General features: G+C 34.1%; 3 protein-coding genes and 1 pseudogene across 3 annotated transcripts; 1 reads left to right on the top strand and 3 right to left on the bottom strand.

The window, feature by feature from the left end:
* Nucleotides 1–17,189: 17,189 nt before the first annotated feature.
* On the top strand, nt 17,190–20,529 carry LOC131596392 (probable magnesium transporter NIPA9). The gene is made up of 9 exons (XM_058869029.1): nt 17,190–17,444; nt 17,679–17,777; nt 18,047–18,176; nt 18,345–18,436; nt 18,784–18,840; nt 18,976–19,034; nt 19,376–19,496; nt 19,678–19,826; nt 19,943–20,529. The coding sequence occupies exons 1-9, from the start codon at nt 17,334–17,336 to the stop codon at nt 20,154–20,156; spliced, it is 1,032 nt and encodes a 343-aa protein (XP_058725012.1). The 5' UTR covers nt 17,190–17,333; the 3' UTR covers nt 20,157–20,529.
* A 3,912-nt stretch (nt 20,530–24,441) lies between these two features.
* On the bottom strand, nt 24,442–26,712 carry LOC131596393 (cytokinin riboside 5'-monophosphate phosphoribohydrolase LOG8). Its single transcript, XM_058869030.1, has 7 exons — nt 26,521–26,712; nt 26,108–26,205; nt 25,954–25,984; nt 25,651–25,750; nt 25,424–25,494; nt 25,189–25,332; nt 24,442–24,708 (listed from the first exon to the last, which is right to left on the bottom strand). Exons 1-7 carry the CDS (start codon nt 26,641–26,643, stop codon nt 24,616–24,618), a joined length of 660 nt encoding a protein of 219 aa, XP_058725013.1. The 5' UTR covers nt 26,644–26,712; the 3' UTR covers nt 24,442–24,615.
* A 13,712-nt stretch (nt 26,713–40,424) lies between these two features.
* Nucleotides 40,425–43,251, bottom strand: LOC131598531 (uncharacterized; annotated as a pseudogene).
* A 6,157-nt stretch (nt 43,252–49,408) lies between these two features.
* LOC131600554 (cytochrome P450 711A1-like) lies at nt 49,409–52,501 on the bottom strand. The gene is made up of 5 exons (XM_058872701.1): nt 52,110–52,501; nt 51,854–52,006; nt 50,269–51,064; nt 50,065–50,160; nt 49,409–49,782 (listed from the first exon to the last, which is right to left on the bottom strand). Exons 1-5 carry the CDS (start codon nt 52,403–52,405, stop codon nt 49,453–49,455), a joined length of 1,671 nt encoding a protein of 556 aa, XP_058728684.1. The 5' UTR covers nt 52,406–52,501; the 3' UTR covers nt 49,409–49,452.
* Nucleotides 52,502–72,089: the final 19,588 nt, after the last annotated feature.

Consider the following 72,089-nt stretch of genomic DNA (forward strand, 5'->3'; position numbering starts at 1 on the left):
ATGCAAGTTGCTACATTCAGTTGGTGATTTGGACCACACCTCTTTTTGGACTCGAAACCTCTGCTTAAGAATTAGAATGAATTTTCATAATGGCACTTCTTTACTAAAATTTGGTCGATGAAAAGTGTAGGCTTTGCTCAATACTAAAAACGTGTGATCTCTGCTGATGACAGTATGATTTGTGTATTTAACTTCCTCTCCATATTTGCAGGTTGCAAAAAGTTTAATCTTTACTCAAGACACTGCAACCAAAGACTGTTCTGGTAATTGTACAAATGTTACTTTTATACACTTATGTTTGTTTTCCATTGTTGGTTTGATTTATGGAAGATTTACTATATAAATACGGTATTGACGTTGTGTTCAATGGACGTGTAAGCATATTGCTATTTTCATTTCAAATAATTGTTATGCGAAATTCTAATGAGAACATTGATCAGGTTCATGCCTATGAAAGATCAGTTGAGGTAGGAATTCTGACTCGGTGTTTGCGGATTTGGCTGAGTCGGTATCAGTTGAGGTAGGAGTTTTGACTCGGTGTATTAATTAGTTAATTGATTTTGGGTTGCGATATTTTCGGTGAATGGTTGTGTTGTGTCAATCTGATTCTGATTTCATTGGCACTAAGAGAGTGTAATTTTCTTATTGATTATAACATTGTTCAGGAAATAAATGGATTTAAGAGAGCAATGGGATCTATGGAAATACTAATATCGAAGGGATGTGTATGCTTGTGTTGATGTCTAAAAGAGTCGTGGATCTTGTGGTTTCCGTGTGTTGGAAGATGAACTACTCAATACTGCAAGCACTGATGAACTCATCAATAACACGAGCATTATTCTTATGCGACAGAGCAGACAAAGATCTCTCAATGAATTTTTCAAGGGAGACCAAACTGATACTAATTCAGCTGTTAACGACCCGGCTAATGATTTGACTGATGGTAGTGATTTTCTATATCGTGTCTACTTCAATTTTGTTACAGGCGACAACTAATCATAGAATTTCCTTAATTACAGGTATTTTTCCATCGCTCGATCCAATAGAAGTTCATAAACAAACAAGTTCTCTTAATAGCCAAAGTGAATAGAACGACCTCGCTATCAAGACTCCTAATCAATGTACCCAACTTTCTAGAGATGTAGTAAGCCTCGATAGATCACCGGGAAATGACAACCAGCTAAAAGCACGAAGACAAAGAGAAGTCGCATTATTTACACAGCAACGACTATAAGTTGATAACATTGTATGCATCATGAATGTGTGTGGAAACATTTTATAATTCTTATGACTAAATACTATTGTTGTTTCATTATTAATAACAGGATGAAACCAATCAAATCAACCAGCCTAACATTCATGTCTATCCTGATTGGGCTGCCATGCAGGTTACCAAACTTTTTCTTTCATTTCCGTTTTGTACCTTGATGACTGGAATTTTCATTATTGTTATCTGTTTAGCTATCTTCATTTGAGTGTAATCAATTACTTTAAAACTTTAGTAATTGATGTATGTATATTGTAAAATAAATCAATATCATCACACATGTACTGGAGAATCTCAATCTTCAAAATGAAAGGTTGTTTGTAGTAGTCAGTTACCAATATTGAGAGGTTTGCATCAAAACTGGTTTTATATTGTGAACTGTGAATCAGAAGGTACTAGGCAAAGAACATGGGCCATGTGAGTACTATCATGATCACATTTGGATTTTAAAGTAGTTTACTTTTCATGATGATTCTGTGATGTAACTTTTTGTTTAAATGAAGAAGAGATTATTAATCAGCTATATAGTTTTTCCTATTGTTTGTATTTCATGGGTTTTTAACTTACATTTGATTTAAAATTATTTGTCATCATTATTCATTGACCTTGGTTTCCTATGTATTCACACTGTAGCAACCTGCCTAAAAATTATAACTTAGAGAGTCGCCACCTATTCTACCAAGGCGAATAGGAAACCTATGCAATTAAGAGATCAGGGTAAGATACTATATTCAGGTTGAGGGAAGGTGTTAGGCACCCTCAACCCTTTCCTAAAGGCTAACATTCAAAGATAAAAGTTTATGGCGAAAGATAAAGAAAGATGACAGACAGTTAATAGAGTTGAAAGGCTAATTATATGAACATGATTAGAGTTTGGAAGAGGGGGACTCGCCTTGTTGCCAAGTGCCTACGTATCTCCTTATGGAGAATCAGAGTCAACGTAGTTCGGGGAAGTGTTGTACGCCCTTAGAGTTAGAGTTTGAATGGTTTGAAGGCTTTTTTGACTGGCCTGTCGTAATTTGAAATTGTGATTTGGAAGGCATTTTGAATTGCCTGATTGGAAAGGATGAAAATCCGTAGTATTGTGGTTTAGTGTGTTTTAGACTTGGGCGTACAACCCTGGTTTTAGTTTGCACTATTAACCGCAATAATCGATTGATTCAATTACCATAGTTAACAGATTAATAATTGCATCATTACTAATTTTAATCGATTGATTCGATTATCGCTAATAATGAATTATAGTATTTTTTAAAATAATTTTTATGAATTAATTTGTATCGTTACCCCTCGTAATCGATAGATACGATTACAAATAGTGACGAATTTGATAACGGGGAAATGCTAATCATCGTAACCAATAGCTTTGGTTAAAACCGTTTAGCAAAATAAATATTATTTTAATTTATAGGATTTGATTAATTAAATTAACCGATTATTAATCATCGCGACCAATAAATTTAGTCGAAACGAATAATAATTTAAATCCTAACATTTTGACTAAATTAAATTGATCCTTTGTTAAGTTAACTATTAACCTAATTTGAATTAAACCTGGATTAATAAAACCTAATATTAAACTATTTATTAAAATATCCTAATTCTAATTAAATGAATCCTAATCTATATACTTAAACTTTGTAACCATATTAATAAAACAAGCAAAAAGAAAATTGGTCACGGTTAGTGGGGCGGTACCCCTTGTCCATAAAAATAACTTTTGACCTTTGACTATTTCATATATTTTTATTGACCACTAAACCAACGACATGTGTCAATTAATTCTAGAAAGGAGAATAAAATAAACCACACACATCAGTAACCCATCTTCATCTTTCTCGCCTCTTCTCTATGTTCATACTCTCTCCCAAACTCCTCTCATGGCAGCAAAATAACCCAGCAATCCAAATAAAAAAATAAAATTGAACATCATGGAGAATAAATGCAAGATTAGTGTTAGGACTTACCTATGCGATGTTGTTATGCTCGATTGTTGAAGTTTCTATGAAGATCAGTGATGGGGTTTGGATGAGAAAGCCGTGATACAGTGTTGCGGAGGTGCGGTGACGTCGGAGCTTTGGAGCGGTTTCCGCTGTGGACCGGTGACTGCCGTTTTCGTTTTCCGTTTGTGTGTGTGTGTTACGGTTTTTGTTGTGATGGCGTTGATGTTCCATGGCCGTGGATGGTGGTTCCGTGAGATTTGCGGCAACTTGAGCATAGGAACCTGCATCAAGAACTTACAGTTTGACTTTTATTGTTAGTATGAAGTGTGTGGTTTTTATTATATGAAATATGATGAAAGATAGTTGGTGATGATTTTGTAAGTTATATATTTACTGATGGAAAATTTGAGTGGAGATGAAAGGTAAAGCTTTGGGACAATTCACAACAAAAACACTAAGAAAAAGAAAAAGAAAAATTAAAGAAGCAAAGCTTTGATTTTTTTTACTGAAAGAGGATTTTTAAAATAGAGTTTTTTGACAAGAAATCCAAATGTATGCTAATGAGAAAACCATGTAATTGTGAGTATGAATGAGAATGGTTAAGAATAGAGGATTGTTAGTGAGTTGTGAGAGGTTAACGTGAGAGTAAGGGTCAAGATTGGTGAAATTGTCAATTGTTTGTACGTGAAGGTTCAGAATAAGGGTTAGGGTGTTTTTGCAGGTTAGACATTGTTGGTGGAAAGAATTGGCCTCCTCAAAATAGGGTTGTTAGTTGTGTATTTATAATAAAAATTAGGTTAAGAAACGGGCTTGGATCTATTATATTTTTCCTATTTAAAATTTAATAAAACTATAAATCCACAAAATTTAATAAAACTATAAATCCACAGATAAATAAAACTATAAACTAAAACTAATACTAATATAAGCTTAAAAATATAAATATTAAGAACTATATTTTTTTGTGATTTTTCTAAATAAATAAATAAACAAAAAGATGTTAAGAAACATTATATAAAAATAAAAAGAAGAAAAGTTAGAAGTGGGATTCAAACCCGGGACCTCTCGATTACGCACCCTTATCCTTAAATTCTTACCGACTGCACCATATCAATTATTCAAAATAAAATGACATAGACAATTATAAGAGGGCAAATTTTAGGGTATGACAGCTGCCCCTGTTCAATCTTCTTAAACCTGAAGAGTCAGATAGGCACGTCTGCCTATCATGATCTAAAGGTAGAAGATGATTGAACACTGAGAATGCCCTGAAATTTGCATTTATTGGGAAGAAGTTTTGCGGGAGATGGGCTTAAAGATGCCATCCAGGGTAAATACCATTTTCAGAATGCGAAGCAAATGCTTTTCGGGAGGAACCGGGTGCTTTGATTGTAGCATAGCCTAAAAAGGCAACCTGAATATTATGCAATGGCATGATGCATGCGATGTATGATGCAGTGAGCTTCTCAAAATAAATGAGAGCAATGTATGTATATGCATTATGTATGAATGAAGTATGTTAGTTGGATGATGCATGATTGTTAGTTGAAGTTAGTAACTTTGGAAAAGAAAAAATATAACCTTGCTTGAAATTTTGAAGAAGATCACTGCCGAGGGACTAACGCGATAAACCCAATTGAAGAATTGTTTGAGAAGCCTTGTGATCAGGGAAAATAAATCCCTATTTGCAAAGAGACGTAGCTTTGTGTCACTGCCAAGGGACTAATCGTGACAAGACATAACTTACTGCTGCTCAGGGACTAACGCAATAAGTCATGGTTGGGGTTGAAATTGGAATTGAAAGTGCCATTATCACTGCCAAGGGACTAATGTGATAAGACGTAACGCAATAGGTTACGATTTGGATTGAAATTGAAGGTGCCATTATCACTGCCGAGGGACTAACGTGATAAGACGTAACGCGAGGGTTACGATTTGGATTTGAAATTGAAGGTGTCATTATCACTGCCGAGGGACTAACGTGATAAGATGTAACGCGAGGGTTACGATTTAGTTTGGAATTGCCGTTATCACTGCCGTGATAAGACGCAACGCGAGGGTTACGATTTAGTTTGAAATTGCCGTTATCACTGCTGTGATAAGACGTAACGCGAGGGTTACGATTTGGTTTGAAATTGCCGTTATCACTTCCGTGATAAGACGTAACGCGAGGGTCACGATTTTGGTTTGAAATTGCCGTTATCACTGCCGTGATAAGACGTAACGCGAGGGTTACGATTTGGTTAGAAATTGCCGCTATCACTGCCGTGATAAGACGTAACGCGAGGGTCACGATTTGGTTGGAAATTGCCGTTATCACTGCCGTGATAAGACGTAACGCGAGGGTTACGATTTGGTTTGAAATTGCCGTTATCACTGCCGTGACAAGACGTAACGCGAGGGTTACGATTTGGTTGGAAATTGCCGTTATCACTGCCGTGATAAGTGTAACAGCCCGAGCCTTCGGCGTTCCCGGCACTGTCACCTCATGATCTTCTCTACCCCCCTCACTAGTAGAGTTTTTGCCTTCCGTGGGAATCGAACCATGTACCCTGGGGTTCAAGTACATGTTCAATCCATTCCCACTACCAATTGAGCTACTAGCTCAAGTGGTAGTGGGAATGGAATGAACATGTACTTGAACCCCAGGGTACAGGGTTCGATTCCCACGAAAGGCAAAAACTCTACTAGTGAGGGGGGTAGAGAAGATCATGAGGTGACAGTGCCGGGAACGCCGAAGGCTCGGGCTGTTACATAAAAAAGGCGCCTTTTTATATAACAGCCCGAGCCTTCGGCGTTCCCGGCACTATTACCTCATGATCTTCTCTACCCCCCTCACTAGTAGAGTTTTTGCCTTTCGTGGGAATCGAACCCTGTACCCTGGGGTTCAAGTACATGTTCATTCCATTCCCACTACCAATTGAGCTAGTAGCTCAATTGGTAGTGGGAATGGATTGAACATGTACTTGAACCCCAGGGTACATGGTTCGATTCCCACGGAAGGCAAAAACTCTACTAGTGAGGGGGGTAGAGAAGATCATGAGGTGACAGTGCCGGGAACGCCGAAGGCTCGGGCTGTTACATAAAAAAGGCGCCTTTTTATGTAACAGCCCGAGCCTTCGGCGTTCCCGGCACTATTACCTCATGATCTTCTCTACCCCCCTCACTAGTAGAGTTTTTGCCTTCCGTGGGAATCGAACCATGTACCCTGGGGTTCAAGTACATGTTCAATCCATTCCCACTACCAATTGAGCTAGTAGCTCAAGTGGTAGTGGGAATGGATTGAACATGTACTTGAACCCCAGGGTACATGGTTCGATTCCCACGGAAGGCAAAAACTCTACTAGTGAGGGGGGTAGAGAAGATCATGAGGTAATAGTGCCGGGAACGCCGAAGGCTCGGGCTGTTACAATAAGACGTAACGCGAGGGTTACGATTTGGTTTGAAATTGCCGTTATCACTGCCGTGACAAGACGTAACGCGAGGGTTACGATTTGGTTGGAAATTGCCGTTATCACTGCCGTGATAAGACGTAACGCGAGGGTTACGATTTGGTTTGAAATTGCCGTTATCACTGCCGTGACAAGACGTAACGCGAGGGTTACGATTTGGTTGGAAATTGCCGTTATCACTGCCGTGATAAGACGTAACGCGAGGGTCATGATTTTGGTTTGAAATTGCCGTTATCACTGCCGTGATAAGACGTAACGCGAGGGTTACGATTTGGTTTGAAATTGCCGTTATCACTGCCGTGATAAGACGTAACGCGGGGGTTACGATTTGGTTTGAAATTGAAATCGACATTGGAATAGGATTTGAAATTGGAATTGAAATGGGATTTGAAATAACGGTCAGACGGGAACTGACTACCAGACGGGAACTGGATTTGAGGTAACAGTCAGACGGGAACTGACTACCAGACGGGAACTGGATTTTGATGTAACAGTCAGACGGGAACTGACTACCAAACGAGAATTGGATTTAATGGTTTTCCAGGACGAGAACTGGACTTTGTAAGGATTTGGATTTGCACATGAAAATTGGACCTCTGTGATATGTAGTATGTGAATACGCTGGATGATATGTATATGCTTTATGAAATGTTCAGCGGGGTTGCTATCATTGGTAAGGTTACCGGGAAGCAGGTGGACAATGTAGCTTAGCACCAGAGTTTTGAATTGGATGTTTCGATGCATGGGATGATGCTTATGCTTATGCATATGTTGATTGATGTAACGAGTGGAACGAAATAATGTCTTTTATAAGACTACCTAAAAAAGGTTTTTGGGATGGATATGAACATTTGTCTTAAAGAAGACTACCTTAAAAAGGTTTTCAACAAGGAAAGAGGAATGTCTTAAGGGTGACTACCTGAAAAGGCTGGAAAAATGTCTTAAAAGACTACCTGAAAAGGCTGGAAAGGATAAGGGATGTCTCAGAGAAGACTACTTAGGAAGGTTCTTGGAAATGGAATGTCTTAAAGAAGACTACCTAAAAAGGTTTGGAAAGGCAATGTCTTAAGGAAGACTACCTAAAAAGGTTTGGAAAGGCAATGTCTTAAGGAAGAATATTTAGAAAAGATCTTAGAATGTCTTAAAGAAGACTACCTGAAAAGGTTCCTAAAAAGGATCGTAGGATTTGTCTTAAAGAAGACTACCTATAAAAGGTGTGGTGTAATGTATCTGCCAATGTATGCAATGCATGACTCATATGTATTTGCATGATGCTTCAATGATAGGTTGTTGATAACCAAAGCGTGTATATTTTGCTAGTGTTGTAAGGTTGTTGGATGCTAGCGCGATTTCCCAACACCTATTTCTTGAACTTTGAAGATTGTAGTTAGGAGAGAGATTGATTCGAGGTTGTAAAGCATGAAGACGCCTTTTCTTTTTGTTGTGCGCCTTATGGGTTTAATATCCATTGCCCTAATATTTTCTTGGAAAAGATGCTTATGAGGGAAGTGCCCCAGGAAATAACCTTGCCATATGCTTTGACGTTTAGATTGAAGGGTATACCCTTGATTTCCAGGATATGAAGGGTCGTCCATGGTGTTTTATCCTTCTAAATTTCTTCTATGCTTGACATGCCCCTGTTTGAGATTGCTTTGAGATGTGCCCCAAGTCGATTGAACCTTAGGAAGACTGCCCCTAGTTAATAGGATGTTTGGTTGTATGCCTCTGTTTAGGAAAACCCTCTAGACGTGGTTTCCCCATTCAAGAGTCTTTATCAGAAATGATCACCTTTGTGCTAAGTGTATATTCGTAGGCGGTGTTGTACCTTTTGAGAAGTAACTTCAATGTAATGCAAATGCGAGTTTTGAAATCGAGGTTCGTTATGAATTAAGATTGAATGATTAGAAATGAATGCTTGAAGAAGCGTAGTGATTAGAAATATTGTTAACAAACTTTTGGAGTCAGTATAACAAATCCTGCTTAATATGCTTTCATAGTTAACCTTGCCTCAATTAGGACTTTTGAATGTTGTATCTTGGCTTGGTTCGTGGTTTAAGAAACAATGGATATAAGGCTCAAAATTTATTTAGCCCACCCCTTTCTCCTTGATGTTCTCGAAGTCCTAAAATTCGCTCAATCCAATGGATGTGATTTGTTTGCAAGAGGATCGTTTTTTTGTTTCGTTGTTGAGCAGAAGCCTTAGTAGAGATCCAAGCGTTGATGAAAATGTTGTAAAGATCCAAGCATTTATGAGAAGCTTCGATGATTTAGCAGTCACAAGATTATCCTTGATATTTTGCTTTTGTTGTTTTTTGTATCCCTTATTTTTGCATGAACCAATTCCTTTGAATTTGATCCATCGGGATGCCCTCAATTTTGCCTAAGTCATTTGGTTTGTTTTTATGGAAGTTTCCATTTTGACTTAGCGAGCGCTTTTCTTTTGAAATATTGATTCTTGGATATTGAATGTTGTGACTGCCATGTTGACTTTGATTTGCAAGCTTGGACTTTGATACTTCCTCGATCTTGAATGATGTATTGAGGAAGGAGATGTTGTGAATGTTATCTCCATTGCTCCCTCAATCTTGGATGAACGCGAGGAAGAAAATATGCTTGGACCTTTGCTTTGCTTGATCCTTATGCTTGAACCTTTGCTTGAATTGATTGATTCTCTTGACAACCAAAATACACCATTGAATTAATCGAAATCTACCCTGCCCCTGGTTAAAATCAAGGTTTATTTGAAAAGTAGAAACAAGCTCCAACTCCTGGCTCGAGGGGGTAACGAGGGATTAACATCCTTATGTCTCCACTGTTTGGGAATTGAAACAATGCCTGTACATCGTCGGTTCGGTCTTACCTTGAAAGCATATATTTAGCTGGACTTAGTTATTTGTATTCGTCATTCTCCCTCAAGTTTGTTAATAATTGAAAGTCGAAATTGAAATAGAATAGAAGGGTGCGAGTGGAAAGTCGTAGTAGTGAGCGAATGAAGCGAATGAATTGATTTCAAAACATGCATGATTGTTTTATTGAATTACTATTCGAAAGATACAACGTTTTACATTAGATAACACTTTGCTATCGTAGAGGTTACAACTTGAAATGATAAAACTATTGATCCTAGGGGCAATCTTCTTTGTGAGTTTGTTGACCTTTTTCACTCCTTAGTTTGTGGACTTGTAGAAGTGAAGGGTGATCTCGAATTCTCCTTGGGCACGTCGAACCTGTTGGGAATGAATTGTTAGCGGTGGGTTTTTGTCGTTTCGGAACTTCACGAGTTTCCTTAGACTGAACCTCTTTTGCTTTTCCATAGGATAGTATCATACCATTTTCAAACCTCAGAGTTTGTAAGTTGATAGGGAACCCCTACGACCCTTTTCCCCTTGGTGTGGAATTAACATATGTTGCCTTCCCTCCATCGTAGTTATGCATTGCCCCAGTTGGACTAATCCATGCCCCCCAGGTTATCGTAGAGCGTCCTTGTAAGTTTTGACATGTTCATAGATGAACCCCTTATGACTAGATACCCCTTGTAGCTATGAGGGAACCTCTTTGTTGAACTGATCCTTGCTCGACGATAACCTTCGTTGCGTTTATAATCCTGTTACGGAAAGGCATGGTCATGTAGCTGGCATGGCGAAAGGCGTCCTTTTTTCTTTGTAAGGTCAGACTCATTTCCAATAATTTACCTTCCTCCTCTCTCCATAGTTTATGATCTTTTGGATTGCTTTGTGAGTTTTGGGAAACCGGCTAGCACGGTAAGCCTGGGTGCGGGCGAAGATGCGAATGCAAATGTATGAATGCATGAAAATGCAAATGCATGCGTATGCGAGAGACTCCTTGTATTATAACTCCATGTATGCAATGCAGACGTGTAACGTATAATCCTAGGGATAACCTTAGAGGCGACATTATACCCTCATGAAATCCTTGCAAGATAGATATTATGACACGTTAATGGAATCCCTTAGATTAAGGGGTACGCAGAAAGTAGCAGCTAATGACCGTTCAGGACAGTTACCAAGTCTCATGACCTTCGAGAGGTCGTTCGACGTGTACTTATGAAGTTGTCCCTCGTGGGAAGGTTCTCTATGTGGAACACAACCTATCTAAGGACGATATAAGACGAAGAGAAATCCCTACAAGCTAGGGATGAAGACGCATAAATGGAAATCCGAACCCTTCAAGTTAGAGGGTGCGCGAGAATAAACACGGGTTGACCGTTCAAGACAGTTACCAGCTCTCATGGCCATTGCGAAGCCAACCAACGTGCGTTAATGAGGATGTCCTTCACGGGAAGGACACGTTGTTGTAGAAACAAATGAGCGTAGAAGAAAATCCCTACGGGATAGGGAGTTCGTAGGAGCAAGCATAAAGTGATCGTTCGAGACAATCACTTTATCTCATGGCCATCGAGAGACCAATTGACGTATGCTGACGAAGATGCCCTTCGTGCGAGGGATGCAATTTTGGAAAGGAATCCCTATAGGCCAGGGGCGAAAGATGTAAGCACAGGGTGACCGTTCTAGACAGTCACTGGATCTCATGGTCGTCGAGAGACCAGTTGAAGTGTGTTAATAGAAATGTCCTTCGTGGGAAGGACGCGTAGTTGTAAGATATAGGAATGAACATCCCTACCGACTAGGGAGTACTTAAATGGTAATGTCCTTCGTGGGAAAGCCATGGTCTTTAGAAATTAGAGTCCCTACAGGCTAGGGACCACGTAGGGATACCTGCAAAAACGAAGCGCATAGATATCCAAAGCAAATAAATTGCAAACATATAATAAGCACATGAGCACGAAAGTCCTAGGTTCATAGGTTCGACGTAGGGGGCTCTAGGGAGCCAACCTTTTTATGGGAGTGTTCTAGAAGGTCTCATGGGGTCGTTCATAGCCTCCGAGACTTTTTGTCTCTTCGGATTTTAGAACAACTCATTTTATCCATGAGGTTCGAATTTTTGGGGTAGGTTCCCGGAGAGATCAGCCAAGTATCCAGTCCAGTCCTCAACAAAGTCAAGCCTCGTTTTGGACCTTTCCGAATACTCAACCCACTCCGAGTGGAGTTATCAATGAGATTCGTAGGAGATTCGTACTCCCCTATTGATCTCAGAGTTAACTCCCACGCTTAGGGTTTAAACAAATAATTTATAATATCCCGACAATATAAAAAGTAGCAATTGTATATAAGCAACCAAAGTAGTATTTATTTAAATTATAATAAAATAAATAAATAAAATTACTGTAAATAGATGTAGATAAATAAACAAAGGAATTTAAATTTGAATATTTAAGAACAAACTAACCTCGAAGTCCCGCCGCTTATAATTTGACAATATAGTATGACAGTAATTAAATAAAAATTTAAATTACTGTAGTTTAAGGCTGTAAATAAATAGATAAATTTAGATTTAAATATTTAAAAACTAACCTTAGAATCCGGCCGCTTATAACAATGCAGTAGAACAAATATTTAAATAAAATATTAATTTAAATTGAGGTAAAATAAATGTATTTATAAATAAATAAATAAAAGTTTAAATTTAAATATTTATATAAAAAAAATAAACCCTAAAATTGGCGAGTTAGCCAAACCCTAAAAATGAAAAATTAGTCAAACCCTAAAAGTTTGCCAAACCTAAACCTTGCCAAAACCTATAGGAGCATAGTAATCACCATTAAGTGTCCCCAGCAGAGTCGCCAGCTGTAGCAACCTGCCTAAAAATTATAACTTAGAGAGTCGCCACCTATTCTACCAAGGCGAATAGGAAACCTATGCAATTAAGAGATCAGGGTAAGATACTATATTCAGGTTGAGGGAAGGTGTTAGGCACCCTCAACCCTTTCCTAAAGGCTAACATTCAAAGATAAAAGTTTATGGCGAAAGATAAAGAAAGATGACAGACAGTTAATAGAGTTGAAAGGCTAATTATATGAACATGATTAGAGTTTGGAAGAGGGGGACTCGCCTTGTTGCCAAGTGCCTACGTATCTCCTTATGGAGAATCAGAGTCAACGTAGTTCGGGGAAGTGTTGTACGCCCTTAGAGTTAGAGTTTGAATGGTTTGAAGGCTTTTTTGACTGGCCTGTCGTAATTTGAAATTGTGATTTGGAAGGCATTTTGAATTGCCTGATTGGAAAGGATGAAAATCCGTAGTATTGTGGTTTAGTGTGTTTTAGACTTGGGCGTACAACCCTGGTTTTAGTTTGCACTATTAACCGCAATAATCGATTGATTCAATTACCATAGTTAACAGATTAATAATTGCATCATTACTAATTTTAATCGATTGATTCGATTATCGCTAATAATGAATTATAGTATTTTTTAAAATAATTTTTATGAATTAATTTGTATCGTTACCCCTCGTAATCGATAGATACGATTACAAATAGTGACGAATTTGATAACGGGGAAATGCTAATCATCGTAACCAATAGCTTTGGTTAAAACCGTTTAGCAAAATAAATATTATTTTAATTTATAGGATTTGATTAATTAAATTAACCGATTATTAATCATCGCGACCAATAAATTTAGTCGAAACGAATAATAATTTAAATCCTAACATTTTGACTAAATTAAATTGATCCTTTGTTAAGTTAACTATTAACCTAATTTGAATTAAACCTGGATTAATAAAACCTAATATTAAACTATTTATTAAAATATCCTAATTCTAATTAAATGAATCCTAATCTATATACTTAAACTTTGTAACCATATTAATAAAACAAGCAAAAAGAAAATTGGTCACGGTTAGTGGGGCGGTACCCCTTGTCCATAAAAATAACTTTTGACCTTTGACTATTTCATATATTTTTATTGACCACTAAACCAACGACATGTGTCAATTAATTCTAGAAAGGAGAATAAAATAAACCACACACATCAGTAACCCATCTTCATCTTTCTCGCCTCTTCTCTATGTTCATACTCTCTCCCAAACTCCTCTCATGGCAGCAAAATAACCCAGCAATCCAAATAAAAAAATAAAATTGAACATCATGGAGAATAAATGCAAGATTAGTGTTAGGACTTACCTATGCGATGTTGTTATGCTCGATTGTTGAAGTTTCTATGAAGATCAGTGATGGGGTTTGGATGAGAAAGCCGTGATACAGTGTTGCGGAGGTGCGGTGACGTCGGAGCTTTGGAGCGGTTTCCGCTGTGGACCGGTGACTGCCGTTTTCGTTTTCCGTTTGTGTGTGTGTGTTACGGTTTTTGTTGTGATGGCGTTGATGTTCCATGGCCGTGGATGGTGGTTCCGTGAGATTTGCGGCAACTTGAGCATAGGAACCTGCATCAAGAACTTACAGTTTGACTTTTATTGTTAGTATGAAGTGTGTGGTTTTTATTATATGAAATATGATGAAAGATAGTTGGTGATGATTTTGTAAGTTATATATTTACTGATGGAAAATTTGAGTGGAGATGAAAGGTAAAGCTTTGGGACAATTCACAACAAAAACACTAAGAAAAAGAAAAAGAAAAATTAAAGAAGCAAAGCTTTGATTTTTTTTACTGAAAGAGGATTTTTAAAATAGAGTTTTTTGACAAGAAATCCAAATGTATGCTAATGAGAAAACCATGTAATTGTGAGTATGAATGAGAATGGTTAAGAATAGAGGATTGTTAGTGAGTTGTGAGAGGTTAACGTGAGAGTAAGGGTCAAGATTGGTGAAATTGTCAATTGTTTGTACGTGAAGGTTCAGAATAAGGGTTAGGGTGTTTTTGCAGGTTAGACATTGTTGGTGGAAAGAATTGGCCTCCTCAAAATAGGGTTGTTAGTTGTGTATTTATAATAAAAATTAGGTTAAGAAACGGGCTTGGATCTATTATATTTTTCCTATTTAAAATTTAATAAAACTATAAATCCACAAAATTTAATAAAACTATAAATCCACAGATAAATAAAACTATAAACTAAAACTAATACTAATATAAGCTTAAAAATATAAATATTAAGAACTATATTTTTTTGTGATTTTTCTAAATAAATAAATAAACAAAAAGATGTTAAGAAACATTATATAAAAATAAAAAGAAGAAAAGTTAGAAGTGGGATTCAAACCCGGGACCTCTCGATTACGCACCCTTATCCTTAAATTCTTACCGACTGCACCATATCAATTATTCAAAATAAAATGACATAGACAATTATAAGAGGGCAAATTTTAGGGTATGACACACACCCCTATATGTTAGGATAATTCATGATTGTATCTTGAATAAGTTCCTACATTGGGGATAAAGCTTACTGAAGCTGGAAAGCTGTACTAAAATCTTTGAACCAAATATAAATGATAATGAACTGTATTACATGTAATGGTTTTGGAACTGCATTAGGATAATTTATGTTGTTTTCTGCTGAAACATGTAATGGTTTTGGATATTAATTTTAATGTTGTCTACTGGTTGTTTTTACCAAAGATTTTGTCATGAATTATTTTACTTTGACTTCATATATCTTGAACGAGCCATAAATTTGTGTCAATTGTAATCCTTTACCGAGAATGATAATGCACATGTATATTTGAGCTATATATGACAATATTCAGACCTTGAAAGACGTGATTGACATATAAAAGCAGAAAGATTAAGCTCAAAGACTGAGATATGTAGTGATATTTACAAAAAAATTATTCATACATGTTAAATAAATTTGAGTTTAACAAATGATAATCTATCCTCTATTCAGTAAGATTGTACTGTAAATGATAATTATCATATCTAAGAGTGTGAAGATTAAAACAACTTTACATTGATAATGTATCCCGATTAAGTTATTAACTTAACTTATTTTTAAATCCCTTGAATCTCAAGTGTGTTTCTCCCTAGAAATATTTCCTTTCAAATTAGTAGTTCTTCCAAAATGCTAAGATAACCGAAGAGAAACCTTATTGAAATTGTACATAAAGTGTTTTAATGCATTTTTTTAATGTAAGGGAATGAAAAATATTTATATTTTATATTTTATTTAATATATATATATATATATATATATATATATATATATATATATATATATATATATATATATATATATATATATATATATATATATATATATAGACTTGATAAGAATATATACCTGGTAATTATTTGCATAATATTAATACATAGAAATATGGTACTCTAGAGCTGGACTCTATTACCAAACATATGAGTGTAATGGGTCAGTATCCATACGAATGTACGGGTGTCCAAATTAGATTTTTTGCGAATCCAAGAATTATTATAATTTTTTTGAAAAGTTAAAAATAATAAAAATATTTTAAAAATGTATAAATTCAAACACGAGAAAATTTTATTGTTTTTTAACTATTCATAAAAATATTGAATAATAGTAGAACAATTTTACTATTAGTTTAAATATTTTTGTCAATAATTCCAAAATAAAAATAATATATATAATATATTCAGTACCCATGCGAATGCACGAGTATCCCTTTAATATTCAAATATTAACGGGAGCACAGAGTTATTTATTAAAATATTAAATATTAACGGGAACACAAAGTTATTGATCAAAATTTTGAATATTATCGGAAACATTAAGTTATTAAGTTATTGATCCAAAATTTGAAATTAGCGGGAAATTTTTTTAAATATTAACGAGAACACGAAGTTACTGATCAAAATAATAAATATTAACGGGAACACGAAATTATTGACAAAATATTGAATATTAACAAGAACACGAAGTTACTGATAATTTTTTTAATATTAACTGAAACATTAAGTTACTCATATTTTTTTTTAATATTAATGGGAATACGAAATTACTGATCAAAATAGTGAATATTAATGGGAACATGATGTTACTGATCAAAATATTGAATATTAACGGAAACATGAAGTTACTGAATAAAATATTGAATATTAACGGGAACATGAAGTTACTGAATAAAATACGAAGTTATTATTTTTTCACGGATACCATATATTTTTCTATTAAAAAATATAAATCTGAAACAAATACCAGATATTTTTCTATACATTCAATTATTATTTTTTCACGGGTACCAGATATTTTTCTATACATTCAATTATTATTTTTTCATGGGTACCAGACATTTTTCTATACATTCAATTATTATTTTTTCACGGGTACCAGACATTTTTCTATATATTCAATTATTATTTTTTCACGGATACCATATATTTTTCTATTAAAAAATATAAATCTGAAACAAATACCAGATATTTTTCAATACATTCAATTATTATTTTTTCACGGATACCAGACATTTTTCTATACATTCAATTATTATTTTTTCACGGATACCAGATATTTTTCTATATATTCAATTATTATTTTTTCACGGATACCATATATTCTTCTATTAAAAAATATAAATCTGAAACAAATGCGCGTCCCGTACCAGAACCCGTGCGAACACACGGGTTTGTTACTAGTTTACGAAACAAAAATTTCATTGAATTTCTTAACTTAACTCGTGTTCTTAAAACACAAATTAATATTTAACTTAATCAAATGCTTATCCAACCACAAACTAATTACAATAATAGATTTAGTATAATGTTTTTTTTTTTTAATAATAATGAATAGGTTGATTGAGTAACTTTACCAGCAACAAGCAACAGATCGTAGAATCATAGAACAACAAGAAGAAATTTTTTCAACATTCTCAGACTGTAAATCATGTGGGAATCGATTCTGTTAACGGTGGCTGCTACCGCCGGCAACAACATCGGAAAAATCCTTCAAAAGAAGGGTACAATCATTCTCCCCCCTCTCTCCTTCAAGTTCAAGGTAAAGTTTTTTCTTTTTTGAATTTTTGAATTTTCATGATTCGGTTTTCGTTAAAGATCTCGTCTTTTTTGATAACATTATGGTTTGAACCATATGGGTCTGTCTGAAATTGGTCATGATTGTAGATTTTCCCAATTGAGGATTTTCTCATGCATGTATAGAAAGTGAATAAGAAAAGGTTTTGTTTGTGGCCATGGATTTACTGTTTTATTGGTATATCATTGTGTTTGGCAGGTTATTAGGGCTTATGCTTTGAACAAAGCATGGTTGATAGGTTTTCTGATGGATATTTTTGGGGCATTGTTGATGTTAAGGGCATTATCTCTGGCTCCAGTAAGTGCTATCAAAATTCAATTCAAAGGGGTTATTATAACGTGGCACAAACACCTATGAAAACAAGCGTGTCCGTGTCAGACATTGGCACCGACACTTGTGATTACGTTTAATTTATTCATTTTTTCAAATTATTACTGGTGTCGCTGTATCAGTGTTGTTATTGTTTTCGGAGTGTGCATGCTTCATAGTCTTATAGTGTTTTGCTTAGGTTTTTTTTTTTTTTTTGACATTGATGATCTTGGTGGGTTTTGTTTTCTTAAGTATAGGTTTCTGTCATTCAACCAGTTTCTGGCTGTGGACTAGCGATTCTGTCGGTCTTTTCTCATTTTTATCTCAAGGAAGCCATGAATGTTGTTGATTGGGTTGGAATTACCTTGGCTGGTTTTGGCACAATAGGTAATGTGAGTTTTAAATTACCAGTGAATTGTGTTTAATGGGATTTCTTTGAACATGAGAAAACCAGGTTTGTGCTGTAGTGTTGTTGTATTAAGATATATGATTTTCTATTCATGTGACACACCGACGACACTATTGGTTAACTATTATATGTTTGTCTATATTTAGGAGTTGGTGCTGGTGGCGAAGAGCAGCAAGTGGCGGTTGCTCTATCCATTTTTCACATACCATGGCTGGCATTTGTTGTTTTCATCTTGTTTGTAGGTACCTTGTCTCATGAATCAACTAAATTTAGAGTCACATGCTTCTATGGTCATAGATATTCAGCATTCATAATTGTAGTGGCAATCCCTTGATTTTACTATATTAATAACAATATGTGAGAAAATGCTTAACGTCCTGGTCGAAGAAGAAATAGTTCTATTCTTTTCTTAACTAGAAGCCCATGCATGGAGTGCATGCTAAACTAAAACTTGGCCTTGAATCCGATTCATACAAATTCCAGATATCTTTCTTAACAGTAGCATATAACCAATGCATTAATAAAGTTGTTTATGTTTTGAATTTGAGTTTATAAGCTGTCTGTTTTTCTTCCTTATGCTCACAGATGCTGCTTAATGGATGGCTTCGAATATACAAGCGCCAGCGAAGAGAACAAGAGATGGTAATTCATGTTTTAAGCTTGGTGAAATTTTCTGTGAATATACATCTGTGTTTTCGTAATAAACATCCGCATATGGTAATTTAGTGAGTTATTCTTTTTTGTTCTTCTATTGCCTGACATTTTTATGTTTTATAGATGGAATATGATGTTGTGGAGGAAATCATTTATGGCTTGGAATCTGGTATTTTGTTTGGGTACTTTTGCTTACCGCTCTACTCTATTTCTGTATTCTGTTCTTGTTTTGCTACATGTCATATTTTGAGATGCCTCAACTTCTTAATCTGGACTGAAATCCTAACAATAATTTAGACTTTAGAGCTTGTTCAAGTTACAGGTTTTAGAAGGAAAAAAGCTATGTGCGGAGCTGACTTTCAACTGCTAAAACTTGTTGTTTAATATCAAAATAGGTTTTTGCATCAAAGAAAGAGAACAAAAACACTTGAAGACTAAGCTTATATAATGATCGTAATTATATTTGGCTGCGAACAAAACTTGATTATTTGTCTTGAGTTAGTTTTAAAGCCTCTCTATGCAGGATGTCATCTGTAATTTCAAAGATGGGATTTCTATTCCTAGAGCAAGGTTTTCCCAAAGTGCTGGTTCCTATATGCCTCCTGATCAGTGTGTTTTCTAGTGGTATAGGCTTTTACTATCAGGTATTCCGAGTTCCCTTTTACATGATCTAGTTTTGTGAGAACTGTTGCACTTTTCAAACTTTGACGACATTTTACTTGTTTCATTCAAAGTCTCTAGACACTTGTCAGGTTCTACATTCACCAACTTCAGAATTCAGATACACTTCCTAAATGAAATAATCTAACTTCTCCATTCTCGCAGACACGTGGCCTAAAGCATGGGAGGGCTATTATAGTTTCTACATGTGCAGCTGTGGCTTCGATTTTGACTGGTGTACTTGCCGGGATGCTTGCTTTGGGTGAACGACTTCCTTCCGCCCCAAAAGCCCGTGTAGCACTTCTTCTTGGATGGTAATATAAAATGTTATGCTTTGTGTTTTATGCCCTTTTTCCCTCGATTTGGAAAGGAAAAGATGATGATACAACACAACCATTCTGTGTATATTTTTTAAAATATTATTCCGCAGGCTACTTATAATTACGGGCGTGATTTTGCTCGTTGGTTCAACACGGCTTGTGAGATTTCTCACTTCTTCACAGCGAAAAAGAAGCAATGTTGAGAAGAATTTCGGCCCTAGAAGATCCACTTCTTCCCGTACAAGAGAGCCAAGTCCTACAGGTGCCGTCATTCAAGCGGCAACATTAAATCATCTACTATCGTCTTCCAAAGAAAAACCTTGACTTGACATGAGCTGGAGAATGCTCCTTCATCTCTTTCACAAGATTTCTAAGCATTAAGCTGCTATGGCCATGGTGTATCATGTATATGTACGCGGCTGCTTCATCAGAGGGCGTGACGCTTCTCTGGAATCATTACCTTCTGGCTCACAGTCTGGATGAAGTATCTGTTAACTTTCTGACTATTTTGTAAAACTATTCCTGAACTTTCACTTTGTTGGCTGTTGGGATTGTATATTTTACAGTAGTGGTGGCATACCAACATACATAAATTCCTGTTTACTGGTCCAGTATGATATCTTTGCATAAGGGTGCACATCATCCTCTAGAGTGTGCTTCAGAATCCATTTTGAAAGTAAAGATTCTTATCTTGGTAGGTATATTAGGGAGTATAAAACTTGAGTGATTATTGAAACTCTAAGATGTTATAGTCAAAGTGTGTTTGGAACTGTATACGTGTGCGATTATACTGTGTTTTCTAATACTGTTGGGGTTCTCTCTATTTCACAAAAGAAAATGCACAGTTCTATTTTATAAAAAAATAGACAAACTGTATAATAGGTTATAGGTCCCACTATCATTAAATTTTTGAAAGTATGTCTTTCTAGGGGTGTGCATGGTTGGTTATTTTCAAAAACCAAACCATAACCATTTTAAAACCATTTAAATGGTTTGGATTTATAACCATATCCACATTTTAATCAAAATTGGTTATAAAACCGGTTATAAATTTGGTTATGATTATATAACCGGTTTTTTTTAAAAATCCAGTTTTGAAAATTATTTTTTCCGAAAATATTTTTTTTCAATTTTTTTTAATATTTTGAGAATTAAAATATTTGGATTTGGATAATAACCGGATTATAACCGAATCCAAAATAATTTAACCGGTTAATAACCATTTAATTATATCCGGATTATATGAATGGATAACCAAACCATTAATAACTAAACCGGTTAATAACCATTCAATTATATCCGGATATTTAAAAGTGGTTTAGATTTGGTTATGGATTTGGACATCAAAACCGGATATTTTGCACACCCCTATGTCTTTCTCTAAATAAATCTGTTAGACTCTCCGGGGTTTTGCAGAGTTAGTTGATAATTACTCCCTCTGTTTTTTATTATAAGTCGTTTTAGATTTTTCACATAGATTAAGAAAAATAATAATTGTTGTATGAAAATGAGAAATTATGAAGGTTTTTACAAAATCATCCTTCATTAATGATATGTGGAAGATAAATTTATAGAATTGAAAGGAGAGAGCATAATAAATATTTAAGGATATAATAGGAAAAATAGTATTAATTATTCATTGAAATTGTAAAGCAACTTATATTTAAATACAATTTTTTTCCCAAAACGACTTATAATAAAAAACGGAGGGAGTATTAGAATTACTATGTGCATGTTTCGTTTGACTTTTAGAAAAGCCAAAAGCAATTTTAAAGGTGTGGAATTGATTCTGAAAATTTTTAAGATGTTTGGATAGACAAAAGTAGAATTGATTCTGTCTTTAGAATTGATTCTACTTGAAGTTAGAATTTGTAACTTCTGCCTCCATAATTGACTCTGGATAATTTTTACACTATAATTTATTGTTCAACTCACTTTTACATAAATGTATCCAAACATAAATCAATTCTGGTAAACTCAATTCTGATAAAATTAATTTTACCAAACTCAATTCTGTCTACTGTCAATCCAAACACATCCTATATTATTAATTCAAGAGAGTTAGTTGCATCAATTTGCATATGTTAATGGAGATTCTTGTGGGGATTATCTATTTTTGTTATTGATGTAAGATGTATTTTTCTTTAAAAAAGAAAAAAGAAAGATGTGAAGTATATGTGTTTTTTTTAAAAAGAAAAAAAACGAAATATCAGTGGCATAATTTTGATCGAAAAGTATAGAAATTTTTTTAAGATTCGATCTCCGTAGGAATCTGTAGGGATGAGGGAAAATATTCCCCTATGATGGAGATTGGGGGCAGGGTGGGGAATAAATTTAGGGGCGGATGGAGAGCGGGAAAACATCCTCCGAACATTTCCTGTTCCATTGATATTCCTACATTGGAGAGTTGATCATCGAGTAATTGAATGGGAAAGGGGCTATTTTGACATTAGGGAGATGCGGGCTTTAGAAGTTCTACTATACTATTTTATAATTCAAATGAATTTTTCCTATTTTCTTTTATACATCAATTAATTTCTATCAACTGGTATTCAGAGCAGTTTTGATCTAAGTAGATTCTACCGTTATGTTGAAAATTTTGGCATGAATATAACTGTAAATTTGATGGAAGAGAGGCCTATTGGTGGCTAATCAAGGCAGAGCAATATTTTGGATCAAGAAGAATGAGTGAAGAGGACGAAGCTTTGATAGTTGGTTGCATTTGCATTTAGAGGAAATTCTCTTGATTGGTAGATTTCTTGGAAGGAGAGCCATCCAAATACTTGGTGGAAATTTTCAAAGGCCATTCTTAAGGAATTTCAACTAGAAATTTTGGATTGTCTTCTAGATTTAGAAAATGAAGAACAACAACGATGAAATTCAAGATGAGAATCAAGATACAACATCATCTTAATATGAAGAAACAATTTATGGTGAAATTGAAGGCACACCGATCCAAGAATACAACGAAAGAGAAGATTATGCAGTGGATAACAAATTTGATCTCGAGGCTGACGTAATGATGAATGCAGATTCATTGACGAATGTCATTGAAGTAAAGGTCCATAAGAGTGATGGAGAGTTGGACAATGAAGGAGGAGATGTTGTGATAATTAGAGAAATAAGATTCAAAGATGGATCAAATGAGCGACCATTTCCAAAATGGTTAACCAGCAACAACCTGATGTCTCTAATAACCATTATTCTCTCTCTTATCCATCCCTATTTCAAAATACACTAAAATTATGAAAGTTACTAAATAGTAAAGGTAACAAATTCATTCTCTAAAAGGGGATGATTATTCCATAAACTATGTTACTACTCTCCCGATATGCAAATCATGTCGCTGCTCACGTGTGTAAAGGAAATGTAGAACATATATTTAGTTATGCTAATAAGCATATGTCTTGATGATTATAATAATTGAGTCACCTAACGTTGATATATTTATTTTTAGACTGAGGCACTGAAGTGTATAAAGCCATGCTAGAAAGATAGCAAAGCTTCCGCAACTAAATGAACCATGATTTATGAAAGTATTAGAATCATCTAGACTAAAGGTGTTTTGTAGGACATGATATGGTTACACTGACTATGGTCATCAGCCTTTGTTAAGAAATGACACTCACAAACGTCATCATTTCATCTTCCTATCGGTGAGATGAATGTTACTATGGATAATGTATCGTTCATCCTTTATATTTCAATCACAAAAAGACTGTTGGATCACTCTTCAATTCAGATATCTGGAGCACTAAACTTAATTATGACATTTAGAAACTGAACTCAGGCGATGCCCATAAAAAATTGTAGATACCAAAAGAGTAAATGCCAAATTTTTATTTCTAAAAGAAAATTAACTCAACCACATGACTGTCCGATCAGATTTCACTCTCCAAACTATGTCATTTTTTGTCATCCTACTATAAATTCGTGCTTTTTTAAATGGTGTATTTGAAAATTAATATCAACTAGAGATATCCAGAGAACAATATCTACACACGTCTATTATTATACAAATTTGTACAGTGCTTTATATATTGTGTAGCGTGTCTGTATTTTAAAATTCGGACAGTGCAAGAGAGACAATTTTAAAAATTTATAAAATTGAATAGAAATATTAAGAGTGGAATTAGCAATCCCTTCTCCATTATGCAAAATTTAATGATTTAACCAAAGCAAACTAGTCCACCATAATAATGACAAAGACAGCAGTAGCACTATACAATGAATAGATGCAAAACAACTTCAACCGCTATTAATGAAGTAGCATCATGAGACTAATGAATGACCCATCCTTTAGAAAAAAGGACTTTAAAACCAACTAGTAGATGACTAATCAGATAGAAAAAAAAGGGTCCTACTATGAAAAGTTCCCTGACAATCAATGTCTAATTACCCATACACTTGGCACCCTCAAACATGGCCAACATGTACTACAAAAGGTCACATTTGTCAATGAGATTGATACTTACCAAAATGTTTCATCACAATAATGTAGTTGATGTATTCACAATAATGTCATTAACTTTTGCTTTGAGAATCATGGTTATTTTAAAAAGTAACAGCCAAATTTGACTGTGTTACAGTGTCATAACTAACCAATGAATGAAATGACAAAGAAACAGCAAAGCACATATACCATCACTTCATAAAAATCAACACATAGTAACAAAACAATGTTTGGCCCCATCTATAGGAATTTTTGTATACATTTTCAAGTTATGGAGAGTCACATCAGAAAACCAATTTTAGAAAAACCATCCTCCAATAAATTTTTCATTCATTCTGCATTTTCTTGTCCTGGATAATTACCTAATTGCTTCATCTGCCAGCTCTCATGAGGGGCTACATGCTCATGGGATGGAGAGTAGCTCTGCAAAAAGTTCAACTCAACAATTTAGTCTTTTGATTAACACAATAACAGATTATATTTATGTTTGACTATCTTTTTCTAGTATGATACTTGGAATGTATATATAATCTACGTAGCACCAATGCCTCAAATTGAAGGCGTGTTCGGTGTCTAACATGTCTCAATGCCCGACTTGACATGTCTCAGTGTTCTATGTCTGTTTCAGTGTCAATGCCGTGTCCAGTGTTTATATTAGTGTCAGTGTTTCATAATATTTGACATACAGGTTTACAAGTATTAAAAAATCAGTAAACTCCTATTTAACAACTATCACATAACAGAGTTCCATAAAACATGAGCTCCAATTTATTTTCATGAGACTTAATAGACTCTGAAGTACATGATCAATTTTAGGTATTGAATTGAACCCTTTAACTCGAATTTTCCTTATATTAGTAAAGCAATTAAGCATAAGGTAAAAAAGGCTAGTCATAGATAGACCTCCATCTCCATCATAAGCTCTTTGGCGGATGAAGCTGAGACGACTATATTCCGAGCACCGGGCTTAATGAAGCCTTCTTCAACACCATTGTCAAATAGAGCAAGCAAAAAGTTATAGTAGCCATCAACATTCAGTAGGCCAACCTGTGCAGGACGATAAACCGGTTAACAATATGATTATAATAGTATACATCAACGAACGATTTTATCCAACAAAGTAACAGCATAAGTTTACTGGTTTTTTATGAATTCCAAGTTGTGCCCAAGTTATCATCTCCAAAAGCTCTTCCATAGTTCCGTATCCTCCTAATCACGATGAAAGAATGCAGGGTATGAGAAAGAGTGTAACAAACAGACTAACAAAATAAAAGAACATTTTTCTTTAGTAGCATTCACATGTAATAAGACACACTCATTAATCACTTCTAAAACAATTTCAGAATTATTCATCTAACTAACTACCAGGAAGTGCAATAAAAGCATCAGCTTCTTGAGCCATTGCAGCTTTCCGCTCATGCATATCCGAAACAATTCTCACTTCACCGACTGTTTCGCCAGATATCTGTCAAAACAGACCAATTACAACATACTAAGATGATAGTTTTCTACATAGAAAGAACACTATAAACCTCAGTCACTACAGTTCTTTGGCTCAAATTCAGGTTACTTTTTCACAAGAACCAATATCAATCAAGAACCAATTCATTGCTAGGGAACAAATTAATATTATAAAAGTAACAAAAATAGTAGTAGCAGCAGAAATACCTCATGAGGCATAAGAGCTTTTGGAATAACCCTGCAAATACATAGCAATATCAATCAATAACAATACAAATCTAACAAACCGATAACAATCAATAACAATACAAAGCTTACACAGTTGAATGAATATAAAACATGTTTCTTCATTTATCCATACCCTAGAACATTGCAGCCACCATTATACATTTTCTGAGAAATCAACCCCATCAGTCCAACACTTCCTCCACCATACACCAAATCTATCTTCCTCTTAACCTGAAATCCACAACAAACCACAAAACACCAAAAAAAAAAACAACCTTAAATTTTTACACAAAAAGAAAAAAAAACATTTCAGACAGGGTCAAGAACAAGAACATCATTTGACAAAACGACAAGAACATCATTGATGACAACACCATTAATCCAGAACAATAAATGCATTAACAAAAAAAGTTGTTAGAATGTTAGTTACCCAAAAAAAGCAAATATTCTCTGACAAAGTTTACCTACCCAGATAGTACCCTTTATGGAAAAATCAAAAAGATGATTTTTTTAACCAAATAATGTTGAAAAGGAAAAAACTCTGACCAGTTCATCGGCCAATTCAATGGCGGCGTCACTGAAAACTTGGCGGTTGCCGGAGTTGCTGCCGCAGAAGACACATACCCTATTGAACTTTCTGCTTCTGGGGTATGCTAATGCTTCCTCCATTCAATCAAAATCGATTCTTTCTTCTTTGTTTTGTCTTTTCTTTTTCTCTTTGTGGTTTATGATTTGGTTTATAAACTAAAAAAAATGCAACTTTTTTTTGGGAAAAAATTAAATAATTTTTTTGTACTAGTATAATGTATGGACGTATGGTTAATTAAAATATTAAAATGATGATGATGACGTAGTTGTACAATTTAAAAAATATTTATTATTTTGGAGTTTTACTAGTTTGAATGACACATGATATTTGAGTATTAAAAAATGATATATGATATTTTTCTATAAAAAGAAAATGACACATGATATTTTTTAATGACTTGTTTAATAGCATTGACTTTTTACTTAAAAATTAAAATGCATTCTTTTGATTTGATTCTTTTGATTGATTTTTGTTTTTTTTTTAATATAGTTTTAATACTCCCTCCGTCTCATAATAAGTGTCTCATTTGCACTTTTTTCATGTCTCAAAATAAATGTCTCTTTAAAAAACCAATACAACATTTATTAATTTTTTTCACTACTATACCCCTATTTATTAACTTTCACGTTTTTCAACTACTCTACTACCTATAAAAAATAAGGGTACTTTAGTAAATGATATTAACTTTATCATTAAAACCAACACATCCAATCATTTTCTTAAGAACCGTACAAAACTTAAATAGGACATTTATTATGAGACGGAGGGAGTATATATTTTCTGTGTAATTATATTAATTAATTTATCAAAAAAGTTGGATAGAAATACACTAGACAGTGAAATTTGAATTACAAAAAGTTAATGTTGATGGGTTATTAAAGTTGAATTTCAAATCAATTTTTTTAGTCAAATAGTAAGAGACAAGAATCTTTGAAATTATTTATGTTCAAAGGGTGAGATTCTATTCATTATCCTATTAAAAGAAGATAAGAAATTTTTTTATCCAGAATCATTGAGGTGATATTTTCTTGTTTTAATGTCACTATATAATAAAATTGTTTCTAGTCGGTCAAATGTCCAATAAAATCGGTTCAAAACTTGGCACAAAACAAAAATCGGTTCGATTTAGCTATAACACTCAATTGACGAAGTATCTTTATTATAGAGCATCACACTCGAGCATATTATTACTCTCATCTTCACAGTTACTGAAATATTGGTCATTTTTTCGCTTCAATCTAAGTTAAATTAATTGGAGTAATTTTAATTAGGGTGGCAAAACGGGTTCGGCTGTTGGACATGTCCGCTTTGTCCGCACTTTAGTGCAGGATGAGTCAAGGATTTAGGCTCTCACCCTCTAATGTGACCGTCTCACCCCGTTTTTTATGCAGGCTTTTGCAGACATATGCATTTACATGAGTTTTTGTATTTCTAAAAAGAGTGGTGTTCGTGGGCCCGCCTCGCCCTCACTTTTGACGCAGGGCGGACCAAGATATTAGGTCCGTATCCTTAAGTTTGTATGTCCCTCTCCGTCTCATTTTTGTAGACTTTTACGGGACGGACCTAAACGGGACAGACATGCCCCGTTTGCCAATCCTAATTTGAAAATTTCTTCACCCACCTCCTAACCTTCTTGGCCACCTCCGGTGAATTTACCACAATACCCCTATTTTTGGAAGTTCATTTCCGAAAACGTACTTTTTTTGAAAAAAAAGGTGTTTTCGGAAATGTATCTCCGAAAAAGTGTTTTTTTTAATATAAAATATTGATTTCGGAGATGCATCTCCGAAATAAAGTTATTTTTCAGAAAATGTGGTGTTTTCGGAAGTTCATCTCCGAATTCACCCCCCTTGGAGGAATTCGAAAATGTACTTCCGAAATATTGTCTGGACAGAAGAAAGATGAAAAACAAGAACGATTCGCTTTATTTAATCGGGTGAAGATTACATCGATCACATTACATAAGATTAAAGTTACATATTGTTAAACACGGGTAGGTGGGGATGAGTCAACATTTTGATAACGTCGTCCGCCGATCTTTGAAGTTTCGCGTCCAACTCGATCGGGCCCTTCGAAGAAAATCGGTCGAACGTTGTCCACATAACCGCTAAATCTTCGTCGTTCTTGATCTCAAAAGGTGTGAATTCAATGGCTCCCTCGTCGTTAAGCGATGGCGAGCGATACTCGAGCTTGACAACCTTTCGATTCTCGGGATAGCGCAAAAGCGTGTTGAGCGACGTTATCAACTCTGCAAACGGCGTGTCGCGCGAGAAGCGAAATTGGAACGGCATCGGGTAGCCGGTGGTGAAGTAGACGAATGCTAGGTGGGGGTAGGTTTGTGTCATTTGTGTTTTGTGGTGTGAAGAGGATGAAGAAGAGTGTGTTGTATTTATAGACTTATTGGAGCAATGATGGCCCAACAAACCTTATCATGCCTCAGGGGACTTTTCGGAAATGAACTTCCGAAAATTGGAGGCAGACTAGCATATTTCGGAAGTTCATTTCCGAATTATGCAGAAACAGAACAAAATTTTGCATTTTGTTGATTGCTTAGTGTGTTGTGTAAATTGAACAAATTGAATTCAAAATAAACATAAATTAGACAAAGATGACATAAAACATACTTATATTATATATGTATTGAATCGGTCCGATTTTACATGATAAACAACAATACATACAAAAATGGTCATTACAAACAAAAAACGATCCGGAACAAACTAAAATTCACCGAACCAATCGGTGGATCCTAAGTCCAAAATAGGTACGTTCTTCTACTGCTTTCTATTTTGCTCGCGCTCTTGGCTAATCATTTCTTCAAACTCCGCCATTCTCGAAACGAACGGATCCGGCCAAGTCTCCGCCTCATTTGAACGATGTGCCGTCCATTGACAAGAAGTAGCCGGTATAGGACACCCCGGTTTCAAAAACACTTGGACGAAGTGCCGCGATCGTAGATACCCGATGCATATGATGCGGCTTGACGCGTCCAACGACGGTCGACTATGAAGTGGAAAGAAAGTCTCACTTAGTCCAAACCTCGTCAAATCGACACACACCATATCATATGCACTTGCTATTAGATGACCCATCTCGGAGAATGACATCCACTTCGAAACCGGAGCGATACCGGTAAGTGATGGAACAAGTGAATCATGAATTTTCGCAAACTTTTCTTGATTTTCATATAGTCGGCCGTAGATGTCCCGATACGAAGTCAACTCCGCAATGAATTCCCGTCGGACTAAAGTGGGATTATTTTCCCCTTTACCGAGCAAACCCGCAACGGCCCGATATCCACAATTGCTGTCGCCTCCAACATCAACGATGTTATCGTTATATTTGTGCATAAATAGTGGCATCTCATCAATGTAGACAATCGGTGATTTTTTGATCGGCGGTGTGCGAGGTGGCTTCGAAATACGGGCTCCTTTGTTACCACTACACTTGGACTTCGGTGTCGGTGAATCCGGGAATGATGCACCAACATGTTCAAAGTAGGATGGAGATCGTTTTGTTGATGTGTCTTCTTGTGTAACTTTGGACTTTTTCGGTGTACCTTTCGTTTTAACCGGTTGAGATGGCGGTTTCAAATCGGTGGTCTCCGAAAATGCAATTTTTCGCAATTGTTCTTTTATATGCATTTTGGTGGTGTCATCCGCTTTAGCAAACTTCTCCATTATCACTTCCAACTCGTCGGAGATGGTGATTTTGGAGTCATTTTCCTTCGGCGGGTCAAAATCATCAAAACGAAGTTTCTTCCAATGGTCGGCTACCTCATCCATGCGTATTGGTGAATTCAACTTCTTCTTTTTTGAAATTATACAAGCACATGGAAGGCCGTATGTAGTTCTAATGGTACACCCACATAAAGAACTATCCGGCCCCGTGGTCTCCGATCGCTTCGCTTCATGAAACAAAAAATTCAAACCCGTCCGGGATATGTTGTAAATCAATTGGGAGAATAGAATTTGACCCTTATACCGGTGTTCCATAACCGTCTTGCTCCGACCGAACGATGTTTGAATTTCATTGTGTTGATTTTGGAGCATTTGGTTGACGGTGTCCCATCCCCGACACAAATCTCCCTTACTATCACCCAACCACCTCTTGAAGACCGCATGTGCGGATTCAACTCGGTTAGTCGTGGTGCAACCAAGATGTCTAACTCGATTTGTCCAAGCGCACACGACTTTTTCTCTAACTTTGTCAAGAATGGTGGATTCGACGTAATGACAAAATGTCCTAATGGAACCACACAAAGACCTAAAGTGTACCAATTTCTCGGTATACACCTCTTCAGAGTGTGCATCCAAAATTTCCCTCCATGCCGCCATTATCCTCTCAACCACAACACCGGCTTTGATAACTTTACCGTTTTCATCCGGCCTATCTTTTGTCCCAACCGCGGGTTTCAACTTACTTCTCACGTTGCAAGTTATGTGATACCGACAAAGTAACGCGGTCGATGTCGGGAAGACGGTATCAACCGCATTCATCAAAGCATTGTCCCGGTCAGTGACAATGACGTTTGGCATAACCTCTTGATCAACTAACAAAGACTTGCAAATTCCCAAGGCCCATGTAAAGTTGTCTTCTTTTTCACACTCCAAAAAAGCAAACCCGACCGAATAAGTCTTGTCCGTCGAGGTCACACCAACTATCTCTAGAAGAGGAAGCCTATATTTGTTTGTCTTGTACGTCGAATCCATGACTAGAACGGTTGGAAATGTGTTGAATAATTTGATACTTTCGGGATGAGTCCAAAAAATATCACGCACCGTAACTTTGTCCTCGGAGGTTCGGAAGCTTGAAACATAATTGTTATCACCTAGTAGTTTCAAAAGTTGTTGCATTTCCGATCGAGGGCCCATATTCAAAACTTTGAGATTGTGTCGTTCATTGTTAACTTGTTTGATATTTGAAACGCTATCCGGTTTCTTACGCTTCAAATCGGCAAGTATGTTGCGAGGCGCCACTTTGACTATCGTTAAGTCCGATATCACATTCCTCTCTTCGCGAGACAAACGACACGCCATTGGATGTCCGTGTAACTTGACATCCAAGGCATGATTATGAATTCCACAAATTACGGTTAACCGCCACAAATCATCAACCCTCCGAGTAGCACGCAACTTAAAAGGGCACCCGCACTTTCTCGATCCCGTGTCATCGTGTTTTAGCACCCGGTTTGATTGTACATAACTCCCACCCCGTTCGCAATTCAAAACAACGAAAGCTTTCCGCCTACTATTTCCGTTGTCCGACCTTAAAATAACAATTCCAAATCCAAGTTTACTAGCTTCGTTCCGAACCCACTCAATCAATTGCCCGCGACTACCGAAGCTCTGATCATTTGTAAATTCTTGCCGAACATCAACCGCATTGATCATAGGATTAACGTCGATAACCGGATCGTTATTAACGCTGACAACTACTGGATCGTCTTGCACAATATTGTCTGGATGCACCATACCTAACAAATGAAAAAATTAGCAAAAGTTGGCCAAAACATTTTTTTTTTACTGCCAGGGCATATTTCAGAAGTTTATTTCCGAAATTTGTTAGGTAATATGTTTCGGAAATGAACTTCCGAACCATATCAGTTTCAGCACAAATTTCTTCAATCAATGTAGTGAAATAGGGGAATAAATGAGTGATGTTTACCTGAAATTGTAGCTTTCTATGCTCCCTTTAACGTGATCAACGGTTTGAAACTTGATTTTAGGACGAAAAATGGATGGAAATTGATTGGGTTTTGGAGAGGGTTTGGGGAAGTTTTGGAGAAAAATGATGAAATAGTGAAGGAGGGAAATTTGTATATGCAACAATATTTTCAGAAATGAACTTCCGAAAATATTCACGGTTTTTGAATTTTTTTAACTCCGGAAATGTATCTCCGAAAACACCACTCTAAATTACACTTATGTATTTTTCTCATTCACATTTACATAATTTTATATTTCTAAAATATTAATTTAAATATTCGGGTGTTAATCTTAAATTGTTTTTTTTTTTTTATCTTTTCAAAAGCGAAATCAAACATGCAATTCCAATTAATGAATTTTTATTTTTAAGAAGATGATTACCTTCTTTATTCTTTCATATTCTCTATTCATGTAATTAATAAAATTTAAAATATTATGTGATGCTTTTGTTTCGTTTCTTACTATACTTTAATTAATAAAATTTAGTGTGATTTAAAAATGTTATGTGATGCTTTTGTTCCGTTTCTTACTTTACTTGAATTTAAAGCTTTTTTAGGAAGTCTTCAATTTTTATTTATTTTTTTGTGATTTTTCATAGGAAATGTTCTAGACATTAATGATTTCATCTTTCTTATTTTTATTTTGAATTATGGATCAACCAGCTCCGGTTGGAGCTATAACAATGCATTTTACAAATTCAACAATCATATCTAATAAACATTTAAATTTTTATTTTTATTTTTAAAAGTAATCAATTAGAATGATGTGAATATAAAATAATAGCTCAAAATCCACTACTGTCATCATATCATTATATTATATTCACATAGCTCAAATTCATGACCTACCTACAATAATCATTCAGAGTATCTCTATTCCTTTTAATGGAATGCAATAATTTTATATAATGGACTAAATTTTTCTAACTTTGTTTAAAATACAGAAAAAGAGATTGAAGTTAGGTCACATGTTGAGAAAAATAAATTAAAATGAACTTTCTTTGTATTGTACAAACATGACAAAATCAATGCAAATTAAGTGATTGGATCTAAATAATTAATGAGCTTTATAAAAGAATGAATCATTTAGGGTCCGTTTGGTTCAACGGAGAGGAGGGGAGGGGAGTGAATTTAATCAAGGGGAGGGGAAGGGAGGAGAGGGAATTTAACTAAATATATGTTTGGTTCAAAGAAGGGGAAGAGAAGGGGAGGGGAGGGATTTTTAACAACAAGTATGTTTGGTTCACAAGGGGAGGGGAGAGATTTTAAAATCAATTTACCTTTTTATCCTTATAAATATTATTATTTGTGTGTAGTAAAAATAATTCTAAATAACAATAGTATTGAGTAAATTTCACCAAATAAAAACTTGTTAATTCAAAAACCATAATATAACCGTAAACAACAACAAACATTAGTTGAACTATATATCTTTAACGCAAATCAAACTATTATCTGATGTTATGATTCATCTAACCCAATAAAACAATTTCTATAATTAAAAATAAATAAAATAAGGTTAGAATATTAAAAAAAATTAAACAAATAATATTAGAGTTAAAATTTTTATTTATAACATAAATATATTATATTTGCATATATTGTATATTGTTATTATTATTAATAGTATAATAAAAAAAGCCTTATTACTATCATATATAAGAACCGATATAAGTATAAGTATGTTATTATTATAAAAAATAATAATAATATAAAAAAGAGAACTTCAACAAAATAAAAATGAAAAAAACTCATCTGAGAGGAACAATGCACAAATAACAACCGTACAATAGAAAAAAATAAACGTGAAATAATACAGAGAGAAAATCTAGTCTTTAATTTAAAAAGGACAATCTTGGAATTAAAAAAATGATTGAGGTTAAAATAGGGAAAATAATAAAATTATAATTACTAAATCTTCCCTCCCCTCCAAATCCCTCCAATTTGGAGGGGAGCAAAAAGTGAGCTTAGGAGGATTTTGCTCCCCTCCCCTCCCCTTATAAAAAATGAACCAAACACAAATTGTTATAAATAACCCCTCCCCTCCCCTCCATCTACTCCCAACCAAACGGACCCTTAGAAGAGTTCAAGTTTGAATCTTTATCATAATAATTAATTAGATTTTATGTATCTTTCAAGTAACAATAGATTAACATAATTCGTTTTTCTTAATAGGATGTATATCGTTCATTGCATGGAGAGTTCTTTTAAAACCCCTATCATATTTGTTAGAGATACTCTAAGCGAAAGCTTTATTACAGCCCTTTGCTATTGTTAATTAGTTTAACTAATAGTGTTAGTGGTTAATGTTCGTTAGGTTAGTTAGATGACAGTTAGGTGTTAACTCTAATTATAGGTTGTTATCTCTGTACTTTTGTATTCTTTTGCAAATGTGGCTTGCCATGTATATAAGCAATATTAACTTCTTGTATTTCCTTCAACACTGTAAATACATAACCAGTTTTCCATTAGCTTTATTCTTTGATTATCTGCATTTCAATGAGAATATGGTATCATTCGCTCGTACGACTTTTCGCGTTTTCCAAGTTCCTTTTCATTTTCTTCAGTCTGAATCTCTATGATCTGCATACGTTGATTGGTTCGTGCTTTGAGAATAGAATCAGTGATTAATCGATTGAGAGAGGGACACAGTTCACAGAGGAACCAGAGACATGAATAAATTAGCAAAATAACTCTAAAATCCAAAATTTGGCACCACATGCATTTTTGGAGGAGGATTGCATAGCATTTTATGTTGAATTTTTGTAATTGTTTACGAGTGTGAATAAATTGTGATATTTTTTATTGGAACTATCTGTACTGTTTTATTCACCGATAACATCAATGGAAATATTCTCACCCATTTTTGATTTGTTTGTGATACTTTGTACTCGTTAGAGTACATATAATCAGGTAGATGAGTAGCTGCTATGTGAGTTGGATATTGGAGCCTCTTTGTTTATTTGTGTTTTTCGCAGTTTAGTTTTTCGTTAATGCTCGAATCTGTAATACTAGGGTTTGAGGACGTTATCGTTGTTTTGTGTTTTTCTGGATTTGTTTTAAGTTAATTGCGTATTTTGATATTTCAGTTGTTTAATTCAAGATTTTGAAGTTTGAACTATATTTCTTAGGTTCCGCTACTATGTTTTAATTTGAGGAATTTGTTATTTTGAGTTGAGATGTGACATCCTAAACTCAAATTTGATTATCTTCGAATAATTATTTTTCAAGTATATAAGGTGTGAGAGGAAGAAAAACGTGTGGTAAAAGTAAAAATGGGAAAAGGCCCAAGCTGCAAGGAGGCCAAAATTCTAGAGACCAACAAAAATGGACTCGTTGACTCATCCAAGGGCGTTTTATGGGTCTACCAGTGCAAGTAAACAAAGATAAGGGGTTTAGGGTGAAGGTGCATGGTAACAAGGTGGGGCTCCCTGTGCATGTTAAGAATTTGTGTGAGCTGGGATGAGGGGTAATGTGTGAACTCTAATTCTGTTAGGAGTGATCATGTGATGAGGGAATTGAATGAAATTCTCCTTGAATTTGTGGAGTGTTCTTAGCCATGTGCAATTTTAATTTGCAACTTCTCTGGTAACTAACTAATGTAATGTAAAATCATTTTGAAATTCAATGAAAAATGAAAATTCCAATTCAATTTTGATTCAAACGTGTATTTCATTTTATTTTTGCCCATTTTTCTTTTGAATTGCTTTGGTGTAATGTATGTAAACATGGGCTGCTAGTATGAGGAAAATGAATTCAAGTTTCAAAATTAATTTGTAATTGGTTTATTGTTAATTTGAATGGATGATGAAACCGTGGCACGAGTTTGTTGATGAAGAAGAAAACCAAAATCACTTAACTCAAATACCATTAGTTCAAGTTCAAAATTCATTTTTGATTCAAATTGTTTTTTTGGTGGTTTATATTTTGGTTTCTTTTGAATTGATGTAAGTGTAAAATAGATATGAAAACAATGGTAGCATAATAATCACTCAAGTTTGATTTAAAATTGGTTTTGGTTTAACCTCATTTGCGAAGATGATGACATGGACATGATTGTAAAATTATGACTTTTAACTTGGTTTGTCTACTTTTCAATTCCTTTTGAATTTGAATGCTAAACCATGAAAATGATAATGTAATGTGTGAATGCATGTGAGCATGGTACCATATGTTTCAATTTCTTAATTTTTGTGTGTTTGAACTTGGATGATGAAGAAGGCATGGATGTGAGAATAATGCATGGTGAAATAAACTAGCTTTTGCATGACATGAATATTATGAAACTTTTGAACTTAATGTAAAATCAAGTTGACTCTTATTTTGAATTTTTCAAAAGAAACTTGTAATGCAAGCTACCATATTTTAATGAAATGGCATAGAAAATTAAATGGAAAATGAGATTGTGTGGATGCAATAAAGGTATGGACTAAAAATGACTTTCTCTTTTTGGTTGAATTTTTCTTAAAGATGCTAAAATAATTAGATTATGTGAAGACATATGATGTGAAATTTTGGCACTTACAAAAACAGATATCAAGACAGATGTCCTAACAACACACGATGTCAAGACAAATGTTATAACATCTGCTGAGTGACATCACAATTATCAAGTCTGAAAACTAAATGCAGAATGATAAATAACCCAGTAAATTGTTAACCCAGTTCAGTACAACATCTAATCTGGGGGCTACCAAGCCAGGAAGGAAATATACTATTAGCAGTACTAGTTCAAAGCCTAAATAATCCCAATTTACAGCTTATCTCATAATTCCTACCTAATGCTACTTCTACCTAGAAATTGACATCTAAATATGATAAATCAACATCTCACTTCCAAACACCGCAGTGATAAAAAACAGTCACACTCCACATGACCAGAGGAACCAAATAGAAAGATTACACTTTCAAATAAACAATACTTAGTCAAGAACCTTAACTAAGAACAATAATTGATCTTGCTTAAAAGCTTTGATCAAGAACAATACACAACTCTTTTACTTAAAGCTTCAAGAGAGAGAATATATCTCCACCTCATTGTATCAGAAGATATATGAGTGACACAAAGAACATAACACACGAAAACCTTAAAGGACTCTCAAAACACCAACCCTTATTTTGCACCAAGATTTCTATTTGTGAATGCTTGCAAAACTAGGTTTACCAAGTCCTTATTTATAGACTTTTGCAGTATGGACTTGGACTCTAAAATAAATCCAATCTTCTCCTTTCTGAAACAGCTGCAAGATCTTCGCAACAAAATAGGAACAAATCAAATCAAATCTTAGTTTTCTAAAAAAATCTCAAATATTCTTTTTCTAAAAACCAAAACAAATATACATTTGTCCTAAGAACTCCTTGATTGCCTGTGCCTGTAATGAGTATCTGAATCTTCCAGATTCTCATATTTTTCAATCAAATCTTCCAAAGATTAAAAACTAGTCTGAACTGTCAGGATATTCTGGTGTAGGATGTCACAACATCTAGCAAATCACATAACAACTGAACATGTTATGACAGTAGGTCAAGATGTTTTAACACCTTACTCAGCATTAGTTAAGAACCATATTTTAGCAAAATTATGCCCATCACAAAACTATGGAACTAACATGATGGATGAGGTGCCAGTTGAATTTAGAACATAAATGGAATGTATGAATGCTTCATTAATGAAGCAAAAATGTCTAAATGTCTTAGGGACAAAATTAGGGTATGACAACAGTCATGTCATTTAAAATGAATGAAAAAATAATAAAAATATCGATACAACAACACTACATCACAGATTATGTAGACTAAATCCACTAAGGTGCCAAAATAGGAGAATCTTGAAAGGGCAAGGATGAAATTTATGTTTTTTTTTCTTTTTCAAATTCACCTAATATGACAGGGGAAAATGGGTATAAAACTCTTTTAAAGTTATTTATATATACAATATAATTAATAAATTATTAATTTTATTATTATTATAATTATTATTATTGTTATTATGATTATGATTATACAACAAGTTTGATAAAATCTCATCCTATCAATGAAAATTTCTAAATTTATGTCTTTTTGGTTTTCATATCTGGATCTTTCCCTTCAACACCTAAATTCGAGCAACCTTAGGTGGTTTTATTCAACAAACTCAACAGAACAAAACGAAAAACAAAAACAAAATTGGTCGTTTGATCATTTCCCTAATTTATATATTTCTATAAAAAATTCAAACACTTTTCTTCCAAGAAAGAAAATTAAATTGTAGAAGCAAAACAAAGAGCATATAATAAATTGTAATCAATATAAATCACTCATATAGTAAATATTACATTGTCATGGGAAGAAGGGTCCATTATGACAATGTCAATAATTCATTGATAGATTCGTTTCTATATTTTTCATTCTCCTTTGTAGCATTAGCAACAAGCATTGCAATAATCATAAATTTATGTAGTGTTCGATTTCGAAGAAAAAAATCTCCAACAACACCAGAACCACAACCTCATACATTGTCTAATCCACTTGATGTTATAGAAACAATGAAGGATTCATCTACAACCCAACCACCACCAACAAATACGCAAGAAACAACATACACAAATGCAACAATATTTATATCACAAGAACAACCTCTTACCTCAGAGACAACAAAGTTAGAAAACACATTAACAGAAGGAAATAACAATGAAATGTCGATGAAAGAGTTACCTCTTCCACCATCCATGCAACAAGCCAACAACAAAGATTCACAATTTATGAAAAGGGTAACTTCTGAACGTAAGTTATCGTTTAGTTTGAGTATGAAATTGCCAAGGAGTTTGTCTTTGGCAAAGAATTGGGATAAAAAAGAGGAAAATGATATAGTAAAGAGAGAGAAGATAAAAGGGGATGAATCTGTTTGGATGAAAACAATTATATTAGGTGAGAAATGTATGCCCGATGAAGAAGAGGATGCTGTTATATATGAAGGAAAAGGGAAGAAAGTATCAGCATATCATCCTAGAAATTCTATTTCTTCTACATCTGTATCACTTTCTAGACAATGGTCTTCTATTGCTCTTGATGTACCTCAATCACATGAGGAAAAAATTAGTAAAATTTGATTTGACTCTTAACCTTTTAAACTTTTATATCAAGGAATAAAATATATTAATGTTAGAATAAATTATGTTATTATGTCCCCTTAATGAATATGATTGCTTATGATAATGTTTTTAATTCACATTAATATTATCTTCTCTTTCTCCTCCAAATAAATATGTTGATCTCTAAGAATAAGTGTATATGCAACTTCCCATAGTTCTAATCACCCAAACACAATCTAGTTTGTAGGTTAACTAAATTAATTTATGGTTTTGATAATCCAACAAGTGTACGATTATGCTATAACAAAATAATTTGTTTCCCTGGGGACTTAGTGATTGAGTATAAATTTATTTCCTACTATCATTAGCTAAATAAATGCAAATTTGTTTGGTTAATATTTTTATTGAATTAAATATTGGTATAATAAAGCCTTGAAATTAAGGCTATTCAAAATGATAGACCTTAGTTACAGAAAATTTCTTATTTCTATAGGTACTAATCATTAAAGACCCCAAATCATATTTTGTAACTTAAGACTTATTTCAAAATAAGGAAGTGTATTTTAAAATAATTGCCCTCTATTTTAATGGTTTTCATATAAAAAAAATCCATTAAGCTTATGAGTCTTGTATAATTTCAAGGGGATCAAAACTATTTTCATGTTTTAATCATCTTGTTTAATATTATATGTAGAGTATTCAAACTTAACATTTTTTTTTACCTTTGTTTGATCATCTAAGATTATGTAACTGAACACTTACAAGACTAAAATCTAGGGTTTGTAATAGAAAGGAGGAAAGAACAATAAAAATAAGCTAAGAAAATTAGAGACAAAAATAACTTGATTTCTTTGATTGATTCTAAATGTCTCTATGAGACTACAATATATACTACTCTAAATGAATATTAAACCTAAAAGGCTCAAACACTACTAAAAGCCCAATTCAATATAATTAGAGCCAAATAGTAATACTAATAATAATACTACTAAATAATACTATTATACCTCTCTATCATTGCCGCCGGGTTCACTTGAACCTTGTCCTCAAGGTTCTAAAATCAAGATGAGTAAAGAGATATTGTTCAAATTGCAGCAATGTTATTTGTCTGTCTTGAAATATGCTTGTGTGCATTTAAAGGCACCCTAATGTTGAGAGCAGAGACAATCAATAACTCAAGACACACCAAAACTGAGATTAATGATAAGACTAACATTATAACATGAGCCATTATTCCCTTCACTTCATGAGCATATTGTGTTAAAGATATTGTCAGTGTCGTTAGAGGAAAAGAATAAGTCCACCATGCCACACTAGACTTCTTCATTGACTTCTTGAATAACAAAGGCCTTGAATCCATGGACAAGAAAAGGAAGAGGTAGAGAAAGAACAACATCTTAGAAGCAGTATCAAAGCAACCAGAAACCGTGTGCAAAGCCAAACTAGCAGTACTAGGGGCAACAAAGAACAGGAAGAACACCGACCGCAACATCGTCGAAATCTTATTATTCCCCGGCAACCTCTGATACAACGTCAAAAAAAACACCAAATAATGCGCAATACCCAGAGAGAAAAAAACATATACCACTCTCTTTCCATCCCATCATCGCCGCAGCCTGTGCCGCAACAAGGTAACCAACAACAGACATCTGACTAGTCGGATTCGCAACCATCGATAAATACATTTTCCCCTTGGTAAACCACTGGCCATAAAACTTAACATCAACAATCACTATAGGAGCAACAAAAAAATAACCAAAGGAGGTACCTTTTATTTCCACAATGGTTTCATCTGGCACTTTACTCTCCTGCACAGTCAATATGGCTCCACTAGTTCGGAGGATGAATTCAATATTAATCCCTTGAACACCAATTATATCCTCTGCATCAGAAAGTGGTATTTGCATTGTTTGTATCACAGTAGTAACAAAGGAAGCACTAGCGCGATTAAATGTCGCAGGACGAAGACCAGAAATTGAAGAATCTTGTTCATATTGTGACATTGTTGAGGAAAAGAGCAATGAATCCAATTGCCTTTCACGGTCAGCAAAGAAATAATCCCTTTTTGTTGAAGGAGGAATATCAGTAACCATGTTACATTGTGAAGCACTATGGAGTGATGGTTTCTCGGCCCAAAAATCTGTCTGGCAGTCTTGGGAGATTGATGCATTGAAAATTTTCTCAAATAGGGGAATAACACTATGATCAACCAAAAACTTCCTCAGGTGCCCGACTACTGCTTCTAGACCTTTAAGAACCTTTAAGGTTTCACCCTGCAGTTCCTCAATCCTCTCGTCGGCACCAACATCCGAAGGAAGATCCTCTCTAGCTAAAACTCTAACAGAAACACTAGTACTTTCTTGTATAATTTTAATCAACGAACCCTGCCTTCCTATCAAATTGATAGCCTGTGTTGAGGCTGTTACTTTGTGTGAATTGTACTGAACTTGAATTTCATTGAACTCTATGACACACTTGGTAACCTCCAAGATGACATTTACAAGACCATTAAGCGTATTGAATCGTGGTTTTAGCGAGGTCAAATGCTCTTTCTCTGCCTTCTCAGGATAGTGATGAACAAATTGCTTTGAAAAATATGACAAAAACAGTGACGGTGTTTGAATGACCATCTGATTTGGTGGTTTTGGTGGAATTTTCAAATCGACATCATCATGAAACTTGTTGTCGTTGAAGGGACATGGAGTGTAGGTCACGGAGATGATGTGCAACACCGCTGCGGTGAAGAATCTTGCAGCGTCTCGTTTTGGCATTTCATCAAACAAATGGTGAGTTGGTTCAAGTGGCAGCAGTGAGACTGGCACCATGATTGAATCAGGTGGCTTCGGTGGCGGTAGAGCTCGTGATGATTGAATCGAAACTCTGTTCGGTGGTGAATGTAAGAATGTTAAAGGTGTATTCGGTAGAGGTAGTGATGGAGGAAAAAAAGAAATCAGAGGTGGTGTTTGTAATAGTGGTTTCCATGGAAGATCTGGCGGTTTTGAAGGAGGTAGCAACGAAGTTGTTGTTGCTGAAAGCAGCGACGGAGTTACCAAAGGTTTATTAGGTATCGATTTTAGTGGTAATAGACTAGAAATCGATAACTTGAAAACCATATCGGTATCATTATTTCCCTCTCTTATTCGTTTGAAGATGCAAGACTCAAATGACTTTAGAGTTAGATCTGGCAGAAGGGTTTCTACTGAAACATTGTTTTCACCTCTTTGTTCTTCAACAACAAAGTTAGAAGTAGTATCTGGTGGCTTTGGAGGTGGTAGCGACAAAGATGTTGTTGCTCTTTCTTCTTCACCAATAACTTGTTCTGGGAAAAGGAACTCAGATTTCACATTAACAATGGTGTCGACAAGGAGCTCTGAATTGATGTTGGATGGGGTTAAGATCGGAACAAAGGTTTGAGTTGTAATCGGATCTGAAATTAGTTGTTGCTTCAAATTTGGAAAAGGATTTTGAACCCTTTCACTAACAACTCGAGATTCAGAAGCAAAATCTTCATGAACAGAAAACTCCTTGATGAAATTCATTGGATCCCGATCTTCCATCACCTCTTCTTCCTCTTTACCGTCATCTGTAGAATGGTTTTGCTTGTGGTTAACTTCAACCGTAGGAGTTGGTTCGATAACTAGATCTAGTTTCTCTTCCTCATCCAACAGTGGTAAAATTTCACGCCATTCCGGTTTAAAGTGCCATAACAGTGCTATGGTAAAGGTATCCCAAGTATATCTACAATGAATACGAGACCACCATATCCACCATTCGAGAGCAAAACCTCTCAATGCTCCGACAGCTTTCAAAACCTTCCATGATTCGGGTGTTTCATGCTCCTTGAAAAATTTCTCCAAACACAAAATCCACCAATAGGCATCTTCTTCCCCATCAAACAACAATATCGTCATGAAGTTTAGGCGGAAGTGAGATCGAAAATGAAAGCACCAATTGATAGGAAGATTTTCCTACCAAGATCTATTGAACTAGGGTTTCTAAAATAAAAGGGAAAGAACAATAAAATTGACTAAATAAAATAAAGGAAACTAAAAGACTTTTTCATTTCTTTGATTGATTCTAAATGTCTCTATGAGACTACAATATATACTACTCTAAATGGATATTAAACCTAAAAGGCTCAAACACTACTAAAAGCCCAATTCAATTAGAGTCAAATAGTAATACTAATAATAATACTACTAAATAATACTATTATACCTCTCTATCAGTTTGATCATCTAAGATTATGTAACTGAACACTTACAAGTTTGAAATTTATATTTAAAATAGAGACTTAATACCCAAAGTAAAAGTTACCCTTCGTTACTCTAACCAACTTTAGGGCCCCGAGCCTTTCATGTTCAACAATCACTAGCTTCAACATGGTGATTTTATTTAATTTATTAAGAACAGTTAGGATAATTTATCTTAACTAGGTGAAAGTCCTTTGTCTTTAAATATAAACTTTAAAAACTATTAAAGGTGCTCTCAAAAATTTTGGTAATGAAGTCTTCGATAACTTGGATTTGAAAATTGAGGTGCTTAAGGAGGAAGTTATGACCTTGGGCTATAAGGATGATATTGACTATAGAACTAGGGTTATTGCAAAACTTTATTCTTTAATAAGGATGATATTGACTATAGAACTAGGGTTATTGCAAAACTTTATTCCTCAAACTAGGTGGCTTAAGGAAGGTTACACTAATACTGCCCATGCATACGTTAATAGTAAGAAAATGAGGAATGCTCTTTTGACTCTTTTTGTTGGATATAAGTGGGTTCAAGTTGTAGTTGAGATTCGCGAGGTAGTGAAATACTTTACAAATATTTTTAGGAACCGCTAACTGACAATTCTTTTTTTTTTTTTATGGATTGGGTTTCTTTCTATGTATTCAATATTCATAATATACTTCACATATTTCTTCTCCTTTCCTTTTTCAGTGAGATTGATCTAGAGGTTACTCAATGTGATGATAATACGAATCCATAACTAGATGGTTATAATTTCTCTTTTCTAAGATATTTGGTCGTCTTTTTAAGATTGATGTTGGATAATCTTTTTAGGATTGATTTTGACACCTAGTTAGAGGATTTTCTCCCAATCACTTTAATTAGCTACTTGTACAAGCTTGTGGCTAAAGTATTTGCTGATATATTGGCTAGTGACATGGATAAACTTATCATCCCTAACCAATTTTCATTTCTTAAAGGGAGTCTCTTGGTTGATGGGGTGGTGATGGTTACCAATATGATGGAAATGATAAGGAAAACCAAGAAAGTGTGCCTTACTTTCAAGATCAATTTAAAAAAATGTGTATGATTATGTGAATTAGAGTTTCTTGGATCATATGCAAGGTAGATTTGACTTTTGAGATAAATGGTGTGTTTAGATTCTATCTTGTGTGTTCTCTAGGAATGTTGATGTCCTTATTAATGGATGAACTACTCAAGAGATAAATATATGAAGGAGGAGTAAACATTTGGCCTTGTTAACCTCATTCCTTATTCTGACAGTAGTGGAACAACTTAACGGTTCATTTGGTAGGGTGGTGGATTTCGGTCTCTTCTTTGATTTTAAGGCGGGATCCTCTGATCTCGTGGTTTCTCATATGAAAACTTCATATGACACTCTTATATTGGATGAGGCAATTCTTGAGAACCTTTAGATAATTAAAACCACCCTTCATGTTTTTGAGCTAGCTTGTGGGTTTCACGTTAATTTTTCTAAAATTAGTTTGATTTGAGTCAATGTTCCTCCATCCGTTTTGGTTTTGGCGAAGGATTATTGCATTCCAAACAAAATTATTTCCCTTTTAAAGTATCTTGGTCTTCCAGTGGGTGCTAATCCTTGTTTAGAAGGCACTTGGAAGCCTGCTATTAGCTTTATCTCTCGATGAATTATTTCAAGGAGTCATAATTTTGTTAGTTTGGGGGAGCTTGGTTAATGAAAATTTAATTAAGTTTTAGAATAGGATTGTGAGGCTATAGAAGAGGATACTTTGGGGAGGAGTGAAAGGCGAGTCAAAAATATATTGGGTTAGGTTATGGTGTTTGTAAGCCAAAGAAGAAAAAGGCATAGGTGGGCATGATCTCTATTAATTAATTTGGCCCAACTAGACAAATGGCATTGGAGATTGATCATAGTTGCCACTAGTCTTTGGTATGATATTCTCTCGGCTAGATATGGTATGCTATTATCTCCTTGCTTCATGGGGAAAGATCATCTTGTTATAAATTAACTTCCAATTGGTGGAAATGATTATATCTTCTTGACTCTGAGCCTACTAACTCTTCAACTTGGTTTGTGGAAAACATGACTAAAATGGTGGGGAATGGACTACTCAAATATTGCTGGGATGTCCACTAGGGCGTGTAAGTTTGGAGTGCGCCTAAGAGAGGGCAGGTGAATTAGGTACTTTAAAATGCAGGTTTTATGGATATGAGTTGTTCTTATTTTTCTGGTTTGATGCAAGAGTTAGAAAGAAATGAACACTATCTCAATTCCCGTTTGGAATTAGGGGTAGGCGTAACTGTAGCGAGGATGAACGATGAACTGCCTAAACAAATATTTTTGTTCCTTTCTCCTTGTTTCTCTTTTACTTGCTATTGACTTTGGTATACAACCGGAAATTTGCTAATAATTTTAAGTGTTTAAATTGTGAAACAAAAGTGTTTTTGTGTAAAGAATTGCAATTGGAATTCACAATCAACATTTAGATAATATTGGTTTGCAATAAATTGCATACCAATTGTTTGTGAAATTGATTATGCATAATAAAATTTGCATAACAAGTGTTCGACAAATTGACTAAGTCAATTATGTCAACTATATTTCATTGGAAATAGGTGCTTGAGTGTTTAATCGTTCAAACGACATATTTCAAAAAAAATTGATTCAAGCTACTTCTCATCTTCAACATTTCTCACATTTATTAAAGGTTTAAACGCACATTCGATTCTACCAATAGCGGTTCAGAATAGACCCAAGTCGATCCCGGAGCACTTCTGCAAGCCATCTTTGAAAACAATTTAAAAACGAACAATTTTTTTAATGGGATCTATTCACCCCTCTAGATCTTAGCATATCATTTAACAATCTGAACCATTCTCGTCAGTATGGATCTTCTCAAGGAAAAATGACTTCGTCTTCAACGCACCTCATATCTAATAATACCGCACCTCATTGTGCTTTGACCTTCGTGTTCTTACCAAGAGAAATTATAATCTAACTATCTCAGAGTAACTCAAACTTCTCTTTCTCATCACCCTACTTTAGTGGGAATTTTTTCATCCATAAATGTTCTTTAGATACTTAAATTGCTGCAATATATTCAACCTTAATATTATTTAAAGTAACTTTAATTGCCAAGACACTGCTCCTATACAAAATTCATCATGTATCCATAAGTAGGTTTTATGGAATCTATATCACTTACCATAATACATATACGACAATCTAGCACATGTTCATCACTCCCAATGCATAAGCACACTCTAGAAGTACCTTTGAGATATTTGAGAATCCAGTTCACTAATTTTTGCCAGGATTAGAGATAAACTAAATAAGAACACCAACAATGAGATCAATATACAACCTTTTGCATACCATAACATGCATCAAACTACCAATTACAGATGCATAAGGAACATTTTTCCTGTCTACTTTCTCTTCTTCACTTGTAGGACATTGTTCAGAACTCAATTTGAAATGACTGATAAGTGGAGCATTCATATGTTTTTAATTGCTCATGTTAAACTTCTCTAACAACTTCTCGATATAATCATGTTAAGACAACCACATTTTATCACTCTTCTATCACGAGAAATTATCATGCCAAATATTTGTTGTGCAAGACCCAAATCTTTCATTGAAATGATTTGCTTACTCTTTCTTTAACCTTTTAATCTTCTTATTATCATGACCAACAATTAACATATCATCAACATATGACTAGAGAATAATAAATTTCCCATTAAATAACTTTTTCACAAACACACAATGATCAATAATAGTTTTACCATGACCATTCTTTTTCAAACTTTTTGTACCATTTTCACGGAGCATAAATGAGACCATACAAACTTTTATTCAATCTACAAACAAGTTCTTCTTTACCTTTGACTTAGAAGCCCTTAGGTTGCTCTATGAAATATATTTCTCCATACCATCATGAAGGAAAACAGTCTTCACATCAAAATATTCAACCTCTAGATTCAAGCTTTATGCTAATCCAAACACAACTCAAATAGAAGTCATCTTCACCACATGCGAGAAAATTTTTTCAAAGTCAATACCCTTTCTCTAATTTAAACATTTCACAACCAATATTTCTTTAGATCTTTGTTGAGATTTATCCTTTTGATTATTTATCTTGTATACTCATTTATTCTTGAGTGATCTTCTTCCCTTAAAAAAATTCACCAACTCAAATGTATGATTCTCATGCAAGGAGTTCATCTCTTCTTACACAACCTTCAACCACTTTTATTTATCGACATTTAAAATGGCATCTTGGTAGTGCTCTTGCTCTCCACTACCAGTGATTATCAAAACATACTCACATGGAGGATATCTCTGAGAAACTTGACGTTCCCTAGTAGATCTTTCAACTCATGCTCAACATTACTCAACATTTCGCTTGGAATCTTAGTCCAAATTTTTTTAGATTCGTGCCTCCTCCAAGAATCTAGATGGATCACGTAACAGGCATATCTCAGCCTTGCTATAAAAATGCTGCATGATTCAATAGTTCCACTTAATTGGAAATTATTGGTAGTTATATAATTGCTCCCTTTCAAGCGTCTTTATCTAAGAAGATATACCTCCCTTCATAGAATGTTGACAAATATGGAAAACGCACATACTTTTCCTTGTCTCATTTATTCCTTGGTTCATGCGATGGAAATCTACTTTCATGTTTGCTCTGAGTTGCGTTTGTATCAGTCAAGCTCCTACTATAGCTTGAGTATTCTAATGTGGCACGGTGTATCGTGATGACAGGGGAAAATTTTGAATTTTCTTCGGAGGCTCGCACATTATGTTGTGATCGCATAGATTCATGAGTTCTTTTGGTTTATCTTTATGATTGAGCAAGATCTTGCAATAGGAGGTCATTATCTTTGCAGCAATTGCTTCTTAGTTTCCTTGGTTACAACAATCATAAATAGTGGTTGGATTATGAGGTTTTAAGGAAGAGTCCCTAACGCTTTATAGGGGCAAATTCATTCTTCCTATTGTGATTCCATTGAGATTTGGCTTTGGATCAAATGGGGTTTAATTATGGAATTTCGCGAGAATCAGAAGTCGATTCCCATAAACAGCGTAAGTGTTCCTAGGTGGAACCATAATTGTATTCGATTGATGATGATGGACTCCAAATGTGGTGATACTGCTCTCCAATACGGTGATGCAGTGATGAACCTGCAAGGCTAACACTCCAACGCCCAAGTCAGTTACAAAATCTAAGATGAGTGAAGTAAAATGATGAGATGAGAAAATTGTACCTTAATTCTCACGTAATTCTATTATATATGATGGATAATAACGCATAGGTTTTGCGTCATTGGGTTGGATACACGAATCTTACTCGTATCGGGCCTTTGGCCGACACAAAACAATAGGTAATCCTAACTCCTTTTTTCTTTAGAGTTTTTCATAAAATCTCTTTAGACACTCAATCATACTCCTTTTTTAAATTAATAAAAATTAAGTATAAGTTTTATTGATCTATCTGATGTTGCTCCATCATATATCACAGAACATAAATAGCTTTCATGGTCCAACTTCCAATTGTAAAACCAAATCTCTTTTCTTTTTAGTCTCCTTTAACCTTTTTTTTTCTTCTTCCAAACTTTCATTTAAAACCAAACACTCACTACTTCAAATATTTATCGAATACTAACTAAATAAATTTTCAAGGTGAAGACAACTCACCACTTTAAACACATTTTCAAACTATTTCGATCAATGTAAAGAAGACACTTAACACAACATAAATGACTAATTTATAACTTGAGTTTTGAATTATATATTTTACCTTAATATTGAAAAGATAACAATTCATCCACTCCTTTAATAATACAATCTAACTGGTTTACATATTTACACACTATTATGCTCTTTTTATTACTCTAAGCTTGACACCATGCTTGAAATTAAGAACTAAACCATATTCAAGTTCTATAGGTTTTTCCATGCTAAGTGAATGACGAAATACATATTTTCTATACAAATGAATCAAAGTAAGCTTGATCTCTTGCAATGAAAATTTCTGGCCAATACATGCTCTTGGACCAATTCCAAATGGTATGAATGCATAAGGATGCCTTCTTTTCATTTCTTCACATTTGGGATCAAATCTCTCCGGTTTGAATTTCTCTGGCTCTGCAAAGTTTCTTGAGTCTTTTGCTAGAACTCCGAGTGCTAACCATACCCATGTTCCCTACTCACATATATAAAACTAAATTAGTAATAGATTATTGCTAAAAAAACTCTACAAGAAGAATTTACCAAAATATATATCTCCATAAAAACATATGTATGTTATGATCAAGGAATCGCACATTAAAGTGTGTGTACCAACTTTGGTAAATACGATTTAAAAGACACAGACGAAATATAAATTATTTGATCTTGATCAGAAAACTAAAATTGACGTCTATATAGACACGGAGAGAAAAGAATCCAAATCTAGTAAAAAAATCATTGGACTAAGATGTGTTACCTTTGGAAGAAGGTAACCTCCTATCTCTACTTCATTTGATGTTTCTCTTGCAACCAATGGAGAGACAGTGTAAATCCTCATTGCCTCTTTAATCACCTACATTAATAAACAAAAAAAATATAAAATATATTTGCTAATTAGTCCTTGCAACCTCAACAAATTTCTAAACAAAACTTAAAAATTTCTTCATCTTTCACCTTATACCTGATCAATATAAGGAAAACTTTCATTAAGATCTTTAGCATTAGGTATCCTATCATGTGTTCCAAACTCATCAATCTCTTGAAGCAATTTTCTTTCAACATTTATGTGACCAGCAACCAAATAAACAATAGATGACAAAGTAAAAGATGTCGTAGCTGATCCAGCAAGTAAATGTTCATAAGTAACCGCGCTTATGTGATCGAACGAAAACACATTCTCCGAAACACTTTTTGATTCTCTAGCATTCAATATAAGCGACAAGAAATTCTTCGAAGTTCTTCGATTCTTATCTTCCATTCTCTTCTTAACAATCTCATCAAGACGACCGGTTAAATTTCTATTAGTACATTCCATTTTCCAATCCATAGTGCCGGGTATTCTCTTAAGAATCTGCCTAAATGGCTCTTGAAGTATTGGAGCAATTAGGCCAATTATAATCGAAAACGAACCCGACAAATCCATCTTAAGTTGTGTTGTGGAGTAAATATGTTGATTGATGAAATTTGATACTTCATCATTACTAGCACTTGAATGTTCTACATTGTTAACATTGCTCATTGATTCACAAATTGATTGAGGCTTAGAGAGACCAAAGTTGACTCCAAATGCTGCATCTCCAATTATATCAGTTGCTAGTCTTAGGGAAAGATTTGAAAAGATTATGTCTTCTTTTTGTGTGTCAAGATTTTGTGTTGCAGATTCTATAACTGATTGCATTTTTGGCACTAAGTTGGCTAAGTGTGATGGTTGGTATACCGATAATATAGTATTTCTCATCGTAGACCATTGCAAATCTCTACAATTTCAAATAAATTGCGTTATTTGAATATCAAAAATTATGCGCATTTTAAAAATATACACAAAAACTTAGTACGTATTTAATATCTTAATGATTTTATCAGCGAATTAAAACATTTATGACAAATCCAACTTGATAAGAAATATGTACTAAATGACAATGATATAAAAATTATTTTTTATTTTAAATTTAGATGATCAATATTTGTGAGTTGAAATCTTGCACATCAAGCATAGTGATGTTTAGAAAAATGACAAACTTTTGGTAAACTCTTGGATTTGAGTGATTTTGAGGATCTTAATTTAATAATGTTGTGATCTAAAAAGTTGATGGCAATAAACTTAGTGGCTAGGCTACCCCACCTTCAAACTCACATGAAAAATGCAGTGTTGACTTTTGAGGGGGGAAAAGTTGTACAAACAAAGTACATTAATTTATACCTTATCTTTCAATATATCTTATATGGTATGAAAATTATTCAGATATAAAACTACTACTAATGTTTATCATGATTCATATAATACAAATCATTACATTAAAATTCATCTTAACTTATAAATCATATGCTCCAACAAAAAAATTATTATTGTTATTATTATTTTTTCCGTAGACGAAATGGTAATAACTACTAAAAACTCACATACACAACTATCCATATCAAAGTTTGAACTCTAATAATAGTGTCAAACCCAACAATATTGGTGTTTGACAGTTGAACTGAAATTTGCGGACTACTATGGTTATTGTTATTTATACTTTTTAAGTCATAAATGTGAGTATATATACCTTGTGAAGAATAAACCTTTTTGGTGAAGAGGAGAAGCAGAGATAGGAGAAGGAATGCTTCTATTTGAAAGGTTTTTGAATTTTTTGATTCCAACTTCTCTACATAGCTCTGCATCTGCTATGATTATAAGAGGTTGTCTTCCCATATGAAATCTTCATCAACATTTACCAAATATAAGAACAATATCATCAATATGAAAATCATGATCATGTATGTGTTCAAGGTTTATTTATGTATACAAGTATAAATACAAACCTGTAAATTGGGCCATATTGCTTGGAAAGGATTGAGAACACATCAGGGCCATACTTTGCTAACAATGGAAGGTGTCCTACCAGTGGAAGAGATGGTGGGCCTGGAACTTTCCTTAACCTCCAAAATGGCCCATAGAGATATCCTCCAATTAAAGCTAGTAGTGTGAATATTATTGAAACCAAATACACACTTGAAATTAGAGTACTAAACATCATTGATGTTATGAGGAAGTTTTCTGGCTTGAAATAGAAGAATGATGAGTGGGGTATATATAAGGTATGAATTTGGGGCACCATGTTAATTATAAGATCGCTAAATTAGGAGTGGAGATGAGATGGTGTTTTTTGTCTATGAATGAATGATGATAGAGATGAATTATAGGGTTCTATAGCATGAAGTGATGCATTTGGCTTTCCTTACTGGTTTTAAATAATTTTTTATACCTCATACATGACCTATTAGCTCATGAGTTTTTCTTTGAAAAATTTTGGTCTTACCTTTTATTGCTCATTAAAGGTATATTTCCTATTAACTTGTCATGTTTGTTGAACATTGATGCCATATTTTTTTAATAATATTTATATTAGATTTTTTATAAAAGAAAGAAACTTATGTGTCACCTTCATGATGATATATATTAAATTTAGAAAATTTCTTTGCCAACCTCCCTACCTTCTAGTCCACCTCTGGTGAAAACCCTATACTACCCCTGACTTCGGAAATGCATTTCCGAAAATGCAAGAAAAAGGTGTTTTCGGAGATGCATCTCCGAAAACGCCTTTTTTCTTGAAAAAATTGTCTTATTTTGGAAGTTCATTTCCGAAAACAGTATTTCGGAAGTTCATTTCCGAAATGCTGCGCGTTATGCAGATTTATCAAAACCCTCCCCCTCCCCCATTCATTTACCCTAACTCAAATCAAAAACAAGCAAAGGCGAAAATTTGTGCAAACACACTTCCAAGGCTGCATCAAGGCTCCAATCACATTGCTATACAACATTCAAAAGCCCACAAATCACTCAATTTGTAAGTTTTAAATTTGTTAGATTCATTATTCAAATGCATGTTATTTAGGGTTTCAATTGCATAAATGATATATGGACTGGTTGTTAGTAGTATTTAGGTTGTTTAGAAGCTTTTTGAATTTGTTTTATGTTTGATTTTGGGGTCTGCCATGGAAGTTGCAGAAAACTCCATCGCAGGGATGTTTCGGAAGTTCATTTCCGAAAACACCTCCATCCTAGTTTTCGGAAATGAACTTCCGAATTGTATCAGAAGTTCAAATTTTTTAGTTTTTTATTTTGTCTCGCATATTAATCGATTTCAATTGTTTACAGGAACATGTCAGACAACCAACCAGCACGCATCAAACAGGGTAGGGAGACCCAGACTGCGTCGGCTAGAGAGGGTAGGGAGTGTCCGTTTTAATTTGCAAGTACTTTATTTTTAACGCCTTTGTTTATTGTGCCTGTTTCTTTGAAGTTTGTGTGCATGCGTTCTGACTTCTTTGACGGCGTGTCGCTGGTGTCCAACGTCTTTGTTCTTTAATGACTTGTCTGTTTCCCAAGCGTTTTTGTCCCCTTTCTTCTTTTATAAAAGGAGGTCTCATGGACCTTTCTTTCTTCATTTTTACGCAGGAATGGGTGGCGCTAAGGGAAGAAAGGGTTCTTCAACCTCGTGCTCTCGCGGAATGAAGGAGGTGAAGGAGAAGAAGAAGGTTTTGACTGGTTCTGCTTCTCGTCCCCTGGGGGTCCATGGCTCGGACGTGCAGGCTCAGTCTTCAGGCGTGAGAGTCATGATCAACGTTGATGGTTTTGAGACTGAGTGGGATGAGGATTGGTATAATTATCTTCATTCAGAGGAGTTCGCTCGTCGGGCAGAATAACGTGTTTTTGTTTTGTTTGATGTGTATTTTGTAACGCTCGTCGGGCAGAATAACGTGTTTTTGTTTTGTTTGACGTGTTTTGTTTTGTTTTGTTTTCGGATTGTATCTTTCGCACAGTGTTTTTGGATTGGATTTATCATCTTAGTATTTTCAGTTTATCTGTTGCTTATTTTTATTTGGCGTTTGCGTTTAATTAAAATGCGAGACAGTTTAAGAAAAAACATAAAAAAAACACAGTTTCTGCATAATTCGGAAGTTCATTTCCGAATTCACCCCCATGAGGTGTTTTCGGAAGTTCATCTCCGAAGACACCCCCCATGAGGTGTTTTCGGAGATGCACTTCCGAATTGTGTAAATTTTTTTAAAAAAAAAAAACGCTTCGGAAGTTCATTTCCGAAGCAGGGGTATTTTGGGATTTTCGCTGGGGTGACCCCCATAGGGAGGTGGCTAAAGAAATTTTCTAAATTTATCCAAGAACACTTAAATCTCTTTTAGTTTATTCAGCCATGGACATAAAGCAATGTTAGATTTTTTGAGGGAGAGTTTTTCTACCTATTAAGATACTCTTCAGTTTGTGGGATTAGACTTTATAGTTGCGTGTGGAGGACATCTAACTTACAAAAAAAATATATATTAAATTTAAAGTAATCTTAAAATTTATTTTCTACCCCTACTACAAAAAAAAAACATGTTACCTCGTACGCAAAGGGGATTTTATCTCGGTGATACAAACGAGGTAACGAAGGATGTCATGAAAACTTGTCATTTTTCCCTCAGTTTCTGATTAATTGAGGGTGATAGTTGAAATGGTCATTGGTTTAATCCTCAACAACAACATTTTTTATATTTTCAAAACTAGCAGCACATACCTTTCGGTTTATGACCAAAACCAAGAGAAAAATAAATTCTTTTTTTAATACAATTTACATTGTTTACGCGGCATATTAAATTAAATTGTTTATAAATTACATTGTTTGCAAAAAATATAAAAAATATTACATTGATTACATAAAATATTAAAGTAAAAATATGTAATAAATTTTGAATCTGATTCATCGTCATCATTGTCAGTGAAGAATATATGTTGAATCTTCGTTTCATTGAATCTCGGGGAAGAACAAATATTGGATCCAAGTATATTCTCAATGACTTTTGCATACATTTGTTTCTAAAAAAAAAAAGGGTTTACATAAATAAAATAAATATTCAGTTATATGATTCTTTAAGAACATAAACCTTGAACTCAGATATTTTTCTGCTCTTTCAATCCATTGTAGAGAACTTTTTCAAACTTCTTTAAGTTTCAATATTTTCATGAAAAATGTCTTCATTATTAATTTTTTATATTCATAATGCTTTTATAATGTGCTATTAGCCTTTCGAATGGATGTATTTAAGGTTTTACTTGGATCACTATATGGCAATGTGTTGAACATTGATACTCATTAAATGGACGACAATGATTTATTTAAGGACGATGAAGAAACTCAATAAACACACTTGTATTTTCCATCAACTATGACTCAAAACCGAGGTAAAATATTTTTCTTTTTAAATAAAAAATACAATAAAATAGGTATTCTTACTCCTCGATTTCTAAAAGAACGAGGTAATATATGACATCTATTATAAAAATATGGTGAATGAAAAAAATTGGAAGTAACATTTATTGTTTTCTTTTTCAATTTTTTACCATTCATCAATATCTTTGTGTGTTGCAATATGATTAAGAATAAACTTTCCCATATTGTCAACCAAAGAAATCAATATAAAAAATTTTCTTTGATTAACAACATTGGAAAGTTATTCCATTAAATATTGCCAAGAGGTGGAAACAACAACAACGATAACAAGAAGAAGAAGAAGAAGAACAACAACAACAACACCATCACGTGAGATAGATTGTAGGAAAAGAAAAATTATTTGTTAAAGGTTGGTGTAAAAAGAACAACAATACAAAACCAAAAAAATTATGTCTCTTAATCCATCCGAAAGAATGGTGTTTAAGAGTATGGAACGACTGAACATGCGAACTAGTTTAGGGTAAGAGTTAGTGAAAGAATCCAATTTTATAGTAAAAATTGAGTATAATACCATTCAGATATTTAAGAAAACAAGGTAATAGAATATTTAATAATAAAAAATATCTTGAATAATAAGGAAGACGTCACTTTTAAAGAAAAAAAAACTACAGTTGCTGGGACTCGAAACATGTATCCTGAATTTGTTTAACCATCGGTTTTGTTCTTAAACCTACGGAATATATGATAACTTCTTGAAAAAAATTAATATAGTCCGTCTTAGAATTTTACCTCGGTTATTTGTTGTGTGGGGTGAAAAATTTGTCATAAAATATAATCTTTGTAGTAGTGTTCATATTTTTGATAACTTCCATAATTATGTTGTGGGTGTCGTCATTATTTTAATGACTCTAGTGATTGTTAAATGTCATTCTTTATTAAATAACATCTATACAATCTGTGCTACTTTTAGATATCATTTAGTCATTTTCCGTTGCAAGCAGAAGTTTAGACTATTGTTGAAGCTTATAATAAAATATATTAATTTGTGTCATCTCGTAAAAAATATGGCTTTAACATCTCTTCGACATGGATTTGTATCGCTCTCACACTTCGGATAACCTTTTATATTCTCACCCAACATTAATGCAACACATAACCTTATATATATATATATATATATATATATATATATATATATATATATATATATATATATATATATATATATATATATATATATATATATATATATTACATTTTAAAATTTTCTAATCGATAAATTTTAGGGCAAGCAATCGATTAAGGTATATGCAAATCAATTGGCTTATTAATTATGCCACAAAAAATTTCCTTTTTGTGTCAACCTATAGCCTATAAATAAAGGTCCACTCCTTCATATTTTCACATCCATAATCGTGAATTCTCATACCTCACTCTCTCTCTAAAAATATTTTTTTCACTTTCTCTCACTTAAAAATTTAGCTTTAGTACATTCGAGAAAACTCTTTTGCAAGTGAGGCATTTGTATAATTCTCAAAGGGTAGTATTGTAAATTCACCAAGGTGTGTTTGTTCTTACCTTTGTTGAATAATTTATTCATGTAGGGATTATTTATTTGGGTTCAAAGTTAAACCCGTTAAAAGCCTGGTTTGGAGATTTAGTTACTAAGGCGTAGATTTGGTTCAAAGGCTCATAATGTTCAAAAGTATTCACTAGTTCGAGATCAATCCGATATTAAAATATCAAGTTAGTTCTTGGTTAGTGAAATTTTGACACTTAAATTACAAATGTCAAGACAAATGTTTCAATACAAATCACAATGTCAGGACATATGTTATATATCATCACCTACTGACAGAAAGCAGATTGTGATGAAAATAAATTGCAAAAATATAAACAACACAATCAATTGTTAACCCAGTTTGGTGCAACTTCACCTACTCTGGAGGCTACCAAGTCAGGAAGGAAATCCACTATAATATTCTATCGTTATGATACGTGAATATTCTATCGTCAGCCCGTGTTGGATATCTCGTGGATCCAAGAGGTATCTGGTGGGTTATATCCACCATTTCGATTATTTAGACCTTTTGTTATATTTCTCTAATATCGTTAACCATCAGTAGCCCCTCAGTAGAGTATTTGTTTCATATGTAACTAAGGGTGCCAAAGAGATCGACGTGTGTGGTTTGTTACCGTCTCCTTACAGATTTAGAGGCGGCGGTAAATTCTCTCCATTTGGTATGAAATCTTTAAAGGTTGGACTTGTTCAAGATGTAACAAGGAGGTAGAGGCGTCTCAACCATCGGTGATAGGACCGATGCTTTTGGGTGAGACAAGAATGTAGTGAGTCCATCGTTAGGGCCGTGATTGACTTGGATTACATCGTTGGCTACATATCGACATGGCCAATTTGAGTTTTGAGTGACTCTTCTCTCACAGCTCACCATTTTTTATGTTGATCGATTATTGTGATGAAACGTTGAAGAAAGTTCCCACAAACGACGCCAATGGTCTTGCGAGGAGCAGAGTTACTCACATGGGTGAGACGTGAGTCAGATCTCGGGTGATTTCTTAGAATTTTGTTGGTGTACTCCAACTTTGATTCAGCGTCAAGGTGGGATGGTGTCTGCAAACACCCAGTCATCCAAGTTAGTGGTCGCTAATCATGAGATATATTTAGGGTAATAATGTGTGTTGGCGTCTCCTTTTTATAGTATGGTTCTAGAGTTTTGGAAACCTAGAACCTTTTGTGTGAAATATTTGTTCAAAAAGAGTAAGTTGTTTGAATATTATTTGTTTTATAATCTAATGGTCATTCTCTAGTTAGTTGCTTTGATCAGATACTTTCTTAAAAAAGGTTCACGCTTGTTCCCTATGTCTTTGAACCCTCTATTGGTCCTTAGCTTGAAAGGTAAACTTCCGTGGTGTGAACTTATCAGCCTAACTCCATATAATCAATGAACCATCATAATTCTATTTACTTTTGATCAAACAATCCTTCCTTTCCCAGAAAGTTGTAGCCCTTAGGGGATTCATATTTGGGTCAAACCATGATAATTTATGGGCTTTGGGTTAAAACTAGAACACCATTATTAACTAGGGATTACTCTTTCCACCCTTATGTGTGCTCCCCCACAACCATGAATATTTACGAATTCCCCCTAAGGTCCGGAGATGCATCTCCTTGCGCACCTTTTTAAGCTATTCCTTAGATCAAATTGAATAGGTGCACTATTATGGCAAAATTTAATTTGGAGATGCATCTCCGTTTGCGTAAAAAGTGAATCCGAAGATGCATTTCTGTAAACACCATTTATTCAAAAATTAGCGGGTGGTTTGGAGATGCATCTCCGAATGCTTTTGTTTCATATCCTTGCGTAAAACCTTCTCTCTTCCTCCTTCTTCAGTTTCTAAAAAAACTTCTCATCCTTTCAAGCTTTTGAGCTCTCATATCCATTCAAACTTTTTTCCCTAGCAAACCTCAACCATTGCACAAACAAGCATATTAATCGAATCGAACCGAATCAAAATTGAATATAAAAAAATGTTTAAAAAAATATTAAAAATTTTATTAAAAATTTTGAAAAAAAATGACGGTTTAATTCTTGATTTGATCTGATTTTGAATTCTAAATCGATATATCAAACCGATAATTTTAATTCGATTTAATTATAAATAAATTAAAACGATTTAGTTCAATTTTAATAATAATAATAATAATAATAATAATAATAATAATAATAATAATAATAATAATAATGTTTCATTATAATTCATGGTTCACTTTTTTTAAAATAAATTGTAGCATAAAGCCATGAACAGTCTAAATTTGCTCAACATAAAAAACACTAAAGTATTAGGAGTTTTGACATGCACACCAGCCGTCCATAGAGTATTAAAAGTTTTTACATGTATACTATATATGATATTGTTTAATCTAATGTTGTGTCTAGAGCTGGTTAGTTTATATATTCTAGTCCCAATAATCTGCATTATATAAGTATTATGTTATTTGTAAAATGGAAAACATAGTGGAGCGTTATGTATTCGTCATTGTGTTTCCAATTGAAAACAAATGTACTTGTGCATGCGGAGAAGTTGGCGCACAATCACCAGAATAAAAAAACATATTGATTGAAATAATATAAATGAATGGTTGAGTTGAGATTTTAAAATATTTATTTGTTGAAGTCATAATACAATTCTTCTAATATTTATTAAATAATGAAAATCTGTTGGGGGTAGTGACAACAAATATTAGTGTAGTGGTGAATCCATCATAAAATATAATAAAGCAAAATGAGTTTTTTTGACAAGTTTGACATTTGTCAGTCATATAGAGTCCTTACTATTTTTAAACCTGCTGCTATTAATAGTAAATTTTCTATAATTAACAATATTTTTATTTATAATATTTAAAATATTATTATAATATTAAGGCTTTGATTACTATTGTATTGTTTAAATTAATTGTCATTTTAATTTTTTATTCTTATTTTGTTTACTATTTGGTTTACCAATGCAATTGGCCTATGCGAAACTAATAAGGGTTAAGTCGTTTTAGATTATTTTTTTGCCCTTGAAACAACCACTTCATGTGTCGGTCCAAATATTTTGGTACATGCCGAATACAGATGAAACGCGAAGAGCAATCGATCGGTTTCACTTCCAACATCGATTCTCAATAAAATTGTTTTTCAATATAACTTATCAGTCGGTCCACTTCCAATGTCATCATTGATTTATCTTCTCCCAGTCCCAATTCATCTAATCATCAATGCAACCTATTCGATTTTCCGGGTAATTAATTGATTTTTATGTTGATTTATGCTGATTCCTGATGAATTCAATAATAATTTGAACCTCAATTTCACCCAGCTTTGGATTTGTTACTTAGTGGTATACTTATAGATTCTCCTCCAAATTTCTCAATCATTGTTTTTGAATGGCTTCTAGAGGACATGACTTTGTTAAGCAAATTACTCTTGCAAAGATGTCATGGAACATTGTTGTTTGAGTTATTCGGTTAGGGTTTGTTCCAGATATGAATGTGAAACAAAAGTTTTTTGCGATGTAAATGGTTCTGATCATGGATGAGAAGGTTAGTTGTTGTTCCCTTTAATTGTCCTTGGTCGATTATATTATATGGTTTTAATTTGTTGTTTGATCTTTCTGGTTTAAAATGTGAGATGTTGTTGCTACTTGCTACCAAAGGATGGAAGGTAGATCAAGCTTCAGAAGCCGCGGAAAAGCTTAAGGATACTGTTAACTGTTTTAATTATGTTTTACTTCCTTCTTGTGTTAAGAGAAAACCTCGATTGTCTACTAATTCTTTTTTTGTGTAACTTGTGTAAGAATAGAGATTTGAGGTATTTTTCTTGATTTTTCATATTTCAAAAGCTAATTAGTGATGGCTTATGCGAAAAGTGCATTTTGTGATTGTTTTTAAATGAATGTTATGGGTTTAAACCTTCACACAAGGATTTACTATATCACATGCCTTAAATTGGTGAAGCTACTAGAAGAGATGTTGTACTTGCTCGGTCTAAGGTCTATATTTTCTTTCTCAAATATATTATGGTGTTGAACAAGGAAACTGATTTTTTTCTTCTTCTTCCCCAATCCTCTATTGAAATTTAATCATTGAAAATACCTGTTGATTTTTTTATTTAAATTTTGTTTCTGTAGTGTTTGCAATGAGTTTTAGTTATAGAGGTTAGCTTTTGTAATAAGTTAAATTAGTTGCCACGAAGATGGTGTTTGTGTTCATGCATGTGTTGGTTGATACAAAGAAGATTTTAATTAGCTATTTTTGTAAACCCTCTGTGGATGCTTTTGGCTTATTATCTTGGTTTTCAAGCCCAGTATCAGCAATGAGATTATTCTACTTTATCCTATTCTTTGACCATTTGAAATAAATGGCGGACAACACTACATATTTACGTAGAATTTTGAATGGAGGAATATCTGTCGAGACTTAGGAGACTTCATAAAAACTGGTGTTAATTATGAGTAATTTGTGAATGGCTAATAGTGGTATGACAAAAGCATTGGTTTACATTGTTAGTTGAGTGGAAGAGGAGTGCATCAAACTTAATATAATTTTGCAACCTTTTTATTAAGTATTAAACTTTTAATGAGGCTATAAGATCCTTATTTGTTTTGAGTTAGTCATAGATCTTTGAGATTTATAGCTTAAGAATATCATATGCACGATCTTGATTAGTGCTTTATTGTTAACTGTTTGAATATTGCAAATTACTGCTAATTAGTTAAACTTTGTTTCTTTTAATATTTTCCATGTTTTCCTTCTCTTTGCATTTTACTCTTGAAAAATAAGCATGCAGACATAACATATCTAAGTAAACAATAGTTTGTATTCTGTGGACTCTTAAATTTTCTTTTCTTCAGTTTTCCTTCTCCCTGCTTTTTACTCTTGGAAAATAAGTATGCAGTCATAATATATTTAAGTAATGAATAATTTGTATTCTGTTTACTCTTCAAATTTTCTTTTGTTCATTAGTTATTTTTAATTTACACATGTCTCATTTTTGTTATCAGAGTTTTAACATAATTTTTCATGTTATGCATATAATCCTTATAATGTATTTGTTACTATTATTTTTTCAAATTTTGCAAATTGGTCCTCATATTTTCTAAAATTATAAATTTGACCAAAAAACTTTTCAAAAAATTGCAAATTAGTCCTTAATAATTTTTAAATTTTACAATTTGGTCCTTCAAATTATTAAAATTGCAAATTGGTCCATACTTTTCAATTTTTTAGTTTGGTCCAAAAGTTTTAGATTTTATAAAAAATATCCAAAAAATTTAACAATGAATTATCTTAATACTCCATCCAAACAAATAATTTAAAAATAATTGGATTTCAATTGAATCATTTGAATTGCTTTGAATTTAAAATACCTTTAAAATTTTCAATTACCTCATCCAAACACAATCTAAATGTTGTTTATAGTGAAATTTTTGACAATTTATAAGTGTAGTGTTATTTACTCGAAAATTGGACTTCAAGTCATTAATTCTCTAATTTGTAACATTTAGATTCGTTAAATTAATTTGTAACATTTAGATTTGTATCAAAGATATTTTTCATTGTACTACTAATTACGTATCCACTCATTAATCATTTGAAAATCATTAGTTAGAAAATATTTTGTTGACTTTAAGAAATTTTATCCCGTGCCTCGCACGGGTATATACACTAGTATTCTTAAAGGAAGCATGGAAGATTATTTAACGGAGAGCAAAACACCTGTGAACAAGATGATATATGAAATTAATTATATATTTTTTATTATCAATAAGTGAGGCCATACCAGACTTAAATGGGTCAGGCTATATGTCCCTGCAAGTTAGCCTGAACTATTCTCATCCCCATCCTCGATAAGCCCACTTGTTTAAATGAAACTGTGAAGAAGATGCGTTCATTCTTCTTAGTTTGATTTTGAAGAAGATAAAAGTCTATCTTAGAAGAAACATCAAAGAATAAAAAGTTTGGAAAGATTGGAATCAAAGTACCAAGTTTGCTTAACAGTTTTGGATTTCAATAGAATTGGATAATAGACCACGATACAATGTGTAATTGAGTTGTTATAAACTTTAGGTGCTCAAGAACTAATCATAAACTTTTAAGCATGCATACGTCTTAAGTTGCATCTTTTACTTAGCAAAAATTACATTTTTCGTTGAAGCAATCGATTGCCATATGGAAGCAATCAATTGCTCAAAATCTCTGCCAAGAAAATTTTGGAAATTTGAGCACGACAAACGGCTGTCATCCTGAAGTAATCGATTGTCACTGTGTATTTTTCAATGTTATGAAATAAGCAATAGATTGTTATGATACATCAATCGATTGTCGTCTGTATATTTTTAAAAAAAATGTTGAACCATTACTATACCTTTAATCTCAAATGGTCAGGAAACCTTTTCATATTATTGCATGATTTCATGATTATTTTCCAACCATTAAATGTATTATTGGTTGATAAGGGGTCTAGTATACATCGTTGTATTTTCTTTATTTTTCTGCATTTAAATTCTACAATTTATTTTATAAGTTCATCAACATATTTTTGAATAAATAAGAACATAATTAAGAATGCCTTTTAAATAACCGGAAAAAAATTCACCAAATCTAATCCACCACCTCTTAGATTACTACACTCACCAAAAAAGATTGTGATTTAACAACCAAACTAACTACTGGAATGTGATTGATATATTATCTTATGTCATAATAGAAAGTTATTCAGTCCTATGTATATGATATTGGCAACTATTTTGTGGTATATATAAAACTCAATCTTTTTTTGTGTTATTGATAATATTTTAGATTGTACAATTTGAATTTCTATTTTGCATGTTTGGTTATAGAATATAAATGTTGGTGCACAATGAATAAAGATGGTGACAAAGAGAATAACGGCGCAAATATTAATGAGAGAGAATAAAGATTGTATATTCTACTTGCATTGATAATAAATGATAGCTACTACAAGGCTATTTATACAAAATAAAAATTGTCACCTAAGCCCTAACAGACTAAACTTAGTGAACAAGTTTAAGGTACAAAGAGTACAATACTACAAAATACTAAAGTACCCTTACTAACTAAACAGCTAAGCTAATGGAACCCAGAAGATAACATCTTCTGGTCAACACTATCTTCTGAGTAACCATCAGAAGATTAGCCCACATCAGAACTTTTGATGCTCATCTTCTGAATATTGAATTACTCTTCAATACCATCCCTTAATTCATATTCTTCAATTAAAGCTGACAACGCCAACTCCATCCCTTAAGAGCAGGAATTGATCTGTCTTGATCGCCCTCGCCAGAACATCTTCCATCTGCTTCTGGGTGCTACAATGCACAACTTCTAATGTTCCATTCTGGACTTGGCTTCTCAAGAAATGATACTTAGTCTCAATATGCTTGCTTCTTTCGTGTAACAACGGATTCTTGGCAAGATTGATTGCAGACTTGTTATCAATCATCAGCTTCAGAGGCTTCTTCACTTTAATCTTCAGATCTTCTAATAAGTTCAAAAGCCACACAACTTAACATGCAGCTACAACGCCTGCGATGTACTCAGCTTCACAGGTTGATAGAGCAACAACAACTTGCTTCTTGGAACTCCAAGAAATAGGACCTCCCAGAAACATAAACAAGTATCCAGAGGTACTCCTTCTACCAACTCTGTCTCCACACCAATCAGAGTCAGACTAACTCAATAACTCTGATTCTTCCTTTCTCCCGGAAGGAAACAATATGCCACACTTCAGAGTTCCCTTGACATATCTCAAGATTCTGACAGCAGCTTGGTAACGGGACCACTTAGGTTTACCCATGAACCTACTAGCCAACCCAACTGCATAATATATATCAGGCCTGGTATTACACAAATACCTCAGAGAACCCACCAGTTGTTTGAAGATCATAGCATCAACATCTTCACCTTCAGAGTCAGAGTCCAACTTCTGATTCGTTTCTGACGGTGTAACAGCAGTTTTGCAATTCTCCAGCTTGAATTTCTTCAGAAGTTCTAACTCATACTTCAGTTGATGCAGAATGATACCATCTTCTGAGTACAGAATCTCCATCCCTAGAAAATATGACATTTTCCCAAGGTCTGTAATCTCAAACTCATTCATCAGCACCTTCTTGAACTTCATCAGATCTTCTGGACAACTCCCTGTAAGCAATATGTCATCAACATACAGACACAACAGAATCATATTGCTTCCAGAATGTTGCACATAAACTCCATATTTCATCTCACACTTCTGAAACCCTTGCTTCTGGAAAAATGAATCAATCTTTAAATTCCAAGCTCTGGGTGCTTGCTTCAATCCATACAGAGCTTTGTGTAATTTGTACACCATCCCTTCCTGATTATTTTTCAAAAAGCCAGGGGGTTGTGATACGTATACCTCCTCTTGTAATAGACCGTTCAGAAATGCAGACTTTACATCCAGATGCATCAAGGACCAACCTCTGTTTGCAGCTAACGCAATCACCAGTCTGATTGTTTCATGTATAGCTACAGGAGCAAACACCTCAAAGTAATCTAGCCCAGGTTTCTGAGGAAAACCTCTTGCCACTAGCCTCGCTTTGTGTTTACCAACTCATCCATCTGGCTTCAACTTTACCTTGAAAACCCATCTGACGCTGATGGCTTTCTTCTTCTTTGGATGTTCTGTCAGCTTCCAAGTCTTGTTTCTTTATATAGCCTCAAGTTCTTCTTTCATGGCATTCAGTTAGACTTTCTTCTTGAGCGCCTCTTCAATACCCACTGGTTCATAATCTACTAACATGGCACACTGAATGACCTCTCCTTCTGAGTCAACTTATGTGTCTTACAACATGTCAAAATCTGCAAACCTTTTAGGTATAGTTCCGACTCTTTGTGGCCTTTGAGATACTTCAGAGTCACCTACCCCAGAGTCACCACATCCAGAGTCACCACCTTCATGATCGTCTCCAGAAGCTTGTCCTCTAGACTCTACATCTTCAGAGTTTTCCCTTCCAGAATTATGACTACCACCAGACTCTAGATCATCATCAGAATCTGGATCAGAATCAGATTCACCATCTGACTCATCTTCAGAAGATTCTTCATCTTCTGACTCTAACTTTTCTTCAAAAGCTATCTCTACATCAGAAGTTGGTTGAGACTCTCTCCAATCCCAAACTTCTAATTCTTTCACAATGACATCTCTGCTGACTTCAACTTTGTTAGTTTCTGGACAATAGAGCTTGTATGCACCTGTACTGTGGTACCCCACCAATAACATCACTCTACTCCTATCATCCAGCTTCTTCCTTCTAGCTTCTGGAACATGTTTGTAACACACAGAACCAAAAACCTTCACATGACTAACACTCTGCTTCTCTTTAGTCCACTTCTCTAAAGGAACAATTTCCTTCAGCCTCTTTGTTGGACACCTGTTGAGCACATATGCTGCAGTAGTAACAGCTTCTCCCCATAGATTATGAGGAAACTCCTTCTCTTTTAGCATACTTCTCGTCATATCAAGCAAAGTACGGTTTCTTCGTTCAGCAAGACCATTGTGTTGAGGAGTATAAGGAGCAGTAACCTCATGCTCAATTCCATTATCATCACAGAACTTCTGGAATTCTGTAGAGTTATACTCACCTCCACCATCTGTTCTGAGAATCTTTATCTTCTGACCACTCTGCTTCTCAGCCTTCACCTTGAACTTCTGGAATTCTGTGAACACCTCAGTCTTAAACTTGATAAGTGTTACCCACACCATTCTTGTGAACTCATCCACAAAAGACACAAAATACCTATTTCCTCCAAGTGAAGGTTCTAGAAATGGTCCACACACATCAGAGTGCACTACTCCCAGAGCATGCTTTGCTCTTGGAGCAACTTCTGATATGGCAATCTGGGTTGCTTGCCTTTCATGCATACCTCACATGACTTCTCAGGCTTCACAATCTTAGGAATGCCATGTACAAGATTCTTAGAACTTAGATGTCCCGGACTTCTATAGTTCAGATGCCCCAACCTCTTGTGCCACTGCTTACTATCACCTTCTGAGCCTTCAGCACTCAGACACTCTGTTTCAGCTGTTTCTACATTCACCATGAATGTTCTGTTGCTTCCCTGTTCAGATTGCATAATCAAATTCTAATTGGAATCATACAACTTTAAGAGGTTGTTCTTCATAACAACTGAGAAACCTTTCTCAATGAGCTGACCCACACTCATCAGATTGCTTCTGATTCCAAGAACATACCAAACGTATTTGATTAGAACATTCTTCCCATTCTTCACTCTGACTTTGACATTTCCCATTCCTTCTGCATAAAGGTACTTATCATCAGCACATCTGATCTTTGTCCTCCTTTCAGAGTTAAAATCTATCAGCCATTGTTTGTTTCCAGTCAAGTGATTTGAACACCCAGTGTCCATATACCACCACTCTGACGAACATCTTCCATCAGACTCTGAAGCCATTAATAGCAGAGGCTCATCATCTGAAGCTCCTCTGGCTATATTTGCTTCTTCTGATATCCTTCCTTTGTTTGCCAAATAGTCTCTAGCAAAATGGCCAAACTGTTTGCAACAGTAACATTGAACTTTCTTCTTATCCTTTCCCTTCTGACATCTCTTCTGATCAGAAGTTGAGGCTTCCTTCTGGAATCTATCACCACGTCTATGCTTCTGGTCCTTCTTGACAAAAGAAGCCTTTAGAGCTTGCTCAACTTCTCTCTCAAAAGTTCTCTCAATCAGACGCAACTCTTGTGCTTCTAGACTGCTTTGCAACTCTTCTATTCTCATGGTTTCCAGATCTTTAGAATGTTCAATAGATACAACAATATAATCAAATTGAGGAGTAAGTGGCCTCAATATCTTCTCTATGATTACTTATTCAGAAAGAGTTTCTCCACAAGCCTTCATCTTATTAGTGATCAAAATCACTCTAGAGATATACTCAGATACTTTCTCATTGTTCTTCATGTTGAGATTTTCATATTGCTTTCTCAGGGATTGAAGCTTCACCTTCTTTACTGATACGTCACCACCGTAACACCTGACCAGTATATCCCACGCCTCCTTTGACATCATAGAATCAGCAATCTTCTCAAACACATTCACATCCACACACTGATGGATGAAGAACAACGCCTTTTGATCTCTCTTCTTCGTCTCTCTCTGCGCTTCTCTTTGTTCTTCCGTTGCATCCGCTGCAACCGGAACATATCCTCCAGTGACAAGATCTAGAACATCTTGAGCACCAAATAATACACGCATTTGAATCATCCATCTATTCCAGTTTTTGTCATCAAGAACTGGAAGTTTGGTATTCAAGTTGCTTCCACTCATCTTTAAACTTGTGCAGGCAAAAACAGATTTCACTCACACTCACACAGTGTTTCCCAACCCACAAACAGTCAAGAGAAAAATGTGATTCAACACAACTTTGTTTCCTAGAAACAAAATCAATCACACAGTCACACAAACTCACGTTCACTCGTGTTTCCCTGTGTTTGGAACCGGAGCTCTAGATACCAATTGTTGGTGCACAATGAATAAAGATGGTGACAAAGAGAATAACGGCGCAAAGATTAATGAGAGAGAATAAAGATTGTATATTCTACTTGCGTTGATAATAAATGATAGCTACTACAAGGCTATTTATACAAAAGAAAAATTGCCACCTAAGCCCTAACAGACTAAACTTAGTGAACAAATTTAAGGTACAAAGAGTACAATACTACAAAATACTAAAGTACCCTTACTAACTAAACAGCTAAGCTAATGGAGCCCAGAAGATAACATCTTCTGGTCAACACTATCTTCTGAATAACCATCAGAAGATTAGCTCGCATCAGAACTTCTGATGCTCATCTTCTGAATATTGAATTACTCTTTAATAATAATAAAAAATACTAGTAACATAACACCTATTTGTTCAGTGATTGTAACACATGTTTATGTTGTATATGCAAGATTTAAGTTTGATGACTATAGTATGAAGGTACATACCTTAATTTGTTATTTTATTTTTTCAAAAACTTTATTGTGTCCACCTTCAAATTAGGTTAGAATAAAAAATACAATAAAGAAAGATTGTTCTAGTTAGAATGATCGATCTAATAAACATTCACTTTCTTTAAGCATGTATATTGATTGGATTCAAATACATATATTTCCCAATCGAAGTATTTATGTCTAATAAAAATAGTGCATGTCATATCTACTATTCACCTAATTCTTTTTTCAGTTGACATAACTTCCCAAATTAAAATTATATATATGGGGACGTATCAAATGAGAACTTTGGTTATAATGAGAATTGAGAATTTTTAATAATAACTATTGAATTTGAATTAATGGCTCAGATTTACCTCATATGTTAAATACATATTACATAAATATTTTGTTCACTTAAACATTAATTAAATATTTTAATATATAAGATAAATCTGAACCATTTATTTAAATTCAATAATTATTATTAAAAATTTTCAATTCTTATTATAGCCAAAATTCTCATAAGTCTTGGTCACAAAATATGGCCCATAGAAATCCTTAGAAATCCTTCCGCCCTTTGTCGTAGTCGTCCCTCTAACTCTAAAAACAATTCGTTGAGTTCTATTATTTATTCAAATTCAAATTCATACCTAAGAGGAAATATCAAACTAATAAGATCATTAAATTTTTCTTGAAAATCATCATTAAAGTTTTCCTGAAACCGCTACATAACAATCAGACCCAAACTTGTTTTCATATTGTTAAAATTGATACATTGATTTAAATAATATAAAATACAAGAGTCACAAAAGCAGCCAATTACTATTTATTTAGCAAAAATTGCATCCATCTGCTTGTGCCAGATGGCATCCTCTTAAGAAATTCATCCTAAAGTGTAATATACAAATGTGATGTATCATCATTGCCAACACCAACACAGAAAAACTAACAAACAACATCTTTATTACTCTGGATTTCCAATTATTTGCTCCATTTTATATTATTTTATTGTATTGCTTTTATGTTCACTCTGTACTTTCCCTATACTAGTCAATGACATGAACGGGGCCAAGTTCTTGCCATCCATATTGCATTAGCAATGATGCCATAACTTTTGTGCTTTGCTTTGGTGGAAAACACTAGTTATATTTTTTTTAATGAACTAGGGTTTTGCCTCCGTCCATTATTTCTTTGTCAAGAATGTTGAATCATGTTGGTAAACAAATAAATTTTGAACCGTTTATAGCGGGAGAAAAATTATTAGAACTTCTCTTATTTTTTACCTAAATTTTGAAAATTGAACGAAGACACGTAGGTAGTGAGCTTTGAAAAATAGTATTCGAAGAATAAGATTTAAAGATATAAAAATTGTATTGTTCCTTTTAATTGATTGCATTAGGTAAAATAATAGGAGTAATACAAGATATATTTTGAGGAAGATATATCATGTGGGACGAGATGTTTCAGCATGTGTTCAACTTCTAGCATTTGTCTGCATGCCGGGGTTTGTGAGTTATTTTGAGCGAAATTTTGATTGATTTCAAGGAGATTTATTACTGTATCTTTTAGTAATATGTTATTTAGTAAGATTTACTAAAAATATTTAATAAGATCAAATTCAGTTATATGAAGATTTAAATTGAATGAAGAACAAATCAAATCAAATTTCTTGGTGGTTGTTTTAGAAAAACAAATCAAATCTGCATCTAAATCAAATTCGGTGGTTCTCAAATATAATGTAAATTGGAGGAAAGCCCAACAGATGAATTGTTATATAAAGACTCCCCCTAACAACTTTGAAGACATGAGATAGAATTGAATATCTTGAGTGTTAGGTTTTGTTCTTTGAGTCTTTGTAATTGTTTCTATTTATGCACCTCTATAGCGTTTAAGTTTCATATCAAAGGTATAAACATTGTTCGCTTTGATAGAGTTGAAATTCAACAAACATTATTTTGAGTTTTGTATTGATCACTAAGGTTAGTGGTTGAGAGAAAGTGAGAGGGTTCTAATATTTAAGGGGAGTTCTAAAAAGAAAGACACGAGCAGTATTAGGAATACGGGCATTGAACAATGATTGTTCAACTAAAGCACTTTGTACTAATACTATTGAGAGTAGATTTCCTTTCTTGGGTTCGAAGTCCCCCAGATGTAGGTGATGTTGTACCAAACTGGGTTACCAATTCTTTTGTACTTTTATTGCTTTATGATTTATCATTTGTTTCTGTTAAACTGTCATAAGTAAGTCGTACACATTATCTTAGACATTGTGTCCAACATCTATCATGCGAAGAAAAAAACTTCAATTGGCATCAGAGTAGGAACCATGTTTTGTTTGGGTGAGCTCCAGGAAAAGTATATTTGATTCAAATTGACAATAATAAGGACGGAGGATCAGCCAATATACCACCAGTCTTGGATGGCACCAACTATGATTATTGGAAAGCTAAAATGGTTGCTTCCCTTAAATCCACGGATAACAAAACAGGGAAGACTGTTGTAAAAGGTTGGAAACGATAAAGCTCTAAATGATATATTCAATGGCGTGGACAAGAACATGTTTAGATTAATAAACACTTGTAATGACACCAAAGAGGCTTGGGAGATTCTCAAATCTGCTTATGAAGGCACATTCAATGTTTGTATGTCAAGGTTGCAGCTTCTTTAAACCAATTTTGAAAATCTCTAAATGAAGGAACATGAATCCATCTCTGACTTCAGCATTCGCCTTCATAACATAGCAAACAATTCTTTTACCTTATGAAAGAAGATGTATGAAGAAAAGCTAGTCAGAAAAATCCTCAGATTACTACCTAAGAAGTTTGATATGAAGGTTACAACTATTGAAGAAGCCCACGACTTAAGCAACATCAAAGTTAAAGAATTCATTGGTTCCCTACAAACCTTTGAGATGACTATAAATGACTGCTTAAAAAGAAGAATAAGAGTATAGCCTTTGTATATGACACTGAAGAAAATGAAGATCAATATGAGAAGAATACTGAAGAAAGTCTATCAGATGCTATAGCTTTT

The sequence above is a fragment of the Vicia villosa genome, linkage group LG4 (genome assembly GCF_029867415.1).
Source record: "Vicia villosa cultivar HV-30 ecotype Madison, WI linkage group LG4, Vvil1.0, whole genome shotgun sequence".
NCBI classification, from domain to species: domain Eukaryota; kingdom Viridiplantae; phylum Streptophyta; class Magnoliopsida; order Fabales; family Fabaceae; genus Vicia; species Vicia villosa.

Excerpts from the sequence above, each read along its gene's own strand:
- LOC131596392 (XM_058869029.1), top strand. The coding sequence starts at position 17,334 with ATGTGGGAATCGATTCTGTTAACGGTGGCTGCTACCGCCGGCAACAAC. Across the intron at positions 18,437-18,783 it reads TTGTTGTTTTCATCTTGTTT|ATGCTGCTTAATGGATGGCT; the intron begins GTAGGTACCTTG and ends TTATGCTCACAG. Across the intron at positions 19,497-19,677 it reads GTATAGGCTTTTACTATCAG|ACACGTGGCCTAAAGCATGG; the intron begins GTATTCCGAGTT and ends CCATTCTCGCAG.
- LOC131596393 (XM_058869030.1), bottom strand. The coding sequence starts at position 26,643 with ATGGAGGAAGCATTAGCATACCCCAGAAGCAGAAAGTTCAATAGGGTA. Across the intron at positions 25,751-25,953 it reads AAGCTCTTATGCCTCATGAG|ATATCTGGCGAAACAGTCGG; the intron begins GTATTTCTGCTG and ends CTGTTTTGACAG. Across the intron at positions 25,495-25,650 it reads TGCTTTTATTGCACTTCCTG|GAGGATACGGAACTATGGAA; the intron begins GTAGTTAGTTAG and ends CATCGTGATTAG.
- LOC131600554 (XM_058872701.1), bottom strand. The coding sequence starts at position 52,405 with ATGGTGCCCCAAATTCATACCTTATATATACCCCACTCATCATTCTTC. Across the intron at positions 50,161-50,268 it reads GTTTTCCTTATATTGATCAG|GTGATTAAAGAGGCAATGAG; the intron begins GTATAAGGTGAA and ends TTATTAATGTAG. Across the intron at positions 49,783-50,064 it reads GAGGTTACCTTCTTCCAAAG|GGAACATGGGTATGGTTAGC; the intron begins GTAACACATCTT and ends ATATGTGAGTAG.